At 36.5% G+C, this 72,089-nt stretch overlaps 4 protein-coding genes and 1 pseudogene across 6 annotated transcripts in view; 3 read left to right on the top strand and 2 right to left on the bottom strand.

Moving 5' to 3' along the window:
* Window positions 1–38,660: 38,660 nt before the first annotated feature.
* Window positions 38,661–40,276, bottom strand: LOC142538798 (glutathione S-transferase T3-like). Its single transcript, XM_075644093.1, has 2 exons — window positions 39,815–40,276; window positions 38,661–39,737 (listed from the first exon to the last, which is right to left on the bottom strand). The coding sequence occupies exons 1-2, from the start codon at window positions 40,106–40,108 to the stop codon at window positions 39,108–39,110; spliced, it is 924 nt and encodes a 307-aa protein (XP_075500208.1). The 5' UTR covers window positions 40,109–40,276; the 3' UTR covers window positions 38,661–39,107.
* A 199-nt stretch (window positions 40,277–40,475) lies between these two features.
* Window positions 40,476–41,972, top strand: LOC142538266 (uncharacterized; annotated as a pseudogene).
* Window positions 41,973–48,271: 6,299 nt separating this feature from the next.
* Window positions 48,272–52,227, top strand: LOC142539204 (U4/U6 small nuclear ribonucleoprotein PRP4-like protein). 2 transcript variants are annotated; one of them, XM_075644486.1, is made up of 6 exons: window positions 48,272–48,452; window positions 49,204–50,110; window positions 50,599–51,052; window positions 51,156–51,353; window positions 51,465–51,546; window positions 51,801–52,227. In XM_075644486.1, exons 2-6 carry the CDS (start codon window positions 49,209–49,211, stop codon window positions 51,893–51,895), a joined length of 1,731 nt encoding a protein of 576 aa, XP_075500601.1. In that variant the 5' UTR covers window positions 48,272–48,452; window positions 49,204–49,208; the 3' UTR covers window positions 51,896–52,227. The 2 variants fall into 2 exon arrangements, with proteins under 2 accessions (XP_075500601.1, XP_075500602.1); XM_075644487.1 differs by lacking the exon at window positions 48,272–48,452 and adding an exon at window positions 48,644–48,799.
* A 293-nt stretch (window positions 52,228–52,520) lies between these two features.
* LOC142539205 (uncharacterized) lies at window positions 52,521–55,740 on the bottom strand. Of its 2 annotated transcripts, XM_075644489.1 has the most exons (5): window positions 55,369–55,740; window positions 53,947–54,924; window positions 53,455–53,502; window positions 53,224–53,291; window positions 52,903–53,132 (listed from the first exon to the last, which is right to left on the bottom strand). In XM_075644489.1, exons 1-5 carry the CDS (start codon window positions 55,588–55,590, stop codon window positions 53,126–53,128), a joined length of 1,323 nt encoding a protein of 440 aa, XP_075500604.1. In that variant the 5' UTR covers window positions 55,591–55,740; the 3' UTR covers window positions 52,903–53,125. The 2 variants fall into 2 exon arrangements, with proteins under 2 accessions (XP_075500603.1, XP_075500604.1); XM_075644488.1 differs by having other exon boundaries at window positions 52,521–53,291.
* Window positions 55,741–67,839: 12,099 nt separating this feature from the next.
* Window positions 67,840–72,089, top strand: part of LOC142538265 (uncharacterized) — a 4,408-nt gene continuing 158 nt past the window's right edge. The window contains exons 1-7 of the mRNA XM_075643623.1: window positions 67,840–68,707; window positions 68,950–69,287; window positions 69,451–69,642; window positions 70,472–70,723; window positions 70,817–70,993; window positions 71,177–71,293; window positions 71,534–72,089. The exon at window positions 71,534–72,089 is cut by the window's right edge and continues 158 nt beyond it. Coding sequence (XP_075499738.1) covers window positions 67,840–68,707; window positions 68,950–69,287; window positions 69,451–69,642; window positions 70,472–70,723; window positions 70,817–70,993; window positions 71,177–71,293; window positions 71,534–72,089 — 2,500 coding nt within the window. The remainder of the gene's footprint in view (window positions 68,708–68,949; window positions 69,288–69,450; window positions 69,643–70,471; window positions 70,724–70,816; window positions 70,994–71,176; window positions 71,294–71,533) is intronic.

The following is a 72,089-nucleotide window of genomic DNA, read 5'->3' as shown; positions in this document are numbered from 1 at the left end:
AATGATGTAATCTCGCTGAAATGGATGAGTCGGGTAAGGAGCTCCAACGAATCAAATCAATAATTTTTAGTGTTTTGGGAAGTTGAGTGAAGATAATGGCTGCGACAACACCTGCAACTATGAAAGGAACTCGTGAATGGGCGCCGGAGGGATGTCCGGCGTAGCGACTCCGATGCTAAAGTCAGCAAATTTTCAGATGAACACAAGCAATATTTGAGAGGAAATATGTAAGTGCTTGAAAGTTCAAAGATTTCAAAATCTATAAATGACATTAATACCTGCTATTTATAGTAGAAAAATGGTGTAGGTACCTCGATTCTCGTGCCACCTACTAAGTATGGCAAGTCGGCTGCCCATACTTGTAGCTTTTAATGACTTCTAGGACACTCCAAACCCAAGTGGTTCTGACAGATTAGACGGCCTGTACCAATCACACTCGAGTGTGGTGCAATTCTCGAGGTGGCTCGGGAAGTAGGATACTCGGGTATTTGCGTGAGAGCCCGGGTATTGGTGTGAGAGTCCGGGCTGCGATGATGATTGCCCGGGAAGAGGCGTAGTGCCCGGGTGTTTGAGGAGAGTACCCGGAACAATAACTTTGACTCGGGCTATCCAAGTAACAAAATGGGTAAAATGATGATCCGGATCCTTATGGGGTATCATGAATAAACTTAAAATTATCGAGCTCTAACATCGAGTATCATTCCAATCTGCTAAACCTTCTGCTAATATTCAAGCAACCTAAATTGAATTCAAAGAACATCATTTTTTGAATAATTAACATATGGTTAGCCAAAAATAGTTGCTTTGATTATGTAAGCAACGAGGTTTTAATTTTTGTTTTTTTCCTAAACTTCACCTATAAATACCCATCCATTCTTCATTTCAAAAACACACCAAAACACAAAATTCTCTCATCTACAATCATAAGTATAGAAGTGAGACAAATGGTTTAGTGTGAGATTTCTTAAGGAGTGTTTATTCTTAGAAGGAATATGATTAGTGGAGAGAAAGTAAGTGTTAAAATCAGAGTGTTCTGAGTGAAATACTTTGTCTTCTCAATTCTCTTGTCTTCTTTGTTATTAATAAAGAAGTGATCTCCTTGAGGCGTTTAGAATGGACGTAGCCCAATCTTGGAGTGAACCACTAGAAATATTGGTGTTATCTTATTCATTGTTGATATCACTTATGATGTTCCGCTGCGATGTTACCTCGTTTATTTCCCTGATATCCCAACACCTTCTAGATCATTGAGTATTTTCAAGGCTGCCTCTGTGATATCCTTACCAATTATCGACCATAGCTTGTGCTAGAAGAGAGCCATGAACTCATCCAACCTTGGAGCTTTAGAGAGATGCATATCAAATATTGCTATACGGATTTCCTCATCCGTAAACTTGGCACCGTTGACCTAATTATTTTACACAATGATATTATTGTTTCACATAAGGGCCACCCACATTGGTGTATTAATGGGTGATTATTAACACCCATTAATATTCATGCACCAATGTGGGTGCATGAATTATTAATCTTGGCTGCCATGTCAGCCAAGAAATTCATCAGAATGAACGACATTATTTCGCAAATAGCGACGGTCTTTCGTAAACCGTCGCAAATTGAAAAACGTCGCTACTTGCGACGGTTTCTCAAAACCCGTCGCTACTTGTGACGGTTTCTTAAAACCCGTCGCTATGTGCAACATTTTTTTTACATAATGTCATAATGTCAAACTAGAATATAATGTCAAACTAGCCGTTTAAATAAAAGAGTCCAACATTTTTTTCATTTTTTAATAATATTTTAATGAATATTGAAATTAAGTTATTTTTAAAATAATAATATTATTTATTTTTAATAATATTTGTTATAAAATTTTAACAAAATTAGAAAGATATTGAATTAATTAAAATTAAAAAAAATGAGTAAGTGGACAGTGGGACCCATAAATAATGAAAATTGATATTAAATGAATGTGAGTGTGTGTTAATAATGAGAAAGTGTTAATGTAATGAATATGTGGCTCGTGGACCCCATAATTTTTGAGGAGATGGAAAGTTAATTAATGTGGACGGATGCGGATGCCCTAAGGCAAGGAGTTATTCAAATTATTGTTTTGCAAAGGATGGGGATAAGGGTGTCAATTCGGGTGAGTTGGATGAGTTGGGTCGGGTTGAACAATAATACTATTCAAAAATTGTTCAACCCGAACCTGAGCCAATCCGAAAACTCTCAATCCGAATCAACTTGATCAACCCGATTAACCCGATTTTGAATTTTTTAAGTTTTTTCAAAGAAAATTAAATAAAATTCAAAAAAGATATTTTAATTTAAACAAATACTAACAAAATCTCCCTCGTATGGTTTAAATTTGAAAGTCTAATTGTAGAAAAATAAATAAATTTACTAAATCAAATAAATAATTGTTTAAAAAATAAAAAAATGTTCAAAATAAAAATTAAAATTTGAAAATTTATGATATAAATATACAATAAATATTTTTTCAGACATACCATAAATAAAAATGTAGGCAATATTTATTAATCATATTATTTTTAAAAAAATTAAAATTTTCGGATCAACCAACCCAATCCAACCCGATCATTTTTTTTCGGTCATCTATCGGGTCCAACTCGATCTGACTCAAACCCGAAAACCTCAAACCCAAACCTGACTTTTTTCGGATTGAACCGTGTCGGGTTGATGGATTGTCTCTGACATATCTCCAGATGAGGATGATTATTGAGACATTCTTGATTTTAATATAAAAAAAATTTAATAAACATCAGCACCCTTGATTTTTTTTTTTTAAAAAAAAAACGAAAAACAACATTAAAAATTATTACATATTAAACCCAGTGTTCTTAAAATGGGACACAAAACCCAAATGGGATATATTTGATTGACTGTTATTTTTTTGCTTGTTTCATGGGTTGTCTTCTTCCTGTTGGTTCATCTTTTAAAACTGCAACACCCCGAAAGAAAAACAAAAATCATATACGACGATGATGTATCAGGTGGGCCTGGAGCTACACAAAAACCCATTTATTACTTCAAATACAGATCCAAATCATTGTAAAAACTGAAATGTTTGAAGTGAGTACGATTTGGGTTCATAGATTGACTGGATTTGATAACTAAATAAGAATGTTAAACTGAAAATTTTCAAATTGTTTCTAGGCTTTGGCCTGAGGTGATCACAGTGCAGTTTTCATGTTTTTTTGTAAAATGATCGAGTAAAGTGCAAAATAATAGAATATATATTCAAATTGATTCGAAAGCAATAATAATAATAATAAAATGTCTTTCAATAGTAAAAATAAATAAAACAATTAAAACTATAATCAAGATTAAAATATTCCTACTAAAATAAATACTCTAAACAATACAAGACTAATTTGAAGAATATTTAAGAAAAAAATGATTTTTTTTTGCAGGAGGAAGAATTTTTGTCGAGAGTTGAATGACAAATTTTTTAATTGAGTATGGAGTTTATATATTATTACAAATTGATGAGTTTTTTTGACAAAAAAATAACATCATCATTATACGGTACGGTTTATGATTATTAATTTTTAATCGTAATTTTTTTATAAAAAATAAGAAAAAACAACGTTGTACAATTCAATTCGGACGGTTAATATAAAAATTGATCACCCATGTTTCTTTTAAAAGAAAATAATGGACCATATGTTTTTCATTACTTCATAATGTTAAAGCTGAGTTTGACATATAATGGTATATCGTATCGTGCCAAAAATCCTATATCGTACCGAAAATTACGATATAAGAAAATTCATATCATTACCGTACCGAAAGTTTCATCGGTATACCGAAAATTTCGATACATATAACTAGCATACCGATTATACCGAAATTATACGGTATACCGAGATTTCGATACAGTATCTGTATATACCATTTTATAATGAAAAAACCTTACATTTTAAATTTTTTATAAATTTATTGTTTTAAAATATTATATATTTTAAAATTTTTGTATATTTCTTCGGTATTTCAGTATTCCGGTAAATTTTCAAATTGAATATCATTATTGTACCGAAAAATTCAGTATTGTTACCGTATCGTACCGAAATCTTCGGTATACCGAAAATTCGGTAAATTCGGCATTTTTTTCGGTACGGTAATCTCGATATACCGAAAATTCGATATTTTTTCCCACCTCTAGTTTGAATAATTACTTTATTTAGGTTTCAAACATGTTATTGTTTGTGTTGACGGAGTTTTGTGAGTTGTGTTTGGAAAAAATCATTTTGTAAAATCAAGAACAAATAGATATAAAAAGAAGGCAAATATAAATCATAAAAAAAGACAGAGATGAAAAAAACTTAATCGATAGAGAGTCACGTCACATGACGATGTCCTAAAGCCGCATACAAAAGATATACTATAACTAATCATTAGTTACATCGCTAATACACAAAGAATATAGGACATAAATTTGTGTTATTGAAAATAGTAAAATTGAGAAAATTTCAAATTTTAAGTACAACCGTTTGACATTGAGAAATTTATTGATTTTATCGTTTAAGTTAAAGATATAAATTTATTTTCTAAATTTTCTCTAGAAAAGTGTTTCTTTTTGTGGAGTTAACAATTTGAATGAAAAAACTTTCTTAAATTGAGTTTGAAATGAGACTAAAAGGAATATTTTATTCTTTTATTATTTTTTGCTAAATTGATATTATCAATTTAAGATTTTGTCTTTCTAGATTATGAGATCTTGTTTGATTTTTTTTAGATGATAAGATCTTGATTGATTTATATCTAGATATTATAGGATTTGATTTTAATATGATTTTTATCTTCAAGTTATTTTATCCTTGTTAAAAAGAGTTTTATATCTAATGAAAATCTTATTTTCATATTTTCTAGGACTTTTTATGGAATTGTTTTTAGGTCAAGCATTGGATATAAATATGGTGGGACTCACGGCCGCGGAGCGTGTGCTGTAGAGAGTGTGGTAGAGAGAGAGTTGGATGAGAGAGCTTTTCACATAGAAGAAATTACAAGAGTCCAACATATATTTGCTCTACAGTTTTTATGTGATCGGATGATCACTTTATTGTGTATCGGGTGATCACTTTTGTAAGGGCACAGCTGCTGGGGTTTTTGGGAGTGTACGAAAAGCGCAGTAGAGCTATTGAATTTTTTTTCTGAACATACATACATTCAGTGTTGAAGATTTTCGTGTGGAAAATTTGGGTGAATGATTCACAGATTTACTGTGTTGCTGATTGGTATTGACGACACCCAAGAATAACACTGCGTGAAGTGTTGGGTGAAGATTGATTTTGTTTGGTTTTAAGCAGCACACCTTTTTGTTTCATGCATCTATTATTTACTTTGAGTGTGTTTGATGCATGTTAATTTCTTGGAGTGTCAAGGAATTTAGTTTTGTTATACTCACTAGTATTGTTTTGGTGTAAACAATTTACATAATTTTTCTAGTGAATTTTTGACAATGAGGCATTGCACAAGTATTCGTACTTGTGCATATTTAAATCTAGTGTTTATTTATTAAAGTTTACGTGTGTGTTAAATAATCAATTTTCGCTGCATGTTGTGTACTGGTATTGACAACACCGGAGCACAACATTAACATCTGATATACACACAACATATTGTTTCCTGTACATTTATGAGCAACAGCTCTCTTTCAAGTGATATCAGAGCCAACGCTTGATACACTAATTGATTGATTTTGGTCTTAATTTGTTTTTGCAGGAAATATTCAATAGATCAATGGATGCATTGATTTCAAGTGCTACTTTTAGACCACCGGTCTTGGATGGATCGAATTATTCCTTCTGGAAAGTTAAGATGAGGATGTACATTAAATCTATCGAATAAAGTGCATGAAAACGAGTTCTAGATGGTTAGTCACCACCTAGAATTGTGGATGTTGATGGTGAGTCAAGCCTGAGAATTCATAGACTAATGATGAGGTTCAGGCCTCGAATTTCAACTCTAAGGAACTTAATGCAATCTTTACCTCTGTTGATGTCAACATGTTCAGCCTTATCACAAATAGCATAACCGCAAAAGAAGCATGAGACATTTTACAAAAACACTGTGAAGGATCAGAAAGTGTTCGTAGAACCAAGCTAAGGATGCTGAACTCCAAATTTGAAAGCTTGAGAATGGAGGAAAACGAGACTATTGTTGAATATGATCGAAGATTGCGTGACATTGCAAATGAACCTTTTAGTCTCGGTGATCCTATGTCGAATAAAAGACTAGTTAGCAAGGTCCCGAGATCCCTCCCAGAACGCTTCAACATCAAAATCCGTGCTATTGACGAGTCTAAGGACACTTCTACACTTAACCTGGAAGATTTGATTAGCTCACTCAGGACATTCGAGATGAATCTAGACTTACAGAAAAGAGACAAAGGGAAGGTTGTTGCACTCCTAAATTTCTGATGATTCCTTTGATGATCTAATTCAGGAAGTCAATAAGTCTGACCTATGTGAAGATTCAATCTCGCTGATAACAAATAAGTTCGGTGATTATCTGAAAAAGATAAAAGACAAAAAGAAAATCGTTCAAATACGGAAACCTCAATTTGTTGTTTCTGAAAAGAATAAGAGACCTACACTTTCTCAAGGACAGTTTAGGCCGAGGAACGAATTGGTGGCTCGACCTGATCTTAAGAGATTAGATTCGGTCCAATGCAGAGAATGCTCTGGATTCGGCCAATATGGAAATGAATGTGCCACCAGACTTCGTAAGAACAAAGGCATGACAGTTTCCTTGAGTGATGATGACTCAGAAGAACAACTGGAATCTTGTAAAGGAGAAGATCACTCTTCCAAGTCTGTTGTTTTGAAGGAAAAATGTTGGCTGCAAGTCAACCCGCACGGTGTTGCCTCAGGTGTTGCAACAGGCCGCAACACCACTTCAAAATCCTTGTGTCTAATGCTAAATCTCACAGTGACTCAAGTAATCATGAAATCCATGATATTGATTCTGATGAACTCACATTTGAAAGTTTGCAGGCTATGTATGAAGAGCTATTCAAAGATTGGATCAAAAGAAATAAAATAAATTTGATCCTCTCAAAGGAGAATACTGATATGAAATAATGTGTGTGTCAACTTGAAGTTGTGCTCAGCGAGAAGGATCTTGAGCTTTGTAGAGTCAAGGATGATATTGAGAAGGCCTCAAAAACTCTTGGAAAATTCAACTCAAGTTCAACAAAACTTGACTCGATGCTAATGATGGGAGATGATAGTAGAGCTGGTCTTGGATACGTGAAAAGCACATATGAACATGGAGAAACTTCCAACTCTGGATCACAATCAACTGCTTTCATAAGGGAAAGGAAAGTCGATCTGATCCCTTCGAAGATTGATCATGTGGTGAAGACTCTCCCAATCAAGATGCAAAAGCCGAAACAATAAAGCACCACTTTATTTTCCACTACTGTCATAAGCCAGGTCACATTAAACCTTTCTAGTTTTAAGCTAAGAAATGACTATATGAACTGTCATGCAAATCGGGTGTTGCCCACCGTGTTGTTCAACACCAGCGCAACAAAACAGTCAAGAAACCTCTTGTGAATAAAGTTTGAGTACCAAAAGCTGTTATTCATTGCAATGTCATTTATATGTCTTTTAAAACTAACGTTGCAGGTATATGGTATTTTGACAGTGGGTGTTCACGCCACATGACTGGATCCAATGAACACCTTACTGACTATGTTGAAGTGAGAAATGGACGTGTGTGACCTATGGAGGTGGTGCAAAAGGGAAAATTTTCGAGAAGGGAATCTTAAATGTGGATGAAATTCCTAAACTTCACAATGTGCTTCATGTTGAGAGACTCAACTCAAACTTAATAAGCATTAGTCAACCGTGTGATGATGACTTACATGTTAAGTTTAACAAAAAAAATTGTGAAGTCTTTGATAATGCTAATGTCTGTGTTATGACAGGATCTAGATCTGCCGACAACTTCTACCAACTGGGTGAAGAACATGCTTGTCGAAATAGCAAAGTATGCGAGTTCGATCTATGACATCAAAAATTGGGACATGCAAACTTCAAGACATTGAAGAATCTTAATAAGTATGATGTTGTACGAGGTATGCCCAATTTAAGGTCACTGAACTGCATACATTGTGGACCATCTCAAAAAGGTAAGCAAACCTGTGTTCCACACCAAGTGTTGCAACACCTTGGGACAACACGGTGTCTTGAACTCTTGCATATGGATCTTATGGGTCCAGTGGAGGTGGAAAGCCTAGGAGGTAAGAAGTACTCATTTGTTTGTGTTGACGATTTCTCACGTTTCACTTGGGTAAGTTTTCTTAGAGAGAAATCAGGCACATTTGATGCCTTCAAAAAGCTACATGCTAGGGTCACTAATATGCATAACATGACTGTTGGTAAAATCAGAACCGACCATGGTAAGGAGTTTGAAAATTCTCAATTTACGAATTTTTGTGACAAAAAAGGAATAATTCATGAATTTTCAGCCCCTAAAACTTCTCAACAAAACGGTATAGCTGAAAGAAAAAATCGGACCTTGCAAGAAATGGCTCGAGTCATGCTAAGTTCTAAAAATATCTCAAAACGTTTTTGGGCCGAGGCATTGAACACTGCGTGTCATATTTCGAACCGTGTATATTTAAGGAGTGGTTCTACAATGACCTCATATGAGATTATCATGGGAAGAAGACCAAACCTTAAATATTTTCATATTTTTGAATGTGTAGGTTATGTGTTGAATGATAGAGATCATCTAGCTAAATTTGATTCCAAAAGTGATAAATATCTGTTTCTTGGATACTCTACTAATAGCTGTGCTTATCATGTATTTAATCTAAGAATCAGGACTACAATGAAATCAATTAACGTTGTGTTTGGTGATCTTGAAGATCTGGCAGTTAAAACACCAGAGGATGATGTAGAAGAATTGCTGGATATAAGTGAGCCACTAACCAGAAATGTTGTTGAGTCTGGTGTTGAGACCATTGAGACAATACCAAGCACAACACCGCCTTTGAACCAAACAGAAACTGTGGATAATGATAACGATGATGATGATGATGTGGTGATCAATTGTGAAAAAGAAATTCCCAGCAAGATTCAGAAGAATCACATATCATCACAAATCATTGGTGAAGTACATGATGATGTGAAAACAAGAAAGAAAGAAAAGGTAGACTACCGCAAAATGATTGGTTTAATCTGCATGAGCTCCGAGTACTCCCAGGTAAGTCACTCTTGTTTTGTGTCTCATATTGAACCTAAGAACATTAACGATGCACTAAAAATCGAATTTTGGGTCAATGCAATGCATGAAGAACTTGAACAATTTGTGCGCAATGATGTATGAGATTTGGTTCCTAGACCATTCAAATACCAATGTTATTAGAACAAAATGAATTTTCAAAAATAAAACGGATGAATCTGGTAAAATTGTTCGAAACAAGGCTCGGTTGGTAGCTCAAGGGTATACACAAGTTGATGGGGTGGATTTTGATGAAACCTTCGTTCCTGTAGCCCGAATTGAGTCAGTCCGTGTGGGGACCCGGACGCTAATCATGTTCTTAATCATCATTGGGACAATTGAATCGATTATAATAAACAGGGTATAATTTTTTTTTAAATACAGTATTAAATGCGGAACGTAATGGAATACATTCTAATATACATGTCAGTATTAAAGTACAAGTCTTGTACTATATACAATCATTCAAACTAAGGTTTAACGACTACAAATCAAGTGTTCAAACCCTATCTCAATCAAGTCCGTAATCTCCACTCTAATCACGATCTCTCTTCATCTCCTCAACCCTGAACCTGTCCCACCTGTTGCCATGCACACATACAAACACGACAACAGTCAGATAACTCCGGTGAGATATATATCCCAGTATAAATCAACGAAACATGCAATCATATAATCAATATAAAAGCATAAACAGATATCAGGAATATGTATCAAAATCTGAAAACATAATCAATATAAGACTGTCAATCAGACTCGTGACTCCACGTCTCAGACTAGACTCAATCCTAGTCTAGGGATCCCGGTTTCTAGACGTTGGCATTCCTATATCGAACATCAGTAATAGAAGAAATTCCAATTCTATCCACTTCGATATAACCAAACATCCGATGTCTTGACCTATCCGTCACATACTTTGGCACTATCGCCAATTCACTATCTTGTGACAAGTTGCAATGTGCCAGTGACGATTCCATCACTATCGGCACTTATGTCACAAGATCACTCGTCTAATATTCGTCTAATACATGCTCCTATAAATCAATAGAACAAGCATATCAATTCAAATCAATGTAAATAATAATAATAAGCATGTGATTTAGGGAAACTCAAGTATATCCTACTCGAGTCGATCTCCCAATACCACACTGACTTATATCTTTCTTTCGTTGGGGTTCGGCTCTGATCTGTCTTCGGATCCTTCGATATATCAATCTGGAAGGACATTCCCAATAGGCATAATATCAATATACAATCTCAAATCAATACTGGATATAATCAGAACTTAATCAAATTCTGTTTCAACGGCATAACGGCATAAACTCAATATACCCATCAATATAATATCAATCAGATATCAATCCCCAACATCTCATAATCAATAACAGTACAAATCCGATATCGAATCTCAATCAATTCAACTCTGAAATTCATAATAATTCCATACGGTATCCGTTCTTTGATCCGGTTTTGATTATACGATGTCTAACATATCAGAAACACCATATATGCATCACATCTGATTCCCTCAATATCATAATTTCAAAACATAATTGATTACTTGTTTTTAAATTGGAATTCTGTGATTCTTGAGCATGTTTTATGTGATTTGTTGTTGTTTTTGTTATTATAGTTTTGAAGCTAAGAATGAGAGTGTAGCGTATTAAAGTGTTGAATTGGAAAAAATGCAAAAGATAAAAAAATACAGCAGAAACAGTGCACCCGCACTCAAAAATACAGTGCACCTGCACTCTCACAGTGCACCCGCACTCAAAAATGCACCTCACCCGCACTCTCACACCAGAAGAAGGAGCGCACCCACGGTCTGTTCTTCACTGCACCCGTGGTTTTCGAAAAAAGAGAATCCGGAAAATCTGTAACTTTGTGTACTGCGCGTGGAAGTCTGAGAATTTGATGTGCTACGACTTCTAGCTTGTCTGGACTATAAAAAGACATCATTTTCTTACCATCTAGGGTATTGGGGGAGCCAAGGAAAGAGTGAAAGAGGCTACTACTAGATTGAAGATCAAATTCATCAAGTTTGGAAGAAATCTTTGTACAACTCCGGGAACGGAATCAGCTCTTCAAACTCTTGTTCTAAGTTCTTCTTTCCTTTGTTTTTCATTTGTTATGTCTTATTTTAAAACCATATTTTGTTGTTTTGATTGTGTTATTATGAACTAAGTTTTAATTCTAGAGGAATGATGGAACAAAACTAGAAACCATGTGTTAGAAGTTATAAATTAAGTTATTTAAGTTCTTCATATTGTTCATTTGTATTGTTCTAATCTTAATGCTTTCAATTTATTGGCCATATTTTGAATGATTTATATGTTTACAATTTATCACTCGGAAGAGGAAATTATAAACAAGAAAAAGATCAAATACATCAATGGTATTTATAGAGTTCGGAAGGCCTATAATGCTATCGAAGCCTATAGAGAATCTAGTGCTTGTTGTGTTGTTTAATTGTAAATTGTTGATGGGAATGTCACAATTCATTTTTATATAACAAATATCTACTTATTACTTGGAAGAGGGAGTAGATAATAATATGATTTTTGCTAATGAATAAAAAGGACTTTTATAACAAAGCTAATAAGAATTACACATGGTGGATAGTTGCGTGAAATCAGACCTCTAGATCTTTTATCTCATTGTTATTTGCTAAAATAATTTGCTAAAATTTGGTGTTATATATATCTATATTTATTTATTTTTAAATCCATTTTCAATTTAGTCATTCATAAAATCAAATCCTTAAATTGATTTTTCTAAATAAAGTCAAGATTATTTTAATCACAAGCATTAATATACATTTATATACACACTACTCGTGGGATCGACACTTGTACTCAATAATATATTTTACTATAATTTGACGTCGTGCGCTTGCGAGCAATCAAGAAAACACGCAACAAGTTTTTGGCGCCGCTGCCGGGGAGTGTTTATTTTAAATTTATATTAGTATTGTTACCAATTAGTCTTGATTTTAATTTAGAGTTGTTTTTATTGTATTACATTAAACATTGGATTTGTTTTTTATCCTTGTTTGACAGTGCATGCGAAGATCGCAAAATCTTGACTTGCTTATCTTTGATCCTGAGATCGAAAGAACCGCAAGAAGATTAAGAAAGGCAAGAAGAGAAGAGATCAAGCAATGGCCTGACAACAGAGATAATGAAAATCCACCCCCTGCAATACCCATCAGAGATCATTTTAGGCCGGTATTAAATACTCATTATTCAGGAATAGCACGAGGGACTATTAATGCAAACAACTTTGAACTCAAACCTGAATTAATAAACATGGTTCAACAGAATCAGTTTGGGGGAGCAGCTACCGCATATCCTCATCTACATCTCAGAACATTCCTTGAAATCACTGACACGGTAAAAATAAATGGTGTTTCTGATGATATAATTCGATTGCGCTTGTTTTCTTTTTCTCTTAGGGACCAAGCAAGAGGATGGCTCCAATCGCTTACTTTGGGGAGTATCACTACCTGGCAGGAGTTAGCAACCAAGTTCCTTGCTAAATATTTTCCACCTGCGAAGTCTGCACAGTTGAAAATTGAGATAAGTACTTTTAGGCAGACTGACTTTGAGCAATTATATGAGGCATGAGAACGGTATAAGGAATTGTTGAGGAGGTGTCCAAACCATGGTTTTGAAGATTGGGTACAGATTGAATTGTTTTACAATGGTTTGAATGGACAAACAAGAGGCACTGTTGATGCAGCAGCTGGTGGCATGATATTTGCCAAATCACCTGATCAAGCATATGATTTGCTTGAACAGATGAACATTAACAGTTATCAGTGGCCGTCTGAGAGGTCAGGAGTAAAGAAACCAGCTGGAATTTATGCCGTAGATCCTATTACATCACTCACCGCTCAAGTTTCAGCTTTAACAACTCAAATTGCAGCTATGAATAAGGCTAGTATAGCAGAAGTTGAAAATGCATCGGTTGTTATTGAAGAACCACATATTCCTGATGAGGCTCATTATATCAACAATAGGAATTTTGGTGGCTACGGAGGATATCGAGGTAACCCTCCCCCTAACACTTATCATCTTGGTTTGAGAAATGATGAGAATTTTTCATATGCTAATAATAAGAATGTGTTGAATCCTCCACCGGGGTTCAATACATCAAATGGGGAAGGGAAACCATCATTTGAGGATTTGATTGGAACATTTGTTGCTGAATCTAGCAAGAGAATGGCTAGGACTGAGTCTAGACTTGACAACCTTGAGACACACATGACGAATATTGGTGCTTCTTTGAAAATCCTGGAGTCGCAAGTTGGGCAAATAACGAAGCAACTCACGTCTCAATCATCAGGTGCATTACCAAGAACTGCAGATCCAAATATGAAAGAAGTGAATGCGGTTTTCATACAACATGAGGGGGTTGAAATAATAGAAGTAGAAGAGAAAAAAGTGGATCATAAACCCAGGTGGGAAGATATGCCGACTCCAAGAAAAGGAAATCGAGGTAAGAAAAGTAAGAGTTATGATTTTGATCAATGCATTGATATTTCTTTACTTCCATATCCCCAAAGATTTTTACAATTGAAAGCTGAGTTTTCAAAAGAAAAAAGGTCTTGAAGATCTCAAGAACCTACACTCTAACATTCAGTCTGTAGAACAGAAAGAGGTGTCTTTTACTGGAGGAGATGATAAGGGGAGGCAAGGAGATCTTCTTCGGAAGCTGCAAGACCCCAGGGAATTCGTTGTACCATGTGAAATAGGGGGTCAGTTCGTGGAAAAAGCTATATGTGACTCAGGAGCGGGCGTAAATATAATGCCAAGTTCTCTCTACGAGAAACTTGGATTGAGCATGATGAAGCCCACAGAACTAAGTTTACAAATGACAGATAAATCAATCAGGACACCATTGGGCATTGTGGAAGATGTTGAACTTAAGATTGATAAATTGAGACTTCCAGCAGATTTCGTGGTGCTTGACATGGAGAACAGTCAGAATGTTCGTATTATTCTAGGACGACCTTTCTTGGCTACTGCTGGCGCCGTCATTGACTTGAAGCAAGAAAATTAACCATGGAGGTTGAAGGTCAGAGGGTGGGAATCAAGGCATTAAAGGGATCACATGACCCACCATGAACAAGATTGGTATAGTCGGGCTGACGACGTTAAATCAAGCGCTTTTTGTGGGGCAACCCAAATTTTTGGTTTCTTTATTGCATTTCGTTTTCGGTTTTGTTGTTACTCTTGTATTCTTATTTTAGGTTTTGTATTTTTGGTATAATGTGTTCTTGTATTTCCCCCAAATCTTATGAATCCCAATTGTGTTTTTCAGGATAAAAATTGGAGGAGAAAACAATTTCTAAGACTGCACCCGCACTTCAAATGTATCGCTCCTGCAGTAGTTTAAAGACAGAAAATTAAAAATTTCAGTAGCCATACCGCACCCGCGGTAGTTTATGGAGCGCACCTGCAATATTTTTCCAGAACCTTTATCGCACCCGCGGTAGAATATTTACCGCACTCGTGGTAACTGAAGGTTCGAACATTCAAAAATTTCCAGTAGCTACACCGTACCCGCGGTATGTTCTAGACCGCACCTGCGGTTGATGATTTGAAAAACAGAAAGGGGCAGAAATTAAGCATCAACGAAGAACAGTTCTCAAAAATTCTCCTTCAATTCGAAATACTATCCGTCGGAGTACCACCCACCACAAGAAGGCGCAAATGATGAGGATGGCAATGACCACTGACGGTCGTTGCCCGAGGTATGTGTATTCCTCTAATTTTCATGATCATTTACATCGAGGACGATACACAAATTTAAGTTTGGGGGAGATGTATTTGTTATTATTTTATTTTGTGTGTTATTTTATTTTGTGTGTTGTTCATTTTATTTAGTTTTATTTGAGTATTTTATTTATTCTTGTGAGTTATTTGCTTGTGTGTTTGTAGTGTCTTAGTCATGAAAATTTTTGAATTGGCCAATGATGAACAAAATTTGTGTATTGAGAAGAAAGGTCATGCATTTCATTAATGTTCATCAATCAATTTGAAAAATTTAGAGAACAATCATCAGATTTGGTAAATTTGAAACTTATAATTTCTATACAACTTTGTGATTTTCATTTGACATTGAAATAAATTTTTGTAAACACCTATATGATTGAGGCAATCTTTGATTTTATTTGAGCCTATTTATATTGTTCATAAAGATTCATTTGATGCCCTCTTGAGCCTATATGAGAAAAAGAATTGTGTTCTTGAAATTTCTTTGAAGCCAAGCACTTTTCTTTTTGAATATATATGTATTTGGTTGGTGCATTGAGATATTATTTTTTTCACGAAGATTAGATTCTACTTGGTGTTGGTGAATTGAGATTTTGTTTAGAACTATCCAAACAATACTCGAGGCGAAATACGGACAAACTATGATTTAGGAATGATTTAGGTGATTTTTTGGATCGATTGAGCCTTTCAAGCTACCAAATAAAATTTTTATCATTTGTCACCTCTTTGTAGCTTATATGAATTCGAATGGCACACGTTAATATGTGTAAAAGACCCCCATTCGATATCCTTTCAAGTAGCCCACATTTACCAACCCTTTGAATATCTTATACAATTATTTCTTACCTTCTCAAGGGAGTAAAAATTCAAAAGATTAAAGAAAGTGATATTATCCTACAAAAGAAAAGAAAAGAAAAATGATGAATGATAGTTTGATTGAAGAAGTTGGAGAAAAAGGGAAGAAAAAGAGATGAAATGAATAAAAACTGGAGATAAAAGAAAAAGTGGAGTATGCAAAAGAGATAAAAAAAAAATTCAATTTACTCCCTTATTTGAATTCCTAATCTTCATTTGTAGCTATAAACCAAGGCCTAACATTACAACCATTGAAAATCCTATTAACCTAGTCATAGTTGTCCAATATACTAGTGGAGAGGGATTGGGAGGAATTTAGCCTATGGACAATCGATAAACACTTCCATTGAGTACGAATCTTGATCAGTTTTACACACACCTCATTGCATCAAATATTTATTGGGTATTCCTTTCTTGAATGAATATTGCTTTGAACCCAATATTTACCGGAAAAGACATCTTGATTTGTGTTTGTAAAAATTGAAATCGATTGAGAATGTTTTGAAACATGAGTTGAAGAGATTAGAAGTTAAGAAAATTAACCGATTTCATGATTATATCCCGATAAAAAAAAATTTGGTTGGATTGAATTAATTTGTGAATGCATGAAAATATAGTTAAATTATCTTGAGGCCAAGTTCTTATAAAAATATTTCATGACTTATTTGTTTGTGTGTTTTTATTTTTGCTCAGGACTAGCAAAATCCTAAGTTTGGGGGAGTTTGATAAGTGCAATTTATTGCACTTTTATTACTTGTTTTTAAATTGGAATTCTGTGATTCTTGAGCATGTTTTATGTGATTTGTTGTTGTTTTTGTTGTTATAGTTTTGAAGCTAAGAATGAGAGTGTAGAGTATTAAAGTGTTGAATTGGAAAAAGTGTAAAAGATAAAAAAATACAGCAGAAACAGTGCACCCGCACTCAAAAATACAGTGCACCTGCACTCTCACAGTGCACCCGCACTCAAAAATGCACCGCACCCGCACTCTCACACCAGAAGAAGGAGCGCACCCGCGGTTTGTTCTTCACCGCACCCGCGGTCTTCGAAAAAACTAGAATCCGGAAAATCTGTAACTTTGTGTGCTGCGCGTGGAAGTCTGAGAATTTGGTGTGCTACGACTTCTAGCTTGTCTGGACTATAAGAAGACATCATTTTCTTACCATCTAGGGTATTGGGAGGAGCCAAGGAAAGAGTGAAGGAGGCTACTACTAGATTGAAGATCAAATTCATCAAGTTTGGAAGAAATCTTTTGTACAACTCCGGGAACGGAATCAGCTCTTCAAACTCTTGTTCTAAGTTCTTCCTTCCTTTGTTTTTCATTTGTTATGTCTTATTTTAAAACCATATTTTGTTGTTTTGATTGTGTTATTATGAACTAAGTTTTAATTCTAGAGGAATGATGGAACAAAACTAGAAACCATGTGTTAGAAGTTATAAATTAAGTTATTTAAGTTCTTTATATTGTTCATTTGTATTGTTCTAATCTTAATGCTTTCAATTTATTGGCCATATTTTGAATGATTTATATGTTTACAATTTATCACTCGGAAGAGGAAATTATAAACAAGAAAAAGATCAAATACATCAATGGTATTTATAGAGTTCGGAAGGCCTATAATGCTATCGAAGCCTATAGAGAATCTAGTGCTTGTTGTGTTGTTTAATTGTAAATTGTTGATGGAATGTCACAATTCATTTTTATATAACAAATATCTACTTATTACTTGGAAGAGGGAGTAGATAATAATAGGATTTTTGCTAATGAATAAAAAGGACTTTTATAACAAAGCTAATAAGAATTACACATGGTGGATAGTTGCGTGAAATCGGACCTCTAGATCTTTTATCTCATTGTTATTTGCTAAAGTAATTTGCTAAAATTTGGTGTTATATATATCTATATTTATTTATTTATTTTAAATCCATTTTCAATTTAGTCATTCATAAAATCAAATCCTTAAATTGATTTTTTAAATAGAGTCAAGATTATTTTAATCACAAGCATTAATATACATTTATATACACACTACTCGTGGGATCGACACTTGTACTCAATAATATATTTTACTATAACTTGACGTCGTGCGCTTGCGAGCAATCAAGAAAACACGCAACAATAATAGAAATCAATAAAACTTATGTCCAGTTGAAGCTCTCGTCGCTAGGAACACGGTATTGAAGTCGGATTGAAAATCAGACGGACGGATCGAAATATAATGGCGTAAGGATTTTCAACAACTTTTCTGAAGCATTTCTCGATTCTTGTTTGTTCATCTGAAGAAAGAATGAACTTGTTATATATATATCATGCATGTCAAGGGCAAATGGCTCATCCTAAGTGCAACACGTCTCGCGCATATGCACGACCTCAACCGGCGCATATACGCGAGACCTACTGGTCTCGGCAATGATCTTCTCGGCAGCTCGCGCATATGCGCGAGGTACTTCACAACTCTCTGGCACCCTCGCGCACATGCGCGGATCCAGGTCGCGCATATGCGCGAGGTTCTCTGCCTGCCTCGCGCATATGCGCCCTGTCCGGTCGCGCATATGCGCGAGGTGTTCTGTCCTCGCACATATTTCGATCTTCTTTTCGGCTATCCCGGTCTGATCCGTTCCGTCTATAATCACATCAATTTGTCAACAAATCATATCGGATTACAGTAATCAAAATCTCGGGCATTAAAGTCCGGCTGTTGCTTGCAATAGCATATCGTATGCGCATCAGTTGTATCAAATGGACGTAAAGAGTGTTTTTTAAATGGAATTTTGAATGAGGAAGCATATGTAATTCAACCTAAAGGATTTGAAAATCCTCGTCACATGGAGCATGTCTACAAGCTGAAGAAGGCTCCACGATCATGGTATGGTAGGTAGGCTGATTACTTGATCAACTTGGGCTTTAAACGAGGTGAGGTTGATAAAACCCTTTTTATTAAAAATTGAAGTATGATATTTTGATTTGCCAAGTTTATGTAGATGACATTATCTTCGGTGTTTCAGCACAAAAGCTTGTTGATAACTTTGTTGAATGCATGTCATCGCAATTTGAAATGAGCATGGTAGGAGAATTGAATTTCTTCCTTGGATTGCAAGTTAAACAATTGCATGATGGTATATTTCTACGTCAATCCAAGTATGCTAAGAATCTGGTTAAAAAAATTCTCAAATGATAATTCTAAGCATATGAAAACTCCCATGGGGTCAAGTGAAAAATTGGCTAAAGATGATGTTTGAAACGTCTGCTACTCGTTTTCTTAAAACGTGCTAGAAATTTTTTTTTTAAACCTCACTTAGCATCGGCCGAATTGCATACACAAGCATAAAATATTTGTGATATCATTTTAAAATAAATCAACCAACTGACATTTGAAAAGTATAGCCCATGTTATAACCTCTCAAAAACCACTCATAATATAAATAAAAATAAATATCTTTAACAACACTTAAAATCATGAATTCTAAACTAGTGCGGAAAACTAGCGTCGGTCCTCGGGTTATGTTCACCTTCAGTCCAGTCAGATCAACCATCAAGACCCCCATTAAACATTATTATCAAAATCACCTGCATCAATCACACCTAGTGAGTCTAAAGACTCAACAAATCATATTTTTTTATAACAAGTAATACATAATACAGTTAACATATAACAGTAAAAAATACTTGTACTTAAAATTCATTTTCATAATAATGCATAAACTTCAAACATAACCATTTTTGTAAACATTTTCATGATTCATAAACTTTAAAAAACATTTTCATGATCCTTTTTCATAAACATTTTCATAAACATATTCATATTCATATTCATATTCATATTCATGTTCGTGTTTGTTGAATTCAGATCGTGATTATGACTCGTATTCTTGATCGTATTGGGCGATGGATCCATCTAAATAAAACCACAGTACTGGGCGGCGGGGACACCAGCGACACTCTCACCCGTCAAATGGGCCTTGGCCAACGTATTAACATATTCGTATTCGTATTCGTATCACCGTAAACACGATCGTCGGACTCCCACTGGGACCATAACCCTCACGATATTTCCAACATGTAGTAGTCACAATCTTTTCACGTCCTTCAACATTTCGTATTTCCATCACTTAATAAAAACATGCATATAATATCATTTTATTTTGAAATCAAGCATGCAACATATCTTTTAAATGTACAATTTAAAACTTAATAATTTATGAACATTTAAAAATTATGATTTAACATATTAAAATCATAAATATCCATAAACATTTTTAATCCGTAAACATTTAAAATAAATGTTTAACGTATAAACAGCCATAAACATTTCAAAATAAACATTTTAACATCATAAACATTTAAAATAAATATATAAATCATAAACATTTAAAATAAACATTTTAACATATTAAATCATAAAACATTTAAACATATTAACCTCTTAAAAATCCATAAACATTTTAAATTGACATATTAACATATAAAAATTTCATAAACATCCATAACCATTGAAAATAATCATATTAGCACATAAAACAGCATTCAGGACACTGCCATGACGTTTACTAATTTTCTAGGTGTAAAAAGACCGTTTTACCCCTGGACGTAAAATTTCATGTTTTTGACATTTTCTTAATTTCATTGATCCCTAACATGTCCCAAATAATTATTTAAGCTTACATGAATTTTCTCATATTTTTATTTAGCTTAATCGAGGACTTTTAAATTAATCTTTAAATGTGACGCATTAATGGGTTTTAATTCCGAATTAAAACTTAGACTTTTAATAATTATTTAAGCTTAAATATAATTTTTCATAATTTTATGAAGCTTAACCTAGGCGTTTCAATTAATTCGTTAATTAGCGTTTCGTGCGGCGATAAAATCCCGAATAAATCCAAAACTCAATATTTTGATCCCAATTTTTTAACATAACCTTTTTATGATTTATTCTACCCTTCCAAGTCATGAGCCACACCCGTGGACCCATGGATCTATTTTTGTTCTAAAATTCGAAATATTGACACCTAATCGAAACCACCGAGCCATCAGCAATCTCCCAATCTACTCGAGCCACGCCCGGGCCACCTCAAGCCAAACCCTAGCCAACCCATCTAGGCACCCTCCTGGACCATTAGAACCCATTGGACCTGATCCTAAGCTCCATAACCGAAGCAACACCTAAGCTGCAGAAACAGCCCAAAAACCCACCTAGGCATCCTTGAGCAAACGAGACATACATGCTTCTAACCACTTCATGCTTAAACCGACTCGAACCGGACCTGAACCAGGCCCTAGACGTTACCCTTAGACACAAATTAAGACCATGGTTAAGCCCCTTTTTACTCAGAACGAGCGCCTAAGTCCCAAAAATCAGAAACGTGACAGCCCCTCATGTGAGGCCAATTTCTGTGCAGCTTTTGAGTTTCTGGTTCCAACGCTCTACCCAACCATCCAGCCCATGAACCACCACCACAAGACTCAACCTAGGACCCTAAGGCACTACTATAACCATTGCCCCAGGCCCTGGAACGACCCAAGCCCCTAAAACACCAGAAGCTTTGCACCAGCCTTCACGGGAGCCCCATTCTTGTGCAGCTGTTGTTTTCTGTTTCCACCGCTTTCCCTAGACAACCAGACCATGAACCACCCCAACAAGCACCATCTTAGGACCCTAATGACTCGTCCTAGCCCAGCCCAAAGCCCCCAGGCCGAGCCATCTCTTCCTGCCCAGTTGCTGAATCCTGCGCAACATCCTTGCAGCTCACGGGTTGGAGTTCCTAGCCTGCTAGGACTCCTTCCCAGCCTCTTGTCTTGAGTCCTAGCGTGGTTAGGACTTTTCCTTTGACCCATACCATACCCTACCCAAGCCCTGGTCACAGCCGAACCAAAGCCCAGCAACTATGCCCAACAACCGAGCCCCTAAGGTACACCATGACAGAATATGTTCCAGCTTGTATTATTCATGTTTGTGCAACGTTGTAGTGATTTTTACGACTCTAAAACATGTGTAAATCATCCCCTAATAATTCCTAATCATGGCAGCCCCTTTAACCACATAACAAACATGATTTTTCCTCAAATTCAAGCCTTAAAAATTTGCATATGACACAAAACCGAAAATATTTCATGTTGCAACTTGTTTTCCATGCGAACCGATTTTAAATAATTACTATGGTGTGAATGATGAGTAAAAAGGAGAGTATGGCATGCCTTTGCGTAATTTACGCACGAATAATCATTGACGATTGCGAAGAACGGCGACGACAACCTTGGCTTGAATCCCCTTTGAAATTTTCGAAAGTTCCTTCAAAGCATAGGGTGTGTGTGTCGTGTATTTTGATTGAGGGAATTTGTGAGATTGAAAATTCTGAAAAATTGGGCGTGGGAATTGTGGGGAGGGTTTGGGGGTAATCTAGAGTTTAAATAATAATTAAACACTAACAAAGGTTTAGGCCCATTAGGAAAATTAATTAGGCCCAATAGTGTTTAATTAAAATATTAAAAATTATTTTGTTTAGAAAAGTTTGTGAATTTATTAGCCGGGTTGCCAAAACGTTCGTATTTTTGTTGAAAATCCAACACCAATAAAAATTACATCTCAGCGTATAAAATCACCTCAAAACCCCTTATTTTCAAAAATATGAAAAGAATCACGCATATTTGAATACTTAAAAACAATTAACCAATAAAAACATTTTCTATTTTTCAGCCCTCGGTCTCCGTTCCTCGATCGCAACTTGAATAACTTTTAAAAATACATTTTAATGAAACCATGTATAAAATATAATTTAAAAATACAAATATGCACAACATAATTAATTTATGCAATTAAAGCAAGTAATTAAAATACACAAAGAATTTAATAATTGCATGCATGTGGTTTGAGTGGACTTTTAAATTTTCGAGACGTTACAATCTGCCCTCCCCCCCCAAACTGAATTTCGTCCTCGAAATTGCTTATCTTTAATAACCCAAATTTTAGACGTAGTTCTAGTATCCCAAAAATACACGCTTCCACTGCGCTACTCTGATATAGCTTAAGTTCTAGAATGTCCTTACGTCTTCTTGATCCCAATTAAATTTTCCTTCTAAATCCTTATTTGCGATTTGCAATTTAAAAAGACTCATAATGACTTAGTGCTATTACCATTATTAACTCGAATTTCAACTTTTCTTACAATTCCCAATATTAAAGATGGATGACCATACTTATCGAATATTTTTTTCCTTATTTCATACCCAAAATGTTGATCAATCTATCCAATTTCAATCTTAAAATCCCAAACACACCTTCAACTTCTTAGATTTTCAAGCTTAATATTGATTCATCCTATAATTCCCTTGGTTAACATCCCTTATAACATTATAACTTATGTTGAGGATCGGGTTGAGTTTAGAAGGGGAGATTGAATAAACTCAATGACCAACTTATTAAATTCTTCCGAATGATGTGCTAAAATCCTGTTAGAGATTTTAACGATTCTTGTTCAAGTATAAAGACCAGCAGATCACAAGATAATGTGCGGAAAACGATCTGTTGGTTATTGGGTGAAAAATGATAAAGCCGAAAAGCAGTAGATAGCACAAGGTTTGTTTCTGGAAGTTCGAAGATGAATCTTCTACGTCTCCCCTTCTTCTGTTTCCAGAAGGTATCACTAAAAGACTTTGGTGAATACAGCACAACAATTGTACACACCCACTTTAATAGGACTTACCCTTCGCCTATTGAAACTCTTAGCTTTACAACTCAACTTCCTGAATGATCTTAAATTCTGGAAAAGACTCTTTTCCAGTTACAAATTCTTCTATCAATGAAATAATGAAGTGAATAGCTTGAGAAGATATAACGAAAATAGCTAGCACAATATGATCTCAATGATCAAGAGTATGCATTGAAGCGTGTGATGCTTTTTCAGTGTTGAGCTTTTGGGATGACTGAAAGTTCTAGCGATGCTCAAATGATATTCTTTGATTTAGATTCGTTTGACTTCTCTTTTTTTTTTTGAAAAGTGCTTCGTCTCCATATATATATACTTTATCCAACGTTAAAGTCTGAACGGCTCTTTTGACTTTTCAGTGGTTCAGTTTTATTGCCGAAAATGGACCCTGCAGAATACATTAAAAGTAATCAGTCGCAGTTCATACCAAAAATGGTATACCGTCTTAAATGTTCTTGTATAGCATTTAATGGCATTTAATGAAATAATAAATGCTGGTATTACGTTAATAGATCAACGGTAATATTTAGAGACTTTGAGATACGCAAGATTCTGTTAGTGTATATTTCGAATTTTGTATCCTTCTAGTTATGGTTTTAGCTAAGAAACAGTACTTGACAAGTGCTGCTACTGGTCTTTAGCTCGATACAAGTGCTTCTGTTTTTCTGCTATTTTACATCTAATGGTTTTGTACTAAGCCAGCATCTACTGGTTTTTACTAGCATCTCCACTTTTACTAGCATCTCCACAACAAATTTAAGTCTAACAATTTCCCCCTTTGTGGTGATGCCAAAACCTAGATGTTCCTTAGACATTAAGATGAATAGATAAAACAGATTACGAAGCAGATAAAAACAGTTATTATCCAGAAAAATCACGTAAAGCACAAATTAGTTAAGACAAGAAAATAAAACTAATTTGTTCCAATATCTCTGAAAGTAGCTTCATCTGGATTTTTGATCCCTTCCAGAAGAATGAGGTCTGCTGCTACTCGCTCCAGTTCTATCTCCAGTTCTATCTTCTTCCCCCTTTTTGGCATCATCGGCAATGACCCTAGCAATTAAGTCATCCATTCGCCCAGATAAGTTGTGAATGCCATTAGTCAACATCTCCATATATGGAGCCTGATTAGAAACTCGATCATTTAGAGCGGTGAGAGATTGAGATTGAGAATCGATCTTGACATCCATTAGGTCCATGGTGGTGGAGATTGAGCGAAAAAGGCCATCATGCTCGGTGAGCCGGGTAAGTATGTCAGATTGAGCAATCATGAGCTGACTGGAACTTCTGGATATAGTTTGTCGAAAAACAATGGTTTCAGCATTCATTTTATGCACAGATTCCGCCGTTTTATGTATTTCCTTGGACATACGGTCTCGGAAAAACTGAGCACCACTGATTTCTACGACATTCTCACGAGATAGCCGCTTGACTATATCAGAAAGATTCTATAGCTCCTTTTGTAGATTATCAATCTGAAACTCTAAATCAAATGGTTCCACAACTGGTGAAGGGGTTCTTGCAAGCAATCGTTGCTTAATGTCTTCCATTATGGCGATGCGCTCAGGAGACTGCAGAGAAGGAATAATAAGAGCAGTAGATTGTGCAACTTCCGCTTGAGTGATAACAGCTGGTTCTGGTTCAGCAGAAGGTCCTTCTGAAGCAGTAGATTGATTTGTTGGCCTTTCTTCTGGTTTCTGCAAATCAGCAGCAGGTTAAGGTATGGCTTGTGGCTCAACAGTAGATGGTGAAGTATGCAACAAAGTTGCCATATCAGCTTGGTGAGCTTCTGAAAAATGCTCAAGTGCTGGAAGAGACGATGAAGCAGTAGTCATAACAGTAGCACTGACAGCAGCAGTTGCAGTAGCAGTAGCAGATTCTGGAATGGATTGGACTGGAGGATGATCAGCAGAGGTAGAAGTAATGGGCATTGTGTCATCCTGTGCTGCTTGAGTCTGCACAATCGATTCGATCACCTCATCAACCGATGCTAGATCATGAACAGAAATCAGAGAGGATGATTGAGTAGGAACTTCTTGAGGTGCAGGAGTACTAGAGACCTTGACTTCAGAAGAAGCTTTGGCCGGTTCCTCAACTGACTGAGTCTTCAAAATGATGGGGACAGTGGTGACACTAAATTTTGGAGGCTGAGAAAAAGCCTTTTCCTTAGTAACAATTTGCTCAGATAGAATTGTCAGCTGCTCCGACAAAATTTGAATGACATTCTAGTCATGAAAAGTAGTAGGACTTGCAGAGTCAAAATTTGACTTTAAGGTTTTCAGAACAGTGTCCATCTTCTGCATTTTGAATTTTTTTCCAGAATGTAATTGCGACGATTTATAGCTTCTATCACATTTCGTGTCCCGGCAAGCATCAAAATCCTTTTTCTCATTTTCTACTGTTGAGCATAAACACCAGTAGTTTTCAAAAATGTGATTGGGTGGTAGACTCGTACCTTAAGCCAACCGTCAAAAAATTTCATATCTTCTCTGGTTGAGATCTCAACTTCTTCCAGATGTAGATTTATTGCTGTTTGGATTGAGGAGGGAGCCACCGGTGATTCAGACAACTCAGTAATCTTACCTTTCCCTTTTCCAGAAGAGGCAGAGACTACTGGTTTAAAAGTAGAAGAACCAGTAGCAGATTCTCTAATGACCACACCAGAAGTTGGTCTGAAACTTGGAGCAGTTGAAGGCCCTGATTCAACGGATTTAGCTTTGGTGGATGGGACAACTGGTGGAAAAACTTTTCGAAGAGGAACATTCTCTAATTCAGCAAGAGCTGCTGTTTTCTTGATGCGGATGGTGGTACGAGGCTTCTTCTTGGATAGGGGTGGGAGGCAGTGAAGCTTGTTGAGTGGGTGCTGCTGATTCTCCAGATTCCGTTTTGTCAGAATCAGACAAAACCACAGCTCTTTTTCTTTAGATTTTCTTCTGCCCCTCAGTATGAGATTCCCCAATCTCCTTCTTTATGGCCACAAATTCACCAACTGTTGGCTTTGGCCTTAAGGCAAGCACATTATCAGCATAAGTCATGGTGACCGAAGAGCCATCCTCTTCTGTTGTGCCAGGAAAGCCAGCATCTTTCAACATCTTACTGATTTGCACAGCAAATCCAGTACTTTTCCTGAGAATCATATCCTTCATAATGCGAAACAGAAAACGTCCCCAATCCACTTTCTTTTCTGATGTGATGGCTACCATCACTTGAACCTTTTCTTTTGTTAGTTTTTCAAAGGTTCCAGCCTTAACTAACAAGGCTTTTGCTACTATATCAGCGAGTACCTGGTACTCAATTTTCAGTAGCTTCTTGAAGCAGGAAGGTGAGAGTTCTTCTCCAGTGGCTGAAAAATTTGTCAAGGCGATGGACATGTCTTCCTTTGAAATGTCCGAGAGCTTGGAAAGGCCAGAAATTGGTAGGAAGAAAGTGGAACCCAGAAGTGCAGCATCAATAGAGATCGATGCATCTCCCTGTGTATAGGTAATCTTGCATTCCACAACTTCTGCTTTGGCATAGAAATCCAGAAGAACAGACTTGTAGATAACAGCAGGCGATTCCAAGAATATTCGAAGCCCAGACTTTTCCAATGATTTGAACATCTTGACAAGATTCTCATCCTTAATAGTGAGAACAGAAGCAAAATTCACCTGATAAGCATTCAACGTATATGCTGCGGCCATTTCTAAATTTGAAAGAGAATAGAAGTATGTTAGCAGTAGATGCGAAAAAGCAGTAGAGACAAGGAAATAATCTGAGTTCGTAAAGCGTAGTGAAAAAAAAATGAACGGTTAAAGCAAAATATACAGCCGTCAGTGAATATAGGGACACGTGTCGATGTGTTAGAAGAGAGAGAGGCAAAAGTGTCAGTTACTCTACTCATTTTAAAATATTTTAAAAATTGGCGGGCTGTCCGAGGCGGTTGCTAAATAAACAGAAGCTGATTTGTCATTTTATGATAATATCTACTGGAAGTGGATAAGATGCTGAAACAAATGCAGCACTTCAACAACTTCTGGTAGGTATACTGTTTTATCGAAAGGACAAATCAGTTTCTAATATAAATGCCATAAAGATGTTCCCCCTCAATTAATGCAGTAGTAATGGATATTAAATACTAAACGACTCTTGGCAATCTTTCAATTTAAAACGTTGAATTTGAACAGTCGCAAGGATCCTTATCTCCTTTGAATATCACTATAAATACCTGCAAGGGTTAAACAAGGTTAAGTAAACATAAAAATCAAATGAAGGAAGAGGTAACAACTGATCCGGAAGCAGAAGCAAGAATGTTCAGAAGACAGCTTGCTGCGATTTCTAAGAAGATGTTGGAAAAAGTCGTTCTGCACATAATGATCCTTGGATCATACTCCTGGAGTTGTAATATTAACAATCAAAAAGATTGTTTGCTTTCATTGAGATTGATATGTAGCATCGATCCCTTCCAGAAGCATGCTAATGAAATAAGAGAGTGCTGGTGGATCGATAATGCTAATATCATCTATAATGCCCTGTAAAGTATCTGATTATACATTAGTGCTGACAAGACCCAAGCTTGCTAGATTCTTTGCAAGACCTAAGCTTGCTGGATTCTTTTCGAAAAAGACTCTCCTTCTTCTGCTGAAGTACTTTGCAAAAATACTACAAGCTGCTGATATTACTGAAGACATAAGCTTGATTAGTCTAGAATTTCAGAAGACGTTTCGATTGTCTTGAGATTTCTGTAACTTTCGCTTTGTTTAATGTACTGGAAAATTTCTAATAAAATTTCAGTTGAAGTACTTGATGTTCCTTTATTCCTTTCTGCAAACAACTCAATGTTAGAAGAATAAAATGAATAAATGATTAAGTTCAGAAGGAAATAAGTCGTCTTATGATAGCTTCTACTGGAAACTGAAGAAAGCCTTGTTTTGTTAATGAGACAAAATACCTTCTGCATCTGACACAAAATCACAGAAGATCAGAATAAAGTTTTACCTAAATTAGTGCAATTATTAAATGAAAATACTTGGTAACTGAACCGATGATAGCTTGATATGGGATGTTTCATATATATATCTACTGTAGTCAAGACTTTCTCGAGCTTTGGTGCCTGATTTTCATCTATAAATATGAACATGGGGTAAACCAGATAATCATTCTTTAAGAGAAATGGCAAGAGATAATAGTCCTGATTTGGCTGATGAGTTTATGAGGGTGGTGACCGCTGCAAGAAAGAAAGCAATAGAAGACAAAGTGCTGAAGAAGACACTTGCTAACTGGACTAAAATCCAGGAGCTTAAGTCCTCCTTCGAGAGGTGGGCAGCATCTTCCACCAAGGAGTTGTTAATGATGAAGAAATATTATCGACGTCTCCATAGTGCTGACAGCGAAGACGTTTTCTTTGATGATGGCGTCTACCTCCTCATGCTCTTAAAGGAGCAGAGGACTCTGAAAAAGATTGCTTTTTCAGAGGAGTTTCTACGTACCTCCACCGGAGAGCTGACCACTTGGTTGGCATTCTGGAGGGAGTACGTTAAAAAAGAAGTGAGAAATGTACGCCCCCGCTTCTATTATTTTTAATGAAATTTTATGTCTACTGATTATCTCTATCGTTCGGCTTTTACCTTCTGCAAAATTAAAAACTGAATAATCACAGAGGAAAAGTTAAGCCATAATATCAGATGATGATAAATAATCAAGTTAAATCTATTAATCCAAGTGTATTTCGAAAGTAAGAAAACTTATTCCCAGGCAGAGGTTTTGTAAAAATGTCTGCTGCTTGCTGATCAGTAGGAATGTATTCCAGACGAATGTTCTTCTTTTGCACATGATCTCTGATAAAATGATGTCTGATATCAATGTGCTTAGTTCTGGAATGGAGTACTGGATTATGTGATATAGCAATTGCACTGGTATTGTCACAAAATATTGACGATTCAGAGGCTTGAACTTCATAGTCTTTGAGTTGTTGCTGTATCCAAAGTATTTGAGAACAACAGCTTCCAGCAGCAAGATATTCAGCTTCTACAGTAGACGTGGCTATGGAAGTCTGCTTTTTGCTAAACCAGGAGATCAACCTATCACCAAGAAATTGACAAAAACCACTTGTGCTTTTTCTATCCAGTTTACATCCTGCATAATCAGCATCTGAGTATCCAATAAGATTAAACGACGAGTCCTTGGGATACCAGAGGCCTACATTTTGAGTACCCTTAAGAAATTTTAAAATTCTTTTACCAGCAATGTAATGTGATTGTTTAGGGTTTGATTGAAATCTAGCACAAATGCAAACAGCAAACATGATATCTGGTCTACTGACAGTAAGGTATAACAATGAACCAATCAAACCACGATACTGAGTTACCTCTACTGAAATTCCCCCTTCATCTTTATCAAGTTTAGTAGATGAGCTCATAGGAGTGGAAGCAGCAGAACATGTTTCCATCCCAAACTTTTTCAGTAGTTCCTTTGTATACTTAGTTTGGTTTATGAAGATTCCAGTATCAAGTTGCTTGATTTGAAGTCCTAAAAAAAATGTTAATTCTCCCATCATGCTCATCTCGAACTGGTCCTGTATTAACTTAGCAAACTTTGCACATAATTTGGGGTTAGTTGACCCAAATATGATATCATCAACATAAATCTGAGCTAACAATATGTGTTTGTTTTTGGCTAAGGTAAACAAAGTCTTATCTACAGTACCAACGGTGAAACCATGATTAATGAGAAATTGTGCAAGTGTGTCATACCAAGCCCTAGGTGCTTGTTTCAGACCATACAATGCTTTATATAATTTAAAAACATGATTTGGTAACAAATGATTAGAAAAACCTGGAGGCTGTTCAACATAGACTTCCTTTTGTAGTAGACCATTAAGAAACGCACTCTTTACATCCATTTGATATACTTTGAAGTTTTTGAAAGCAGGAAAGGCTAAGAATATTCTGATAGCTTCGAGCCTAGCTACTGGTGCAAAGGTTTCATCATAGTCTACTCCTTCTTCTTGTCTGAATCCTTGTGCAACCAGTCTTGCTTTATTATTTACAACTGTTCCTTCCTCATTTAGTTTGTTTCTGAATACCCACCGAGTTCCAATGACAGCTTGGTGAGAAGGTCTAGGTACTAGAAACCAAACTTTATTCCTCTCAAATTGATTCAGCTATTCTTGCATAGCTTCTATCCAACTGAGATCCAGAAGAGCTTCTTCAATCTTCTTTGGTTCATCTTGAGAAATAAAAGCAGCATGCATGTATTCATTTATCATCTGTCTTCTAGTCCTTAGTGGAGCTGCTGGATTTCCAATTACCAAAGATGGAGGATGAGATTTTCTCCAAATAAAAGGATTTAGATTGTCTTCATATAAGGCAGTAGATTGTTTTGGAGTATCGACTGCTGGTTCTGGAATGTCAGCTGCTGGTTCTGGAGTATCAGCTGCTGGTTCTGGAATGTGAATGTCTGGTCCTGGATTTTGAATATCCTTGACACTTGCTTCTGCATCATCTTCACTGTCTAATTCCAGATAAACACTGTCTAATCTTTTACTTAAATTAGATATGTTAGTAATCTCGGGAACATTACTGTCATCATCAAAGACAACATGAATAGATTCTTCAACATTAAGAGTTTTATTATTGAAAATTCTAAAAGCCTTACTAACTGCTGAATATCCAAGAAATAAACCAGTGTCAGATTTTGAATCAAAAGCAGCTAAATGATTTTTGCCATTATTGTGCACAAAGCATCTACAGCCGAAAACATGAAAGTAAGATACGTTCGGTTTACTTCCTTTCCATATTTCATACGGAGTCTGATTGTTTCTCTTGTTGATCATCGTTCTGTTTTGTGTGTAGCAAGCTGTATTAATAGCTTCTGCCCAGAAGTGCTGAGAGATGTCTGCATCTGCTAGCATTGTTCTAGCAGCTTCTTTAAGTGTTCTATTTCTCCTCTCAGCTACTCCATTTTGTTGAGGCGTCCTGGCAGCTGAATATTCATGATGAATGCCCTGTTCATCTAGATATATCTCAAGAATCTTGTTAGTAAATTCAGTACCTCGATCACTTCTGATTCTAATGACAGAAACTGATTTTTCATTTTGAATCTTTTTCAGAAGTTTGATCAGGAGGTTACTGGTTTGATCTTTTCCAGCAAGAAAGATTACCCAAGTAAATCTAGAGAAATCATCAACAACAACAAGGGTGTATCTCATTCCCCCTAAGCTTATGATAGGGATTGGACCAAATAAGTCCATATGTAATAATTCTAAACATCTTGAGGATGATTTGCTGCCTTTATTTTTGAAGCTAGATCTTACTTGCTTACCAAGTTGACATGCAGAACATACATGATTCTTAATAAATTTTATGTCTGGCAATCCGTCGACTAAGTTCTGCTTTTTGAGATTGTTGATAGACTTAAAATTTAGATGATTCAATCTTTTGTGCCACAACCAGTGTTTATTACTTAGAGATGCAACTAAACATGTAGGAGCAATGATATGATCTATGTTCCATGAAATTTTATAGGTGTTGCCTTTTCTAACTCCGGTTAGAACAGTAAAGTCATCAGCATTTTTGACTGTGCAAGTGTGCTTCTGGAATGCTACTGAAAAACCACTATCACATAATTGACTAATACTGATCAAGTTATAACAAAGATTTTCAACTAAGAGCACATCCTTAATAGTGATGTTACCATGGATAATCTTACCCTTACCCACGGTTCTACCTTTTGAGTTGTCCCCAAAGGTTATTTCTGGATCAGCACAACTCACTATTTCTGATAGTAGACTTTTCTGTCCAGTCATATGTCTGGAACATCCACTGTCCAAATACCATGTTGAGCTACTGATCTTGGTTTTCTTTACCTGTACCTGCAAAAAAAAATTTTATTATCTGGTACCCAATCTATTTGGGTCCAAGCCTTATTAGTCCCTTTGGAACCCACATTTGTACAATTCTTGTACTTCGGGTATACATGGAGGTGTGTGCAAAGAGGGTCTGTTGTTTCTAACATTGTGCATCTTAGTATGTTGTTCTTCCCTTCTGTTTCTGTTGTCTAGCCTGTATCTCTTCTGAACAGGTCTAGAATTGTAGTACTGGTAGTTTTTAACCTTCATAGGAGGTTGTCTTCCTGAGTTGAATCCTCTACTGGATCCAGAACTCTGGTCAACTCTTTCCTTAGGTTTAACATAACCCAGACCATAATGCATCCTGTTGTTCATCTGATTTACATTCCTTTCTACTGAAGCAGTGGGTACTTCTGGTTTCTGTACCACACTGGATTTCACAAAGTGAATGTACTTCTCTTTGCACATATCCAGTTTTGGCTTAGTATTCGTTTCAGAAGTGCCTTCATTATTATAAAATCCGAGACCACTCCTGTCTCCAGATTGGTTTTGTAACTCTTGCATCTTTTCCAGTGAAATAGAGGACTTGTTCCAAGCATTCACCACTAGCGATAGCTTCTGATTTTCCGAAAGCATCGTCTGGTAATCTGCTATTACTATTTCATTCTCAGTTTTTAATTTACTCATCTCAACTTGTAGATCATTACAGCTGTTTACTTGCAAGCAAGTTAACTTACTGTTCTGATATTTTAAGTCCTGATTTTCGATCTTAACTTCCTCGAATGATTGAGAAAGTCTAGAATACTCTTCTACCATGTCGTGTAATGCTTTGACTAACTCAGTGCGTGTAAATTCATCAGAATCAAAGTCAAATACCTCTCCAAATGTCGAGGTTGAATCAGTATTTGCCATCAGACATTTGATCTCATCTTCATCACTTTCACTCGAATGGCTTTCAGAACCAGAAGATTCAGAACTTGAGTCTGCCCATTTGGACTTACTTTCTTCTGCAATCATTGCCTTTATGTCTCTTCTGGTCTTTTTATCATTGCGTTTGACACCCTTCTTCTTCTGGTCATCCTTCTTTGGTTTTGGACAATCAGCAATAAAATGTCCAACTTTTCCACAGTTAAAGCATGCCATATCACTAGGTGATGATTCCTTTTTGAAATTGCGGTTGGGACTTTGAAATGTTCTATGATTCTTTCTCATGAATCTGAAAACTTCTTAACAAATAATGACATTGCGTCATTGCTTATTTGTTCAGCACTTCTCTCAGAAATGTTCTCTAAAGCAGTAGCAGAAGATGAGCTTGGAGCAACTGTAGTAGTAGAGTTAACAGTAGCTGCGAGAGCTTTGGTTGGTGGATTTGCTAAGGGCTCTTCTCCACTTCGAACTTCAAGTTCAAACTCATATGCCTTTAAATCCGAGAACAAGTCGTGTAGATCTAACTTGTTGAGATCCTTGGAAGCTCTCATTGCCATTGTTTTGACGTCCCATTCTCTGGGTAGGCCTCTCATTACCTTTAATGCAATTTCTCTATTGCCAAAGTCTTTCCCAAGAGCTGAGAGTTCATTGACGAGGCTGCTGAATCGTTCATCAAATTCATTCATAGTTTCTCCAGCCCTCATCTTAATATTCTCAAACTTCTGCATGGCTACAGACAGTTTGTTTTCCTTTGTTTCTTCGTTTCCTTCACAGATCTGAATTAATTTTTCCCAGATTTCCTTGGCAGTATGGCACATCTTGATTTTGCTGAAGGTATTTTTGTCGAGTGTCTTGTATAAAATGTCCTTCGCAACGTTGTCAAGATTGACTTCCTTCTTGTCCTCACTTGTCCATTCATATCTTGGTTTTTCAAGCATCTGAGGTGCACCTTCGGTGATAGCAATAGCTGGATTTGGCTTTAAGATCTTTAATGGACCATCAGTGATGACATACCACATGTCATCATCTTGAGCCGCAAGATGAGCGTGCATTCTGATTTTCCAATCATCGAAATCTTCTTTTGAGAACATTGGAACTTTGCTGAAATGAGCCATGTCTATTAAATATTTTTCAGAACAAGAATAACTATGCTCTGATACAACTTGTTGAGGATCGGGTTGAGTTTAGAAGGGGGGTTGAATAAACTCAATGGCCAACTTATTAAATTCTTTCGAATGATGTGCTAAAATCCTGTTAGAGATTTTAACGATTCTTGTTCAAGTATAAAGACCAGCAGATCACAAGATAATGTGCGGAAAACGATCTGTTGGTTAGTGGGTGAAAAATGATAAAGCCGAAAAGCAGTAGATAGCACAAGGTTTGTTTCTGGAAGTTCGAAGATGAATCTTCTACGTCTCCCCTTCTTCTATTTCCAGAAGGTATCACTAAAAGACTTTGGTGAATACAGCACAACAATTGTACACACCCACTTCAATAGGACTTACTCTTCGCTTATTGAAACTCTTAGCTTTACAACTCAACTTCTTGAATGATCTTAAATTCTGGAAAAGACTCTTTTCCAGTTACAAATTCTTCTATCAATGAAATAATGAAGTGAATAGCTTGAGAAGATATAACGAAAATAGCTAGCACAATATGATCTCAATGATCAAGAGTATGCAATGAAGCGTGTGCTGCTTTTTCAGTGTTGAGCTTTTGGGATGACTGAAAGTTCTAGCGATGCTCAAATGATATTCTTTGATTTAGATTCGTTTGACTTCTCTCTTTTTTTTTTGAAAAGTGCTTCGTCTCCATATATATAGACTTTATCCAACGTTAAAATCTGAACGGCTCTTTTGACTTTTCAGTGGTTCAGCTTTATTGCCGAAAATGGACCCTGCAGAATACATTAAAAGTAATCAGTCGCAGTTCATACCAAAAATGGTATACCGTCTTAAATGTTCTTGTATAGCATTTAATGGCATTTAATGAAGCAATAAATGCTGGTATCACGTTAATAGATCAACGGTAATATTTAGAGACTTTGAGATACGCAAGATTCTGTTAGTGTATATTTCGAATTTTGTATCCTTCTAGTTCTGGTTTTAGCTAAGAAACAGTACTTGACAAGTGCTGCTACTGGTCTTTAGCTCGATACAAGTGCTTCTGTTTTTCTGCTATGCTTCTGTTTTTCTGCTATTTACATCTAATGGTTTTGTACTAAGCCAGCATCTACTGGTTTTTACTAGCATCTCTACTTTTACTAGCATCTCCACAACAAATTTAAGTCTAACAACTTAAGATATACCAACGTTTCAAATATTCTTACGAGTCTAATTCATTGAAAATTCTTACCATTCAAACCATTTAATTCGCACTTATTGCTAAACTAGTCCCCAAATTCCTTAACAATTGCAAAATCAATTCTTAATTTTCCTCAAAAAATTTCCTAATTGGTCCTTTATTTCAAAATTCATACAGTTAACCCATAAGTTCTCGGCATTCTTATTCTCTTCTACGGGTTTCTCATAACATAATTATCAAAAATTTTAAACTTATTTACCCAAAATCAATTCTTATTACCAATCTTACCTTTTATCAAACTTAAAATCCCAATTCATACATTTTCTTATTCCCAAAGTCGATGCAAATCCTCGAGTCATTATTACTTATGAGTAATTCCCAAAAATTAATTCAACTAGTAACCACGAATCATAAATATTTTATTAGAAAATCTACGTGTCCCAAAAGCATTCATAATATTTGCGATTAACTTATGATCCAAAAGTATAATGTCAATACTAAAACCCAAAAATCAACATAGTCCAATTTCCACCACAAACCAACATGCGTTGAAATAAAATAATTTCTTATTTCATATCGTATCACGTATAAAAATTCTAAAGCATATAAATCATATATCATCATAAAGCTATTAATCATGTGACGTAAACATATAATTCATTTAATAATGCAGGTAACAATATATAAATCATATAAAGCATGTAAACTTACAATTACAGAACCATTGCTCTGATAACAACTGAAATGTCTGCTACTCATTTTCTTAAAACGTGCTAGAATTTTTTTTTTAAACCTCACTTAGCATCGGCCGAATTGCATACACAAGCATAAAATATTTTTGACATCATTTTAAAATAAATCAACCAACTAACATTTGAAAAGTATAGCCCATATTATAACCTCTCAAAAACCACTCATAACATAAATAAAAATCGTAAAAATATCTATAACAACACTTAAAATCATGAATTGTAAACTAGTGCGGAAAACTAGCGTCGGTCCTCGGGTTATGTGCACCTTCAGTCCAGTCAGATCAACCATCAAGACCCCCATTAAACATTATTATCAAAATCACCTGCATCAATCACACCTAGTGAGTCTAAAGACTCAACACATCATATTTTTGATAACAAGTAATACATAATACAGTTAACATATAACAGTGAAAAATACTTGTACTTAAAATATCATTTTCATAATAATGCATAAACTTCAAACATACCCATTTTCGTAAACATTTTCATGATGCATACTTTAAAAAACATTTTCATGATCCTTTTTCATAAACATTTTCATAAACAAATTCATATTCATATTCATATTCATGTTCGTGTTTGTTGAATTCAGATCGTGATTATGACTCGTATTCTTGATCGTATTGGGCAATGGATCCATCTAAATAAAACCACACTCTCACCCGTCAACTGGGCCTTGGCCAACGTATTAACATATTCGTATTCGTATTCGTATCACCGGAAACACGATCTTCGGGCTCCCACTGGGACCATAACCCTCACGATGTTTCCAACATGTAATAGTCACAATGCTTTCACGTCCTTCAACATTTCGTATTTCCTTCACTTAATAAAAACATGCATATAATATCATTTTATTTTGAAACCAAGCATGCAACATATCTTTTAAATGTCCAATTTAAAACTTAATAATTTATGAACATTTAAAAATTATGATTTAACATATTAAAATCATAAATATCCATAAACATTTTAAAATAAACATTTTTAACAGATTAAAAATCCGTAAACATTTAAAATAAACGTTTTAACGTATAAACAGCCATAAATATTTTAAAATAAACATTTTAACATCATAAACATTTAAAATAAATATATAAATCATAAACATTTAAAATAAACTGTTTTAACATATTAAATCATAAAACATTTAAACATATTAACCTCTTAAAAATCCATAAACATTTTAAATTGACATATTAACATATAAAAATTTCATAAACATCCATAACCATTGAAAATAATCATATTAGCACATAAAACAGCATTCAGGACACTGCCATGATGTTTACTAATTTTCTAGGTGTAAAAAGATCATTTTTACCCCTGGACGTAAAATTTCACGTTTTTGACATTTTCTTAATTTCATTGATCCTAAAATGTCCCAAATAATTATTTAAGCTTACATGAATTTTCTCATATTTTTATTTAGCTTAAATCGAGAACTTTTAAATTAATCTTTAAATGTGACGCATTAATGGGTTTTAATCTCGAATTAAACCAAACCTTAATATAAAATTCCCAAATTAAAAACTTAGACTTTTAATGATTATTTAAACTTAAATATAATTTTCCATAATTTTATGAAGCTTAAAACTAGGCGTTCCAATTAACTCGTTAATTAGCGTTTCGTGCGGCGATAAAATCCCGAATAAATCCAAAACTCAATATTTTGAACCCAATTTTTTAACATAACTTTTTTATGATTTATTCTACCCTTCTAAGTCATGAGCCACACCCGTGTACCCATGGATCTAATTTTTGTTCTAAAATTCGAAATATTGACACCTAATCGAAACCACCGAGCCATCTCACAATCTACTCGAGCCACGCCCGAGCCACCTCAAGCCAAACCCTAGCCAACTCAACTAGGCACTCTCCTGGATCATTAGAACCCATTGGACCTGATCCTAAGCTCCATAACTGAAGCAACACCTAAGCTGCAGAAACAGCCCAAATACCCACCTAGGCACCCTTGAGCAAACGAGACATACATGCTTCTAACCACTTCATGCTTAAACCGACTCGAATCGGACCCGAACCAGGCCCTAGACGTTACCCTTAGACACAAATTAAGACCATGGTTAAGCCCCTTTTTACTCAGAACCAGCGCCTAAGTCCCAAAAATAAAAAACGTGACAGCCCCTCATGTGAGGCCAATTTCTGTGCAGCTTTCGAGTTTCTGGTTCCAACGCTCTACCCGACCATCCAGCCCATGAACCACCACCACAAGATTCAACCTAGGACCCTAAGACCATCTCCAATTATGGCACCACATTGGTGCCACACCATTGTGGTGCCATGATATTTCACTCCAATCCAGCACCAAAACTGGCGCTGGATTGGAGCAGCTCTACAAGCTGCTCCACATGTGGCGCAACAATTTTGCTGCGCCACAAATTTTTTTTTAATTTTTTTAATTTTTTTTAGTTTTTAATTTAATTAATTTAATATAAGTGTTTAATATTTAATTAATTAATATTTTTTTGAAATTTTAATTATAAAATTTTTAATATTCTGATTAGAAATTAATTAAGTGTAAAAAAAAAATAAAAAAAAACACAGATTAAATTAATAATGCGTTAAAATAGTACAAATTACGAACAAAAAACAACAAAAATTACGAAACAATAAACAAACTACGACAACTAACAAACCATAAAATTACGAAACATAAAAAAAATTACGTCAAAAAAAGATTTTTAGTAATGCGGTAAACCAGACCCCGATCCTCCAATATCTCCAAAATAAGATCCGAAGTTGTCATTTTCTCGACGTTCATCTTCAAGTCTTTTTTGCAATATTTTTTGTTGCTGAGCTTTAGTGTACTCACGCAGAGTTGGATCAGTAATTTTGCTCAAATCTTTGTATAAAATTCTTTCATCCATTTTTCTTTCTTCTTGTTCAAGTCTAATCTTTTGAAGATCGTAGTTTTGTTGTCTTTCGGCAGTTCCTTGTTTCAAAACATTCAATAACTCGCGATGTTGTTCTTCCATTGTACGTTGAATTTGAGATATGTCTTTATCTCTTTTCTTTTTTGATTTGGATTTTTTCACTCCAATTGGTCTTTCAGAACTGTCACCGATATTGTCATCACTCAAATTTATAGGAAATGTAGAGAACATAGGTGAACCTGATTGAGGCGATTCTTCTAGTGGAGTATCAGATTGTGATGTGTCTAGATAAGTAGCACGCGTCTTAGATTTCTTGGTTGGATGGATTTTGTCTCCTGCAATTTTTTCACAATCCTTAACAATATTCCACACATGATCGAATGGAAATGCTTTGTTATCTTTACTCTCTTGTGCATACAGTATTTTTGCACGATTCATCTACATCAACGTATACAAAATTAATTACAAAATGTTGATTATTAATAACTTGTAATTTTTAAAAATAAATAACTCACAATATCTTGTTCTGATGCACCACTCGAATTGAGATTTTCAATTTGACGAACACATCCTCTCAAATGTGCAACAGAAGTGAGTATGCTTCCAATGCGTTTCTCAATTGATCTTTGAGGACGAGGATGTAAATCACTTCTTCTTTCTTTGTTGTACTTCTCTGCAACCCGAGACCAAAGCTGACCTCTCGATTGATTTATACCTATTATAGGATCCTGCGAAATATCAAAATAAATATGACATAAGAACTTATCTTCATCAATAGTGTAGTTCTTTCTTGAACTTTCGTCCATCATTCTCAAAATAATATGATTGTATTTGTGTTGGATATGTTTCTAAATAGATATAGACTTATTTATAATATTTCGGAGTTATCCTTAGAAATATAAAAAAGAAATGGTATCCTTTGGATGAGATTTCAATAAATCTCATCCATTGAGATCTCATCCAAGAAAATCTTATCATTTTTTATATATTATTCTTATATATATATATATATATATATAAATATTTAGATGATACTATGGCATTGATAAATTAAAATAAAATGATACTAAAAATATTATCCTTACAAAAGTATGCATCCATACAAAAATATTATACTATGCATGTACGTATAATAAATTTAAATGATACTATGCCATTGATAAAATAAAATAAATCATACTAAAAATAAATTAAAATAAAAGCTTATACTTACAAATGTAGATTCTTGTAGATAAGAATCTCATCTATATTATCCTTACAAACTTTATATAAAGTAGTAACAATTACATCTTCATCATAACACAATTCACAACACCACCAAAAAAATGAATTCTTCTTCAGGTTCGTCTTCATTGTCTGATAATGAAGATGACATAACTAATTATTTGGTTAACGATGCTAAAACCATTGATGAAGAAATTCAAGGAGCAATTGTTACTCATATTCATACACGCAATATGATGATGCACTCCTATATCAATCAACAACTTAACGAAGGCACGAGAAGAGGATCAATTCCAGGTCATGTTGTAATCCGACGCGATAGAGAAATAGCGGATCGTAATTTGTTCAACGACTATTTTTCTGAAAATCCAAGATTTCATGAAGGTTTGTTTCGACGACGATTTCGAATGTCCCGTAATCTATTCCTTCATATCATCGATGCTGTCAAGAATCATGATAGCTACTTTATACAACAGAGTGATGGGTTGGGACGACTTGGGCTATCAACTAATCAAAAAACAACAGCTGCAATTCGTTTATTAGCATACGCCTTACCTGCAGATGCGGCCGATGAATACATCAAAATAGGAGAGTCAACTGCGATTAAATGCTTACAACACTTTTGCCGAGCAGTTGTTGAAGTTTTTGCATACCAGTACTTACGATCTCCAAATACCAATGATGTTGCTCGACTATTACCTATTGGTAAACAACGGGGCTTCCCGGGAATGTTGGGAAGTCTCGATTGTATGCATTGGAAATGGAAAAATTGTCCTACTGCTTGGGCTGGACAATATACAGGCCGTAGCGGGTCTCCAACAATTATTTTAGAAGTAGTGGCCGATTATGATCTTTGGATATGGCACACATATTTTGGTATGCCTGGTTCTAATAATGACATCAATGTTTTGGAGGCATCCACCTTGTTTACCAATTTGGCTCAAGGCATTGCTCCTCCTGCACATTACACTATTTGTGGAAAAGAATATCATTACTGGCTATCACTTAGCCGATGGTATCTACCCAAAATGGGCAACCATTGTGCAAACTATCCGCGACCCACTTGGGCCGAAAAAGAAATATTTTGCTATGAAACAAGAGTCATGTAGAAAAGATGTGGAGCGTGCATTTGGTGTTCTTCAATCTCGATTTGCGATTGTGGCAGCTCCAGCACGGTCTTGGCGTAAAAATGATTTACATTACATTATGAAAGCTTTCATTATCATGCACAACATGATTATTGAAGATGAACGTGACCTTAGTGCACCAATTCAAGATGCAATGGAAGCATCTTTTCCAGACGTTGAAATGATGGTCAATGACGAAAATACAAGATTTCAAGAATTTCTCGCTCGTTATAAAAAAATGAAAAATAGAGATGCTCACTATGAATTACGAAATACATTAGTTGAGCATTTATGGGAACAATATAGTAATTCGAATATTTAATATTGTATTTTTGTTCTATTATTAATTTAATATCAAATGAACATGTTTTTTTCAATGATATTTTGATTTTATTAAAATATAGTTTGTATTAAATAATTGTACGTAAATCAAATAATTATTTTGTTAATATGAAATAATTAATTCAAATTTTAATATATAAATTAAAATATTTAAATATATATTTTAATATATAAATTATAATATTTAATTATCATTATATTATCAAATTATAAATAATTAACATAAAACAGAAATATTAATATTGAAAAAAAAAGAATATTCTTGGAATATTCTATTGTAGTGTAAAATGTAGTGCAATGTGGTTGGAGATGATTTTAGTGTAACACCAATGTAGTGCAGAATGTAGTACAGTGGATTGGAGATGGCCTAAGGCACTACCATAACCACTGCCCCAGGCCCTCGGAACGACCCAAGCCCCTAAAACACCAGAAGCTTTGCACCAGCCTTCACGTGAGCCCCATTCTTGTGCAGCTGTTGTTTTCTGTTTCCACCGCTTTCCCTAGACAACCAGACCATGAACCACCCCAACAAGCACCATCTTAGGACCCTAATGACTCGTCCTAGCCTAGCCCAAAGCCCCCAGGCCGAGCCATCTCTTCCTGCCCAGTTGCTGAAACCTGCGCAACATCCTTGCAGCTCACGGGTTGGAGTCCTAGCCTGCTAGGACTCCTTCCCAGCCTCTTGTCTCGAGTCCTAGCGTGGCTAGGACTTTTCCCTTGACCCATACCAGACCCTACCCAAGCCTTGGTCACAGCCGAACCAAAGCCCAGCAACTATGCCCAACAACCGAGCCCCTAAGGGACACCATGACAGAATATGTTCCAGCTTGTATTATTCATGTTTGTGCAACGTTGTAGTGATTTTTATGACTCTAAAACATGTGTAAATCATCCCCTAATAATTCCTAATCATGGCAGCCCCTTTAACCACATAACAAACATGATTTTTCCTCAAATTCAAGCCTTAAAAATTTGCATATGACACAAAACCGAAAATATTTCATGTTGCAACTTGTTTTCCATGCGAACCGATTTTAAATAATTACTATGGTGTGAATGATGAGTAAAAAGGAGAGTATGGCATGCCTTCGCGTAATTTACGTACGAATAATCGTTGACGATTGCGAAGAACGACGACGACAACATTGGCTTGAATCCCCTTTGAAATTTTCGAAAGTTCCTTCAAAGCACAGGGTGTGTGTGTCGTGTATTTTGATTGAAGGAATTTGTGAGATTGAAAATTCTGAAAAGTTGGGCGTGGGAATTGTGGGGAGGGTTTGGGGGTAATCTAGAGTTTAAATAATAATTAAACACTAACAAAGGTTTAGGCCCATTAGGAAAATTAATTAGGCCCAATAGTGTTTAATTAAAATATTAAAAATTATTTTGTTTAGAAAGTTTGTGAATTTATTAGCCGGGTTGCCAAAACGTTCGTATTTTTGTTGAAAATCCAACACCAATAAAAATTACATCCCAGCGTATAAAATCACCTCAAAACCCCTTATTTTCAAAAATATGAAAATCATCACCCATATTTGAATACTTAAAAACAATTAACCAATAAAAACATTTTCTATTTTTCAGCCCTCGGTCTCCGTTCCTCGATCGCAACTTGAATAACTTTTAAAAATACATTTTAATGAAACCATGTATAAAATATAATTTAAACATACAAATATGCACAACATAATTAATTTATGCAATTAAAGCAAGTAATTAAAATACACAAAGAATTTAATAATTGCATGCATGTGGTTTGAGTGGACTTTTAAATTTTCGGGACGTTACAATGTTGTCGACGGTGTTGACAACATCATGTATCGCAACATCGGTAGTCTTTTGTACTTAACTGTTACTCGCCTCGATATCATGTTTGGTGTCTGTTTGTATGCTAGGTACCAAGCTAATTCAAGAATATCGCACCTAAAAGCTGTGAAACGAATTCTTAGATACATTGCAGGTACACTAGAATGAGGATTGTGATACACACAAGAGACAAACACAAATTTGGTAGGTTTTTCTGATGCTGACTGGGCTAGAGACCTAGATGATAGGAAGGGCACATCAGATGGATATTTTTACCAAGGGAATAATCTTGTGTCATGGTACAATAAAAAGCAAAATTGTGTGTCCCTATCCACAGCTGATTCTGAGTATATAGCATCTGCTAGTTGTTGATCACAACTTGTTTCGATGAATCAAATGATCGAGGATTATGGTTTTCACAGTGACATCATGATAGTATATTGTGACAACTCCAGTGCTATAAACATTTCTAAAAATCTTGTTCAACACTCTTGAACAAAACACATAGACATAAGACTTCACTTTATTAGCGATTTGGTTGAAAAAGGCATAATTCGACTGGAATTTGTAAGGACTGAAAACCATCTTGATGATATATTCTCGAAATCTTTGACTTTGAGAGATTTTCCAATCTTCGGAAGTCTCTCAACATGTGCGTACAATGATTACACACACATGTTTTCATTGGTGTTGCCAACACCAGTAACAACACCTTTCATGCATGTCTATTTTACAGGATGCTAGACATATTGCATATTTACATTCATCCTTTTTTGTGTAAAGTCTGAACAGTGAAGGCAATTTCTGAAAGGTATCTCTGAGTGTTCATACCTCCAATCAAAATATTGAAGAGTGAATTATGCTCAATCCAACGCATCGAGTAGTTGAGGATATTCATGAAAATCATGATCTTATCTAAAATGAAAAAGTGACTTGAAAATGTGAGCATGAGGAGAAAAACATAAAAGAGGTAAATAAAAAAAATATTTTTTTAGAAGAAAATGGAAAAAGCTACCTAGAGTAGTCCATTGAAGACCTTTTTTCTAGTGTGGAAGCTACCACTTCTAAGTAATTAAAATAGTAATGGAAAAAGCTACCTAGGGGAGTTCATTGAAGACCGTTCTTCTAGTGTGAGAGCTACCATTTCTAAATCAAAATTTTTTTTATGGAAGTTTGACTAAAACTCAGTGGTGTTGCCAACATCAAGTTCAGACACAACACAATTTATACACTGCTTGACTTTTCGATAATTCATCATATTGGAGGCATATTTAGGACATGCATATTGATTTTTGTTTCGTGAATTCATCATGTGTAGTGACATATCGGTATCTAATCTATGACAGTTGATAAAAACCTTGATTGCTTAGATTTTGAATTTATGTGGCTACTTGTGTCAGTGAGTTATAATCGACGTGATTTTCACTGGATATTCTTTTGAAATCGTCGTAACACGAGTTTTTGAATCAATTTTACTGTTTGATTTTGGGATAGAACCGTAATTAGTGTTTTGGGTAAATTTCGAAAATATTGCCTTTGCCTTGCGGTTTTTTGGAGCTGAAGGATTGAATCGGTGTTTTTTTTGTTAGTGTAAGAGTAAATATGTTTTGTTGTCGTTAAATACCTGATAATTACTCTCGCTTGTTCTCATTTATCCACGCAATCTTTCCTTGCTCTTGTGATTTCTTTGTGCGTTTTTATGCATAACTCCTGATATACCTCTATAATTTTCTCTCATGTTCTACAGATGGTTGAAGATACTATGATGTTGAGTCCGATGTTGTCAACACTGCTGACGACATTGATTCTTTTGATAATGATAGAATTTATTGAAGAGAATAACATTGACATGAAGGCGTATGACCAACAAAATTTGATGGCATTCTTCAAAGATCGATGACTATGACCTATGATTGTCAAGTTCTCCTCGACTATCATCAATGAATTCTACAATACCCCCAGAGATGAAGAAAGTGAAATCACTGAAGACATTAATGCTATCACTGATGAACTCATTTTTTTCTCCCTGATATTTGGGATACTGGAGTTATAGGGGTTTCTCAAAGAAGATGGAGAGACTCTTTTTGATGTGACTGAAACCCTCAAGACCGCTTCGCCTTATTTCAAGGGTAAGAGGAAACTGGACCTACCTTGGTAAGTTACTGGTGTTGCCAATGGTGTTGGCAATACGACGTCCTCGTCCACTTCCACTCCCAATGGATTTTTCATGCTCTATCTTCTCACTTACAGGCCCAAATTGAGTTTGATCTACAACAAATTCAAAAGGCCAAATAACTCCTTGCTCACTAAGAAAAACAAGTGGCTGAGTAGATGATGCTTTTGGAAGTTGGCTTACTGGCCAAAAAAAAGGAGCAGAAGAACCAAAAATGACAAAGAGAATGACTAGTGATGATGATGCTAAAGCATCTGCAGGAGCTGAGACTGTTTTTACTTTTATATCGGTTTGCTCTTTTATATGTTTGCTGTTGAATGTACTTCTTTTTCCTTCGTATATCTTCGCATGCTTTCAATGTTTTAACGATGGTGTTGACAACACTGTCAACAACACCAATGCTCTAACATGCTTAATTCAGGGGGAGATACACTATAACGCAGGGGGAGCTTAACTTAATACTGAAATAATCAAAATTATCATTTTTGGATGTTTTGTCCAGAAAAGTAAAAATGGGAGATTGAAAAGAATATTTTATTTTATTTTTATTATTTTTTGCTACATTGATATTATCAATTTAAGATTTTCCTTTCTAGATTATGAGATCTTGCTTGATTTATTTTTAGATGATAAGATCTTGATTGATTTATATCTAGATATTATAGGATTTGTTTTTAATATGGTTTTTATCTCCAAGTTATTTTATCCTTGTTAAAAAGAGTTTCATATATAATGAAAATCGTATTTCCATATTTTCTAAGGCTCTTTTATGGAATTATTTTTAGGTCAATCATTGGATATAAATATGGAGGGACTCACGGCCTCGGAGCGTGTGCTGTAGAGAGTGTGGTAGAGAGTGAGTTGGACGAGAGAGCTTTTCACAGAGAAGAAATTACAAGAGTCCAACATATATTTGCTCTACAGTTTTTATGTGATCGTGTAATGCACATGGGCTATCCCGATTGGGCTTAAGTCCCCTCACGGTTATCTCATTACCCATTACTCATAGAACTTCTCCAGCCCAGGCACTGGAGCTTTTGCCTTTCCCAGGATTAGAACCCAAGACCTCCTGGACTTATATATATCTTGGCAGCAATCCTCCTAAGCCCAATCGGGATAGCCCATGTGCATCATAGATCGGGTGATCACTTTTGCAAGGACACATCTGCTGGGATTTTTGGGAGTGTACGAAAAGCGCAGGAGAGCTGCTAGATTTTTTTTTGAACATACATACGTTCAGTATTGAAGTTTTTCGTGTGAAGAATTTGGGTGATTGATTCACAGATTTACCGTATTGCTGATTGATGTTGACGACACCCAAGAAAACACTGCGTGAAAGTGTTGGGTGAAGATTGATTTGGTTTGGTTTTAAGCAACACACCTATTTGTTTCATGCATCTAGTGTTTACTTTGAGTGTGTTTGATGCAAGATAATTCCTTGGAGTGTCAAGGAATTTAGTTTTGTTATACTCACTAGTATTGTTTTGGTGTAAACGATTTACATAATTTTTCTAGTGATTTTTTGACCATGAGGCATTGCACAAATATTCATACTTATGCATAAATTTATTAAAGTTTATGCGTGTGTTAAGTAAACAATTTCCGCTGCATGTTGTGTACTGATGTTGACAACATCGGAGCACAACACTAACATCTGATATACACATAACATATTTCCTGTACGTTTATGAGCAACAGCCCCCTTGCAAAGACTATAAAGTTTGGGATTGTGTTGAATAAATTAGCAAGTACCGACAAATTTAAAACTAAGTTTCTGTCGTTTTTGGAATGAAACAAATAATCTGAAATACATAGTTTGATATTTATAACTTCACTATTTAAATCATATAGCCAAGAAATGATATTTACCTTATTCGATAAAATTCGAGTACATAAAATTCAAATGTGCAAGTTCAGGTGCGCGAGCGACGCTCTTAAAAATGTTCATAGTTCATTTAACCGTCCAAACCGAACTGAAATCGAAAATTAGGTTTAAATATAAAACCGAACTATTAATTTGGTTTGGTTTTAATTTTTTTAGATTTTTGGTTTTAGGTTCGATTTCGATTTTTTTAGCTCAGTTAAGTAAACCAAACCGTAAACCGTTTTTATTTTTTTAAAATCATTTTTTGTTAGTTTTTTTTTAACTTATTTTTATTGATACATAAATATAAATAAATTAGAAATTAAAAGAAATAGAAAATCGGTTAAACCCCAAACCGAATCGTGAATTCGGTTCGGCTAACCAAATTTTTGGTTCGATTCGGTTCGATCCGAATGATCGATACTCTTGGCGAATCCAAGAGTTTAACAGAAGTTGGAGCTATTTATAAGGTTTTCAGGTCCGTGGGCTTAAAGCCTTGTATGAGCGTAGAGCCGACAGTAGAGTTCAAGAAATAATGAATCTTGGCATAAATGATGCTGTCTCTATTTTCCTTTTTTAATCTGTAATTGTTTCCCGTGGAAATACGGCAGGTGCTGGTAAGGGTTTTCTTTTCCCCTTCTTCTTTTTCTTCCCTCTTGTCCTTCTATTTTTTTCTTATTGTTTCTTTGTTTTGGTTTGATTTCTCTTAATTTGTTGCAATCACGGGTATCCGGCTTGGGGCTAGGGTAGTCGCTGGGTCTGGGTGGGTGCTGGACCAGGAGGGATGGGGCTTTATAGATTTTTGGGATTTCTGGTTGCCGAAGTTTTAAATTTGAACTTACAATGTGCATGCTTCTTCGACTCCGACATTATTTCGCAAAGGCTCCTAATTATGGATTTCGATGCTTAGTGCTGTTTGTATTTAAACCATAAGTTTTGTATTTCAAAACTTTTGAATTTAGATGTAAGTTTCGATGGTTCTATTGTTCTCGCATTAGTTCATTATCGTAGTGGCTTGGCTTGGCTTGGCTACTTCCTGTGTGGTCAAACTCTTGATTTTCCTATTCTTATATGGACTTTAATTTGTTGTTTATCCTGACTTTCTGTTAGGATACTTATTAAATTTGATCAAGAATTGAGCTCATATTATGTCTATGTAATTATTTTTTGTTGAAAAGCCTGCGTGTGTTAGTTTATTAAAAAAAGACATTTATAAGGGAAGGATATCAATTTTTTTTTTATAAGACACCATAGAACTGTACATTGTTTGGTGTAATACTTCCTATCTTACTGCTGTTATCGATGTACCGGTTTGGTGGTTGTTTTAGTTGGAAGAGGTTATTAAATTTGTGCTTCCTCATTGAGCAGGAACAATGGACTCTGATGACAAAAGTACAGTCTCTACTTCGTTTACTGAGGCTTCAGCTCCAGCTTCTGACGATGAAATGGTTGTTTCTGCAATGGATACAACTTCTCTTCGACCAGCACAACCGGTAATTGCACCCACCATCTTAACCCCGGGCTTTCCTCCTATCGCCCCAATACCTGTTGTGCCTCTCCCAATTCCTCGGCCATTAGCGCCACTGCCCACCCACTCTACTGTCATTAGACCGCCTTTAGGCCAGAATGGAGATTCAAAAGCTAGTGATTCAGATTCTGATGAAGATGAGTCTGGATATATTCGTCCTCCCACGGGATCAAATCATGAGTATGAAATCTCTGAAGAAAGCAGGCATGTTAGAGAGAGGCAAGAGAAAGTGATGCAGGAACTTTTGATGAAGCGTCACGCGGCTGCTATGACAGTTCCAACCAATGATGGAGCTGTTCGAACCCGTCTCCGACGACTTGGTGAACCTATAACTCTCTTTGGGGAAAGGGAGATGGAGAGACGTGACCGTTTGAGGGCACTTATGGCAAAACTTGATTCTGAAGGCCAGCTGGAAATGCTGATGAAAGCACATGAGGATGAAGAAGCTGCAGCCATGATGGCACCAGCCAAACCAGATGAAGATATTCAGTATCCCTTTTACACGGAAGGTTCACAAGCACTTTTAGAGGCCCGTAAAGAAATTGCAAAGTATTCGATAGTTAAAGCTGCTTTGCGCCTTCATCGTTCAAGGAAGAAAAGGGATGATCCTGACGAGGATTTGGATGCTGAGATAGATTGGTCTTTGAAACAGTCAGAAAAGTTGGTCTTGGATTCCAGTGAGATAGGTGATGATCGGCCTCTTTCTGGATGCTCAATTTCACACGACGGGAAGATGCTTGCCACCTGGTAATCTACACTGTCTATTATTCTTACCATGTGAATGTATATGTGTTTGAGTTAACTGGACACTTTCTTGTGCACATCTTAGTTTTTCACATGCGATCCCTTGTAGCAGTGTCTATGCAGGTGAGGTGCATTTAGTTTGTTAACCACTGTCAAATTGTACCACATCTGATGTGCTATTCTCTTACAATTGATGTAAATCCTTTCTTCATGATGTTTGGTATTCTACTTTATTTTTTTGAACTTCTTTTCATTCGTGTTAGTGCCTGCTTGTGCATATCATATTTTGTATGTGATTCCGGTTATTTCAAGAGTTTCTACTGTAATGATAAGTATAATTTCATCATAGCACTCAAATTTGTCTGAGAGGTTTAATTATGTGATTCCCTTCACATTTTCTGGTGATATATGATAGTTTGTTTCAATCCCTGCAAGATCTCGTGTTTAAAGAATCCATACTTCTATTTATTTCCTTTTCCATCTTTCCATAGTTCTTTAAGTGGGGTTGCAAAGTTATGGACCATGCCTGAAGTAAATAAGGTTTCTGCACTAAAGGGCCACTCAGAAAGAGCTACAGATGTTGCATTCTCTCCAATAAACTATCAATTGGCTACCGCCTCTGCTGATAGGACCGCAAGATTATGGAATCCAGAGGGTGCAGTTCTGAGAATATTTGAAGGTCATTTGGATCGTCTTGCTCGTATCGAATTCCATCCATCTGGAAAGTACTTGGGCACAGCTAGTTTTGACAAAACATGGAGATTATGGGATGTGGAGACTGGTGAGGAGTTGCTTCTTCAAGAAGGCCATAGCAGGAGTGTGTATGGATTGTCTTTTCACCATGATGGCTCGTTAGTTGCATCTTGTGGACTGGATTCTCTTGCTCGAGTGTGGGACCTAAGGTCTGGGAGGAGTATTCTTGCTCTGGAAGGCCATGTCAAGCCAGTAAGGCTCGCTGGATTTTTTAGATTAGTTGTTCTTTGCCTCTCTTTTACTCCTGCTTTGGCTTAGTTTTTTATGATAACCATTTTGTCATATGTGGTTTCAGGTTCTTGGCCTCAGTTTTTCTCCCAACGGTTATCATTTAGCTACCGGTGGGGAAGATAACACGTGCCGAATATGGGATCTGAGGAAAAGAAAATCTTTGTACATTATACCTGCTCATTCTAACCTTATTTCTCAAGTCAAATTTGAACCTCAGGATGGATACTTTTTAGTTACTGCTTCATATGACATGACTGCTAAGGTGCATACATATTCTAAACTATGACTTCTGAAAAGGTTTTTTAACATGCCGGCTAGGTTCTCTCTCTCTTTTGGTTTTATTCGTGAAACTTATCATAGCATTTCATTTCAGGTCTGGTCCTCGAGAGATTTCAAGCCCGTGAAGACTTTGTCTGGTCATGAATCAAAAGTCACCTCGCTTGATATTATGGGAGGTCAGTCCCTCTGAACATCAGAGGCTTAGTATTATTTTATGTTTACAGTTGCCTATGGTTATGATCTTTTTGGGTGTTTCTTTGTCGCCAATTGTTTTAAATAAAATGCAATGGAATTTTTGCATCATGTCATTTTCCTTTGGCTTATCGTTGATTTGTGTAAGGCGGATGCTTATTATTAATTTAATTTATTTTAATAAATACTTCAGAAACTATATAATAAATCATCCAAGGTTGTTTGTCATTTTATGCAGATGGACAGTGTATTGCGACTGTTTCACATGATCGAACTATCAAATTATGGGCAAGTAAAGAAAGTGAGAAAGAAAAGGCAATGGAAGTCGACTGAAAGACCTGAATGAGATTTGGTTAGCTGTTCTGTTCTGTTCTGCCGGGCTCTTGCATGATACAATCATATCGCATGTCATGACTTTGAAAGCCTGATAGGCGGCAGATACTGAGTGTTGTTCATTTGTTAATTTGTCCCAACACACTTGCGGTACCTTTTGCACAGGTTATCGTTATCTCCCATTTTGGGCATGTTCCTTCTATTTGAGGTTTACCTGAGAGAACCATGATAGGTTGGTTTGACGTTCCTAGTTAGTGGGATACTGGGATAAGCATCTTTTATAATTGAAGGTTGTTTTTTAAAATATATATATACATCCGTGTTTCGAGTTATATTTAGATTTCCCTCTGAAAACACAAAATAGGTGCTTAAAAGTAATGGGATTTCTAATTTATCAGATCTTTTGTAGATGGCATTTTCTTCTTCCTTCATCGTTACTAGTTTTTTGAAGGATTATTTTCCTGCCCTGTACATAGGATTTTGATAGAAATCTGCGGTGTTAAGCTGCAGCAAAATACAAGTTAGAACTGTTGTGTACATATAAACGTTATATGTGATACACATGTTTGCAGCCATTATGATCTATCTGGACGTTTGAAAAATCTTCACAATGACTATCAATGTCTACGAGGGGACAAAGGTATAAATGTATTACTTGATTGGAAATGGGCCCAACAATTACAACTAAGATGACTTGTAGGGGGCATTCGTAAGCGTTGCCCTGTAAATGAATAAACATTGTCATGACGCAATACAAGCACTCAAATTTAGCCTTTCACCATTCTCCTGCTCAAGCAGGATAATAGCCACAAGGAAAAAAAACGGAAGAACCAACCTCAACATAAGCAGAGTATGCAAAAATGGCACCTTACTTGAGATTCAAGATGGATCAAAGACAAAACCAAATCGCAATTTATGACTGTAAGGGTGTGCTTTAAACTTGGAATCGGTCTTTCTCAATAGGAGTTACATCGATAACAATGTTTCCGATTCTGACCTCCATCGCATCCCTTTAAACTTGGAATCAGTCTTTCTCAGAAGAAGTTACATCGATAGCAATGTTTCCGACTCTGACCTCCATTGCTTCCCTTTCATCATTCTCACATTTCTTGTCGGAACCACCATTGTCGATCACCTTTAAAGACAGAGGCGTAAGCTGTCGAGGCCGTCCTATAATCCATGGATGATTAAGGCATTGTGCCGCAGTTGGTCTTTTCTCAGGCACAAATTCTAACATCTGGACAAGAAAATCTGCCATCTCATTCGCGTTCTGTTCAGAGAACTCGTATTTTTCCACGAGCAACTTATCAAGAGGCCAAAATTTTAACCTTTTAATATGTCTCAGATCTCCAAATCTGTTAAAGAATTCACGTGAGTAACGCCCGCCTAAGGCAACCTGCAGATTATGTTCATCAAGCAAAACAGTGGAGTTCAGAAAGTATATACCAAGGGCAGCACAAGCTGCACAGTGCTTGCCTTGCCACATTCAATTTCAAAGAAGATTTTATTTCGAGGGTACTGGGGAATTTGCTAAAAAATAAGCAAACAGAATGGCTCACCTTGCGTGGCATCGTTCCAAGAAGCTCCATCATCAAGGCCAAATGATCCTTCGTAGTCAATAAACGTATTAGGTATATGACATTTACAGTAGATGAGTATTAACGATTTCAAATTTTGTTATATTATATGCATGCCAAAAAAGGATTTCTCGATGGTTATTTATATAAATGGACACTTACAAACTACACCCACACACAAAAAAGAAACAATGTCTTTTCCTATTGAATCTAGAGTTGAGAAATTTCATTTGAAAATAAAGTAGCAACCAATTCTGGTAAATCCCTACATTTTTGGAAGTCCAAGCAACGACTTTTGTAAAAAAATAGAGGCGTCCTGCTACGTTGATCAGATGAGTAAATAATTATGTAATAGAAACATGGAAGAACACAGATTAAGCTAAGACAGGCCCGACTAAGCTAGTTGAACAGCTATGCCGTGTATGATACAATTAAAATGTATATTAGCTAGAACAAAGAAGGGGGTCCACATACCTCATCACGATCATAATTATCACCGGTATGTGGATCAAATAAAACATCACCAGTTGCCAGTTCAAAGCAAATACAAGCAAGTGACCACATATCAGCTGATGTTGAGTATTTAGATCCTAAAATAACCTCTGGACATCTATATTGCCTCGTCTGAATGTCACTTGTGAATTGTTTGTATGTCCAACATCCATTTCCAAAATCAACTAACTTGCACTTTAGGTCAATTTCAGCCAAGAGCTTCTGCCTCTCAGATCGACTCCCTCTCTTACGAACCTTAGTTCCTTTACATTCAACATTTGCTCCATTATTAGTTTCTGCTTCTGCAACTGAAGTAATCCTTCCTTCTTTAACAGACTCTCCATTGGACTTACCATACAGCTGAGAAGCTTCAGGACTACTTGCTTCATCATCAAGCTCGGCTCTCTTGGAACCTTCTGGCCCAACGCATTTCTGAGCTGTTCGCTTGGCTTTTCTTCGAGTTTTCTTTTTCTGGTTCTTAGTCAGGCCGCTATACGAACTATTCTGATCATTAGAAGGCTCAAGCTTGGGCACAATCTTGCTTTTACTGGATGGGAGAACAAGAGGGGCACCTGACTTTCTCGGATCTTTAGCTGGATCTATCATAGACAGGAGTAGTATGTTCTCCGGCTTCAAATCTGTATGTATGATTGATAGCTGACGATGAAGATAATCCAATCCCACCAAAACGTGGAAGCAGATTTCTTTAGCCATGTGAAGAGGAACACCTTTGTAGTCTGCATATTTAATTACTGTCAACAGGTTGTCTCCTAAGTACTCAAAAACCATACACACATGCTGTCCGTTTGGCCCTGAATGCTTGAAGTGGTCCAAAAGCTTCACAACACATTTATCATCTTCTGGATCACCTTCAGCAATCTGTTTCAATATTGTCACCTCATCCATTGCAGCTTCTGTGTAATGTTCAGCGCTCTTTTGAACTTTCAGAGCTACATAAATCTAGTGCCAAATACGTAAAGGAAAATAAACACACAAAAATCAGTTCCCTATTTCAATTACACCAATCATGAGGAAAACTAGATAAATGTTCCACCCTTGCGCACAAAGTAGAGCGAGTTTTTTGGCCAATCAATTTTTTAACGCAATCATTACTTTTCCTCCAATAGAACCAAACAATTAAAATAACCAAGCTGAAAAAAACAATCTCACCCGCTACCCACCTTAACACAACTATGATTAACAAAGTCTTGTTTTCTGTAAAAGCTTTTACATTGGTAAAGAAACAATAACAGTCATTTGGAGGTCTTTGCTTATTCCTAGAATAATCAAATGGGTTGAACACTCCAATAACGGAAAATTAACATCAATCGCAAGATTCATTCACCAACACAAGGAGCAAAAAATAAAGTGAGATGAAAAAAGAACAATAACGAGAAAATGTACAGATTTGCTAGTGTCCCAGGCCAGCCACACAGTGGAGAAGTGTCCCCATCCAAGCTTGCTCTGAACAACGTATCTACCGTTCTTGAAGGAATCTCCGATCCTCACAGCGTGATAGCCGCCGCGCTTGTAATCCTCGGTCCCCTCATCCTCCGAGCTGTACTCACTGGTCTCGCTATGGTATTCGCCATTGATCCTCGCGGCCTCCGTATCCTCCTCCGCCATGGATCAAGCAATCAATAGCACTAGAACTCCGGTAATTCGAAAGGTTGCAGAAGAGTTTGACAGTGACGTCGGATAGATTAGGGTTTAGTTTCTTAATTGGAACAACGGAGAAGAAGATGCGCGAGGAGGCGTCTTTTTGCTCTACTGGCATCGTCTAAAATAATTGATACAATATAATTATATCTATTTTTTAATTTATGAAAACAATAATTATTAAAAAACATATATATTAAAAAGATATAAAATAAAACTATAAATGATTCATTATTTTAAATAACTTTAAAATTAATTATTAATTATTAAAAATAATGGGACACAGTATAAAAGATTTCAGCATCAATACGAAATTAATTAGCACCGGGGAGATAAAAAGTGATTTATTGTGCCGATTTCTATCAACATGATGCACGAGATGTAAAAAATTCAGTATGATGTTTGATCTTGTCTCGTTTAAAATTGCTTGAGTTTGATTCGATTTTTTATCATCAGGCTCGAGCTCGACTTGTATTGAAATTATTAAGCTCGCGAAAAGTTCGAGTTCGGCTCGTTAAAAGCTCGTTTATCATGTTACTCAAGTCGTGCTCGAGTTTGGTTAATTAATATGTCGTTTATCATGTTTAACAAGCATGACTTGCTCATAGAGCTCGTAAAAACATACAAGTGAGCTTGAGTTTGATTCGAACTTGTTAAAAATTAAATATATCTACAAATTAATTTTAAATCAGACATAAAAGTTTAACTTAATTCATAAATAACCAAAATGATAAACATAACAACTGAAAAAATATAAACTCGGTATATTATTGAATATCCAAAATACTATATCTAACATCCAAATAACAATTATAAATAACATCATCATAAAGTCCATTACCAAATATCTCATAACACAACAACAATAAAAATATAAAATTCATTATTAAATATTTTTCATACACTGAAACCAACATATAAATAACATTGAAAAATTTCACTACTTCAACGCTTCAACTAAATCTGGTGAGAAAGTAGAGAGGATGTTAGAGAAGTCATTAAAACCAAGAATTACAAAACTATCTCCAATAACAACTAGTCAACTACCTTCAAAGTCCATAATACCCATTTTTTAAAAAAATGAGTTAACAATTTATTCAAGAAGAAAATAATATTTTAAATTTTAAAAACAAATAAACTTCACCAATTTAATGACAAAAATTTTATAAAAGCTCTTGATAGTTGACGCCAAGTACTTTAATTTGAATGAATATATTTAAGCCCCAAATTTCTTTTTACATACAAGTACAAAAATTCAAGATGTTAAACAAAAATAATCAAATTTAATGGAACACGATAAACTAGACATAATACATACTTAATAAATATACAGTTAAATTAGATATCAATTTACTTACTTCTTCTTTTATCTTGATTTGGTAATGAGTGCGTAACCAATCTTCTGAGCAAAGCAACATTTGAATTGTTCTACTCCCAAGTTGGCACGATATGGATTAATAACTCTACCATCCACACTGAAAGTTAATTCAGAAGCCACAATAGTTATTGGAATTAATGATACATGTTAGAATCAAGAGCTTACCACTAGGCCAAAAACTATAGCTGTTAGTCAAGGCGTATCTTTATTTTTTTGTACTTGTGGCATCGCAGAGTGCACCTACTTGGGTGCTAATGGATCGGGCTGTTAGGCTCATGAGTCCGAGGAGGTGTGTGTTTATCTATTGGTGCTATCTCATATCCCTTAGAGATTAGTCTCACCCTTTCCCTACCGTCGGCCCTATCCTCAGCAGAGACAATATTACTCGTTAAGATCCAGTGTCACTCTTTTACGGCTCACTTAGCCAACCAGATCAAGCAGCGCAACGTCAGCAGCTTGATGCATGAGAACTTCACATGAGGTCACATATCTCAGTACTACTCTCATTCATGCACGGTTAACCCAATATTCCCTCCCCCAAGAAGTATAGAAATATGTTTCTTGGGATATTTGAACTCATGACCTCGCTCTGATGCCAATTATTAGGATCAAATGCTTACCACTAGGTCAAAAGCTATAGCTGTTGGTCCCAACAATCTCTATCCTAATAATTACACTCCTTGCAATCAATGAGAATCGAAACCATGACATTGGGTCTGATACCAATTGTTAGGACCGCTCAATCCTACAGTACATCGCACACCATCATTGACAAAATCCTAAACTTTAACATCATCTTAGAATTCAGATTTTAATTTTTTAATCAATATAAGTTCATTAGATTCAATTTAAATTAACATTTTAATATAATAATTTGTAAAGTTGCTCAACATACATATGACTTCATGATGTAAATTTTATGGGAAAAAGATTAAGTTGATATATTTATGTTATTTTATTTTGTTTATTGTGTTTTAAAGAACGTTTTAGTAAAATGACATGCAAATATGATTAAAAATGTAATTATGGTTAAATGGTCGGTGTGAATTTATATTTATTTTAATAAGCTATTGTGTTCAATTCATTCCAATGACATCAATACTAATATTTTTATTTTCCAACTCACAAATAAGCCAAACTCGAGCTTCATTTAGCGACAGTTTCAATAACACTGTCGCAATTTTAAATTTGCATCCTTAGTCATTTTCTTCCCACACCAGATTCTTGTCTCTACCATGATTTTCATTTCACTTATCAAATTCTTCTCTCTTAAACGATTTTCATTTTACTTCAATTTTAAGTGTTAAATATTATAAATATTGTTAATTTAGTAAGATTGTAAGGTTTTTTTGTTAGGTTTATTAAATTATAACAGTAATTTTTTTTATTTTATAAAAAACTATAGCGACTGGAAATCATATGAAATTAGCGACGGAAAATGGTTAACCGTCGTTAGTTTGCGAAGGAAATTATATGCAAAACCGTCGCTCATGGCGACGGTTTATAAAAAACCGTCGCTATTAGCGACGATATTTTTTAGAAAAACCGTCGCAAAATCTAGTTTTACAACGATTTTTCAATGCTACGATAACGGTTTTTCACTGTCCTCTTTAGACGTCTACGACAACGGTTTTTCACCATTGTCTTTGAGCGCACCCTTTAACCACATGACCTTGAACAACGGTTTTATAAGACCTACGACAACGATTTTTCACCGTCGTCTTTGACGTCTACGACAACGGTTTTTCATAGTCGTCTTTGAGGGGACCCTTTAACCACATGAGCTTTAACAACGATTTTATCTGACCTAAGACAACGGTTTTTAACTGTAACGTACCCTAATTTTTACTACTTCAAAATTTGCGGAAAAATTTAAAATTTTCTTAAACATAAAATCTATAAGGTCGTCACTCATCATTCATCATATTAATATTTGAAATCAACAAATTAATAAAATTCTAATCTCATAATAAATTTACTAAAATCCCCTAATTGATAAACTTTAAAAGTTTAAAAATCCTAAAATGACTTAATATTTAAATTAGGCTTTAAAAATATTAAACTTCATAAATTATTTAAAATGCCTCAAACCTAACTTAAAATAAAATACCACAATTAAAGTCACTAAAAATCATCCCGGTCTCTTTTCCTCGATCCCGCCTCGAATAATCGTCTGAAACATAAAACTCAAGAAAACATTTTAACGTAGATCAATTAAACATAAATATTAAAATAATGAAATTTCATAAATTAAATAAATGCATAGATTTTACGTATACTGATTTTTGGGCTTTACAGTTTCTCCCCCACTTATAAAAATTTCGTCCTCGAAATTAAGTCTTACCGAACAACTCCGGGTAGTGAAGTCTCATGTCTGCTTCAGCTTCCCAAGTGGCCTCCTCCACTGATTGATTCAGCCACTAGACTTTGACTAGCTTAGTCGTCTTGTTCCGAAGCCTACGCTCTTGCCTGTCTAAGATTTGAATCGGTTTTTCCTCATAAGACATATCTGGAGTAAACTGCAATGGCTCATGGCTCAGAATATGCGAAGGATTAGCTAGATACTTCCTCAACATAGAAACGTGGAACACATTGTGCACTCCGGACAAATTCGGCGGTAAGGCTACACGATAAGCTAGAGTTCCAACTCTGTCAAGAATTTCGAACGGCCCAATAAATCTCGGACTAAGCTTGCCTCTCTTCCCAAATCTCATAACACCCTTCATAGGTGCTATTTTGACGAATACATGATCACCTACGGCAAACTCAAGATCCCTTCTTCTCTTGTCAGCATAACTCTTTTGACGGCTCTGGGCGGTCTTCATTCTGTCACGAATCTTGACTACCACATCTGCAGTCTGCTGAACTATCTCTGGACCAAGTTCTGATCTCTCACCGACTTCATCCCAATGAATCGGTGATCTGCACTTTCTTCCATATAGTGCTTCATAAGGAGCCATACCTATAGAGGATTGAAAACTGTTGTTGTAGGAGAAACTCCCAAGTCCCCTGAAAATCAATCATACAGGCTCTTAGCAAATCCTCCAAAATCTGTATCACACGCTCAGACTGACCATCTGTCTGCGGGTGAAATGCTGTACTGAAAAGCAACTTCGTCCCCATGGCTGCATGTAAGCTCTTCCAGAAAGACGATGTGAACCTCGGGTCCCTGTCGGACACGATCGAAACTGGAATCCCGTGCAAACGGACTATCTCCCGGATATAAAGCTCTGCATACTGAGTCATGGAGAAAGCCGTTTTCACCGGTAAGAAATGTGCTGACTTAGTGAGTCGGTCCACAATAACCCAAATGGCATTAAAACCCCTAACTGATCTTGGCAACCCAACGACAAAATCATAGTGATATTCTCCCATTTTCACTCTGGAATAGGGAGTGGCTTAAGCATTCCTGCTGGCCTCTGATGCTCTGCCTTCACCTGTTGACAAGTGAGGCATTCTGACACAAATCTGCGGATGTCTCTCTTCATCCCTGGCCACCAATACAAAATCTGTAGGTCTTTGTACATCTTGGTACCTCCTGGATGAATAGAATACGGAGATGCATGTGCCTCTGACAAAATATCCTGTCTAATTGAATCAACACTAGGCACCCACATTCTATCTCTGTATCTCACAATACCATCGGACACTGAATAGAGTACACTGCCTTTGGCTTCATCTTTCAGCCTCCATTTCAATAACTGCTCATCTGAAGGCTGACCTGCTCGGATACGGTCTAACAAGGAAGATTGGACCGTCAGATTAGACAGTTTAGGAGCTCTGCACTCGCGATAAACTTCCAAGTCAAACCTTTGAATCTCAGACTGAAAAGATCTCTGCACTGACAGCTGTGCTAAGATTGCTACCTTTCTACTCAAAGCATCTGCCACAACATTAGCTTTCCCTGGATGATAGCTAATTTCACAATCATAGTCTTTTACTAACTCCAACCACCGTCTTTGTCTTATGTTAAGTTCTTTTTGCGTGAAGAAATACTTTAGACTCTTGTGATCAGTGAATATCTAACATCTCTCGCTGTACAAATAATGTCTCCAAATCTTCAAAGCAAAGACCAAGGCAGCTAACTCGAGATCATGAGTCGGATAATTCTTTTCATGCACTTTTAACTGTCTGGAAGCATAAGCTATAACCCGACCATTCTGCATCAATACTGCGCCCAAACCGAGCTTAGAAGCATCAGTGTACAACACAAAATTATCTTGTCCTGCTGGCATGGCTAACACTGGCGCTGTGATAAGAGCTTGTTTCAAGGTATCAAAGCTCTTCTGACACTCTTCACTCCATATGAATTTGACATTCTTCTTGGTCAATGAGGTGAGTGGCACTGCTATCGAAGAAAATCCCTGAATAAACTTTCTGTAGTAGCCTGCTAAGCCTAGGAAACTGCGGATCTCTGATGCATTCTTCGGGTCAATCCATTCTTTAACTGTCACCACCTTAGCTGGATCCACCTCAATACCACTGCTAGATATTATATGTCCTAAAAATGCTATTTTCTCCAACCAAAATTCACACTTACTGAATTTTGCATACAACTTGTGTCTCTGCAAAACCTGTAACACTATTCTCAATTGCTGACTATGCTCCTCATGGCTCTTCGAATATATAAGAATATCGTCAATGAATACTATGACGAACTGATCGAGGAACGGCTGAAATACTCGGTTCATGAGATCCATGAAAATAGCTGGAGCATTTGTCACTCCAAATGGCATCACTAAGAACTCGTAATGCCCATATCTGGTCCTGAAAGCTGTCTTGTGGACATCTGCATCCTTCACTTTCAGCTGATGATACCCTGATCGAAGATCTATCTTAGAGAACATGGTAGCTCCCTGTAACTGATCAAACAAATCTTCGATTCTAGGCAACGGGCACTTATTCTTGATTGTTACCTTGTTTAGCTCACGGTAATCGATGCATAGTCTCATGCTCCCATCCTTCTTTTTCACAAAGAGCACTGGCGCGCCCCAGGGTGAGAAACTCGGGCGGATAAATTCCTTGTCTAAAAGTTCCTGAATCTGTTGCTTAAGTTCTAGCATTTCTGCTGGAGCTAATCTATACGGTGCCTTAGAGATTGGCACTGTGCCTGGCATGAGATCAATGGCAAACTCCACCTCTCTATCTGGTGGAAGGCCTGTGAAGTCATCTGGAAAGACGTCTGGGAAGTCCCTGACTACTAGCACGTCTGCTAAAGATGGAGTGAGCACTTCAGGTGCAGATGCCATGCTGGCTAAGAAAGCCTGACAACCCTTGGAAATCAGTCTCCTCGCCTGAATGCAGGAGATCATGCGAGGAAAACTCCTCCATCTGGATGGCTCAAATAAAAACCGCTCCATTCCCAACGATCTAATCAGTACTGATCTTTTCTGGAAATCAATCAGAACTCTGTTCTTAGTCAGCCAGTCCATTCCCAAAATAATATCGAACTCTGTCATTGGTAGCAGGATCAAATCTGCGTACACTAAATGGCCATGCAATTCTAGATCGATATCTCTGACCACTCTAGTAGCTAACAGTTCTTCCCCTGATGGGACTGTCACTGAATAATTCACATCGAGGCCGATGGTCTTGATATCCAAGTGACTAGCAAACGTCTCTGAGATGAATAAATGGGTGGCTCCTGAGTCTATCAAGGCCTGAGTAGCTATTCTCTTAATGAAAATACTTCCTGAGAGACGTTAGCACAACACGAAACTTATATCACAGAATTACTAACAGTAACCCAAAGCATAATAGGACTCAATATCCCAAGTCACACAAGATAATACTAGCACACTAATAATCCCAAATAAAAATTTCCACATGCAAGTCAAAATAATACTGAGTTTAGGTAGAAAAGTTTACCAGTCAGTAGTGTAGTGTTTGGGTTCGCCTCCTGAGCATGCATGGCGAATACCCTACCCTGAGTTGGCTGCTTCCACTGTGGGCATTCTTTCAACATGTGGTCAGTAGCTCCACATTTAAAACATTTACCTGACCCATACAAGCATTGCCCTGGATGCTGACGGTTGCACTTAGGGCACACTGGAAAATTAACGGGCTTCTGAGGCGCTCCCTGCTGCTGAATGGGACCCTTGCCCCTCGGCGGTCCCTGATAAGGCTTCTTCCCTGGTGGCCCCTGATACGATTTCTTAAATTGAGGCCTCTGATACTGCTGCTGCTGCTGCGGTGGAGCCTGATAGGACCTCTTGCCCTGCCTATCTGCCTCAATGTCTCGCTGGTCTTGCTCTTCCGCCAACGCTCTAGATACGGCGACTGCATAAGTAGTAGGGCCAGCTACCCCCACGTCACGGCGCAAGATCGGCCGCAGTCCATCCATGAAATGCCTCCGCTTTGCTTGGGCATCATTCTCAATGAGGGGTATGAAGTAACATCCCCTCTCAAACTTTCTGACAAAATCTGCCACACTACTGTCTCCCTGTCTCAGCGTCATAAATTCCCTGATCAGACGAGAGCGTACCTCTTCAGTGAAGTACTTGGCGAAGAACACTTCCTTGAATCCCATCCAAGTCAAAGTCTGCAAATTCACTGCCACTGACGCACTCTCCCACCATAGCCTGGCGTCCCCTGACAGAAGGAATGTAGCACACCTGACCCTATCAGCATCGGTCAGCTCCATAAAATCGAAGATTACCTCTATGGACTTGATCCATCCCTCGGCTATCATCGGGTCAGTAGTATCCGAAAACTCCTTCGGACTCATCCTCCTGAACCTTTCATATACTGCCTCTGGTCTAGGCCTCTCCTCAGGGCCTACAGTAGTCTGGTTCCTCGCAAACTGTGCGAAAAATTGCGTCATACCCGCAAGCATCTGTGCCTGCATATCTGGTGGTGGAGGAGGAGTGGCCCTCCCTCCATCATAAGTCTCTCTGTTCTCATCCCTTGCTCCACGGGCAATCAAACGTCTAGGAGGCATACTGTTTTAAAATTTACCCAACATGCATGAACATAATATAAATTACATAAGATGTACATAACTTAAATTTTTAAATATGTCCATGCTGAAATCATGATTAAATACTTAGTATAAAAACTTTAAAACTTACTGACTGGAGATGGGACTTCGTGAGCTTCTTGTGACTGGCAGTAGGCATAACCCTTTACAAGAACACGGCTCTGATACCAACTGTAACGTACCCTAATTTTTACTACTTCAAAATTTGCGGAAAAATTTAAAATTTTCTTAAACATAAAATCTATAAGGTCGTCACTCATCATTCATCATATTAATATTTGAAATTCAACAAATTAATAAAATTCTAATCTCATAATAAATTTACTAAAATCCCCTAATTGATAAACTTTAAAAGTTTAAAAATCCTAAAATGACTTAATATTTAAATTAGGCTTTAAAAATATTAAACTTCATAAATTATTTAAAATGCCTCAAACCTAACTTAAAATAAAATACCACAATTAAAGTCACTAAAAATCATCCCGGTCTCTTTTCCTCGATCCCGCCTCGAATAATCGTCTGAAACATAAAACTCAAGAAAACATTTTAACATAGATCAATTAAACATAAATATTAAAATAATGAAATTTCATAAATTAAATAAATGCATAGATTTTACGTATACTGATTTTTGGGCTTTACATTAACCGTTGTCTTTTGCCTTTTTTTGTAGTGGTCATTTTCACTAGTAAGGACATTGAGATATCCATTCCTACATATGAGTGATCATTTTATGATGTACTGAACAACTATTTCTCGTATTTTATTAGTGATTATCATTTATCAAGTGGAATAGTCCGTTGTTATGGTTGTATATAATTAGTAATTTGACCCGGGACAACGTGGATGCTCTTCGTACTAGCATGTACTTTGATGTGTTTACCGACTCTATTGACGATCATCAGGTGGCGAGGTTGGATGTAATTTTGAAATACATAGGATCCAATGTATTATAGTCGTGGATTAACCGCTTGTCTACAGGTGAAGATATCCTTTGTGATATTACGAGTTAATAGTGTAAGAAGTCTCTGGCCAGAGCAAGACATAAACTTTAGGGAAAGATGTTTTCCTTGTTGCACATACAATATTACTATTATTACTCAAAGTTATATCATATCGTTATCAAATTCATTTACAACTCTCGATATACCAACAGTTGCAGATTCAATTGAGATATATGAGTTGAAGAGACCGTACTATACGATAACTGATAAGCACGAATTATATAGCGTTTTAGAAACATTATTTTGTCGTATTCGTGCTTATCTGGAGTTTTTATTCTGAGTTTCGCGCTTAATTCGTTCTACTTTGGCTATTTGCATGTTTGACCGAAAGATGATAAAAGAAAAGAAAAGAAAGAAAAGTCAAGCATTGCAATGCCATGTCAGAAACACCCGTAAAAATAGGAAAATAACACAAGGAGAGCACCCGGACCCATACACGGACCCCGTCTAAGGGTACGTGCCTTATAAGCCGAAAGAAGACTTTCTAGCGAGCTCAGACGGACCCCTACACGGGGTCCGTGTCCAGCATCAACCTTGAGAAGAAAATTTGTGCACCTACACGGACCTTCAGCGGACCCCGTGCCAGTATTTCCGGAAAGAAATTTTAGACGAGCCTACACGGACCCTAATCTGGATGCATACACGGGGTCCGTGTACTTGATATCAGATTCAGATTTGCGAAGATTTTTTCTGGAGATTTGAGGGGATTTAAGAAGAAAATAAAAGATTGCAATCGGGACTTTTGGACGGGACTTTTTTAGACAAAAAAAGAAGAATTTGAGAGACTTTTGACGGCGGCGACGGCTTGGGAGAAGCGAGAGCAAACTGCGCACTTTACACGCAAGATCCGCGCACCATCGCAGAGATTTTCTCTTCTCTTGTTTTCTTATTTTCATTCATGAATTCGAATATTAGATTTTCTTCTAGTCTTGAATTTTTGGAATAGTTTTTCTTGTGATCGGGATCACGATAGGGACAAACTATTGATTATGTTCGTTCATTGGATTATTTGATTTATGAATGAATTTTATGTTATTGATTAATGTTTGCATAATTTTCGTGCTTTTAATTTGGCCAATTATTTTCATGTTTGTTGTTTGATCTTGACTCGAAAGAGAATAGATTGAATTTAGCTTCAAAAATATTAATCAACACACGGTTAAATCGATTAGAAATAGTATTCGGTTTCAATGTGCGATTTTAGGCGACAGCTGTGATTCCTTCGTTGAATAATGCATTTTTGTTTAATTAAATTCAATTAGAAATAATTGGGCTGTTAAATGAAAATAGGAGTATAAATTCTAGAAATATATTTATAGTTAATTCAGGGAATTTCATCGTGACATCGAATAATTTGTGATAAATTAATTCCAATGCATGACTATAATCAAAGTTTGGACGTTGTGTGTTCCGATCATTTTATTAAATTTGAAAATATCCCAAGTTTCAACCTGTTCTGCAAAGTCGAGCGTAGTTAATAATTTAGCATAATTTAATTTAATTTAACTAGTTTAAATTATCATCAAATCACTTATTATTGTTTTCCTAGAATAAATCGAGTAATTTAAATCTTAGTACTTAAACAATAGTCTATGTGAGATTGATACTTGGACTTGTCGTCCATTTACTATAACTTGACCTAGTCCGCTTGCTAAAATTTTTCCCAACCGAAATTTATGGTCAAATTTTTGGCGCCGTTGCCGGGGACTATCTGTTTAATATTATGATAAATTATTTATTTGAGACTAGGCATTTATTCTTAGTTCTTATTTTTATTTTTTAAGCATTTTTTATTTCAGATTTTTGCTTTCTTTGGAGCTTGAATCGTGCACATGACTTTTTGATTTCAGGAGTCCAGCTCGTGTTATATGAGCCGTGCTCAAGGCTTCGAAAATCTAGTGCCACTTGATCTAGAGATTGAAAGCACTCTCCGCAGCATCCGTAGAAATCGAAGGAACAACAACTTAGCTTTTGAATTCGAATCTGAAAAGGAATTTGAAATAGATCTTAAGCCAGAATTAGAGAGCATGGCCGGGGAAGAGGATAATTGTACTTTAATGGAGCTTCATCGGCCAGCATTTGGAGGTTATGGCTCCAGTATTGTCCGCCCTAAAATTCAGGCGAACACGTTCGAACTTAAGCCAGCCATCATCCAGATGATTCAACTCCAGGTCAAATTCGGAGGATCACCGTCTGAAGATCCCAATGCACATCTGGAGAAATTTCTATCGATTTGTGATACAATCAAGTGCAATGGGGTGAGGACTGATGCCATTCGACTCAGACTATTTCCATTCTCACTGCAAGGAGAAGCTATGGAGTGGCTTCGAGACCTTCCTGCTGGTTCTATCACTACATGAGATGGTTTAGTGGAAGTATTCATGCACAGGTATTTTCCCCCAACTAAGATTACACAATTGCGAAATGAAATCACATCGTTTAGACAGAGAGATGGAGAATCTTTGAATTCAGCGTGGGCAAGATTCAAGAAGATGCTGAGAATGTGCCCAAGACATGTTTTTTCGATAGGACAGCAGGTTGAGACGTTCTCCTATGGGATGACCCTCCTGTGAGATCTATGCTTGATGCAGCAGCAAACGGTAGCTTATACAGGAAAACGCCAACCGCAGTGCTTGAAATCATATCTAATATGGCAGAGAGCAATGTAGGCTGGCAAGACAATCAAAGGGAGAAGAAAGTCGGATTCCTTGAAATGAACGCTTTGACAGCGATCACAGCAAAGCTTGATTGATTGACACATCAGATGGCCCAGCTACAAGCAAATAAATCATTACCAGTCAAGCCGGTGAATCAAATTCAGGGAAACACTGAGATAGTTGGTGGATCATAATGAAATGCCATTCATGCCAGATATGTCTTGCGAGGGAATACAGTGCTTTGGAGGGGACTCAGTGAATTATGTGGGAAACCAGGGTCGGCAACAATACAATCCATATAGTTTCTCATATAACCCAGGCTGGAGGAATCATCCGAATTTTGGGTGGAGGCAGTCAGAAAATACTGTTGAGCAACCATACTTCAATCCTCCACAACATCCTGCACAACAAAAGCCTCCTCAGCAACCACCTAAACCTCCGCAAGGTACTGGACCTTATATGCCACCCGGTTTCAAGCCACATGATAGCAAGTCAAATCTTGAGGATATGCTAGCCAAGTACATAGCCGGGAATGAGATGAGATGGCAAAATCACAATGCCATGATGCAAAGGGTAGAGACTCAACTAGGGCAGTTGGCGACACAAATGGCTACACGAGCTCCGGATTCACTAGCAAGTGACACTGAAAAGAATCCAAAGGGTGTCAATGCAGTCACAGTGACATCTCCCCTGAAGCAAGAAATAGTTGATATTGAGGAAAATGTGAAAGAAAAGGGGTCATCCAAGCAAGAGCCCGAGGACGCAAGGAAAGTAGGTAAGTTTCTAAACTCGAACCCCATTGTTGATATTAATTCACTCCCGTTTCCCCAAAGAGCAAAGCAACTGCAACTGGATACTCAATTTTCAAAATTCCTTGAGATTTTCAAAAAGCTGCACATAAATATCTCGCTTGCAGAGGCTTTAGCTCAAATGGCCTCTTATGCAAAATTTCTTAAAGAAATTCTATCAAACAAGAGGAAACTAGTGGATTTTGAGACAGTGAAGCTTTCGGAGGAATGTTATGCAATTTTACAAAATAAGTTGCCTCCAAAAGCTAAGGACCCAGGTAGCTTCTCTATTCCTTGTACCATAGGGAATTCATTTTTTGGTAAAGCTTTATGTGACTTAGGTGCAAGCATTAATTTAATGCTTATTCATGTTTCGAGAAGCTAGGAATTGGTGAAGTTAAACCTACTACAATTTCTCTACAATTGGCTGATAGATCTATTAAATACCCTAGGGGAGTAGTAGAAGATGTTTTAGTGAAGTTTGACAAGTTTATTTTCCGAGTGGACTTTGTTGTTTTAGATATGGAAGAGGATCGTGAGATTCCTCTCATTTTAGGAAGACCATTTTTAGCCACTGGGAAAGCTCTGATAGATGTACACAAGGGTGAGTTGGTGTTGAGATTGAATGATGAGAGTGTAGTGTTTAATGTTTTTCAGTCCATCAAATATCCAAATGATACATCTGATTGTTTTAGAATTGATGCTACTGACGAGCTTGTTGAGTATGGTTTGCAGGAATTACTTGGTGAGGATCCTTTGGCGGTTTGTTTGACCCATTCATGCCCGCAAAAATTGGGAAGTCAAGAGCTGGACGAATGTATTCATTATCTGGAAGCAGGCAAACCGATTTCAAAAACGGTAAACTCGAGGATTGGGGAGCTCGTGCATATCCCACGACCTTTAAAATCATCCATTGAAGAAGCCCCAATCCTAGAGATGAAACCTCTTCCTTCGCACTTAAAATATTTATTTTTACTTGATAATGATAAATTGCCAGTGATAGTTTCCTCCACTTTAACAGGTACAGATAGAAGAAAAGCTGTTGCGAGTTCTGAGAGATAATATCAAAGCCATAGGTTGGAGTATTGCAGACATTAAAGGGATCAGTTCATCCATGTGCATGCACAAAATTCTGATGGAGGCCGACCACAAGACATCTACCCAACCTCAAAGGCGCCTGAACCCAGCTATGCAAGAGGTGGTAAAGAAAGAGGTGATAAAGCTACTGGACGCATGTATTATTTACTCGATTTCTGATAGTAGGTGGGTAAGTCTAGTACAAGTTGTTCCGAAAAAAGGTGGGATCACTGTAGTAAATAATGAACACAATGAGTTAATTCCTACCAGAACTGTTACAGGGTGGCGTGTTTGCATTGATTATAGAAAACTTAATGACGCCACCCGTAAAGACCATTCCCCCCCCCCCCCCCCCCCCTCCCTTTTATTGATAAAATGTTGGAAATGTTAGCTGGACATTCTTTCTACTCTTTCCTGGATGGTTATTCGGGTTATATGCATATTCCCATTGACCCTGAAGATCTGGAGAAAACCACGTTTACCTGTCCTTACGGGACATTTGCATATAAACGAATTCCATTCGGTCTATGTAATGCACCGACAACTTTCCAACGCTGCATGATGGCAATTTTTCACGACATGATTGAGATTTTATCGAAATATTCATGGATGATTTTTCTATCTTTGGCTCTTCATTTGATACTTGTTTGATTAACATGTCTAAAGGCTTGGAGAGATGTGAAGAGTCCAATCTGGTTTTAAATTGGGAAAAATGCCATTTCATAGTGAGAGAGGGAATAGTGTTGGGACACAAAATTTCTGAAACTAGGATTGAAGTTGATAAGGCTAAAATTGAAGTGATAGAAAAACTCCCAGCCCCAACAAACATCAGAGGAGTGCGTAGTTTCTTAGGCCATGCAGGGTTCTATAGACGCTTTATAAAAGATTTTTCTTGCATTGCTAAGCCACTGACCAATTTGCTGATAAAAGATGTGCACTTTGATTTTTCTGATGAGTGTGTGCAGGCATTTCAAGTTTTGAAGAGACCTGTGATAATAGCACCTGACTGGGGGTCTCCATTTGAGGTGATGTGTGACGCAAGCGACACAGCTCTAGGGGCAGTGTTGGGGCAAAAGAGAGAAAAATGCATCCATGTCATCTACTATGCTAGTATGACATTATCAGCTGCCCAACTGAACTATGACACTACAGAGAAGGAGCTTCTTGTTGTGGTTTTTGCTCTGGATAAGTTTAGATCATATTTGATAGGGAGCAAAGTTGTAGTGCATACTGATCATTCAGCCTTGAAATAATTGATGGCTAAAAAAGATGCAAAACCAAGGCTAATTCGCTGGATTCTTCTATTGCAGGAATTTGACTTGGAAATAATCGATAGAAAAGGGACAGAGAACCAAGTTGCAGACCATCTCTCGCGTCTGGAGAATCCCAGTACAGGTAATGAAATTATTCACGATGAATTCCCAGATGAACAACTTTTTGAGATCAACAGTTACCATGGTATGCCGATTTTGTTAATTATCTATCGAGTAAGTTCATTCCTCCCCATTTTACTTATCAGCAAAAGAAAAAATTCTTCTCAGATTTGAAATATTATTTGTGGGAGGATCCTTACTTGTTTAGAATATGTGCAGACGGTATAGTCCAGAGATGTATTCCCCAGGAAGAGGTAAGTGAGATTTTGTTTCATTGTCATGCTGGTTCGGCTGAAGGCCATTTTGGTGCAACTAGAAATGCGTCAAAGGTTCTCCAGTCTTGTTTTTATTGGCCTACTCTGTTTAAGGATGCACATGAATATGTTACAAAATGTTTCAATTGTCAGCGCACAGGTAATATATCTAGGAGACATGAATTACCTCTCAATAATATTTTGGTATGTGAGATATTTGATGTATGGGGTATAGATTTCGTGGGTCCGTTCCCAGTTTCTTTTGGGAACAAGTATATTTTGGTGGCTGTAGATTACGTGTCTAAGTGGGTGGAGGCACTTGCATGCAAAACTAATGATTCTAGGGCTGTCGTTCAATTTCTTATGAAAAATATTTTCTCACGTTTTGGCACACCTATAGCCATTATTAGCGATAGGGGGTACTCACTTTTGCAATCGTCAATTTGACAGTCTGTTGGCTAAGTATGGGGTCCGACATAAGGTGGCCACACCTTATCATCCTCAAACTAGTGGCCAAGTCGAGGTATCAAACAGAGAACTTAAACACATTCTTGAGAAGACTGTCGGTGCTTCAAGGAAAGAATGGTCTACAAAACTCGACGATGCACTTTTGGCTTACCGCACTGCTTTTAAAACCCCCATTGGCATGTCTCCATTTAGACTATTGTATGGGAAGTCGTGTCACCTACCCGTAGAACTTGAACATAAGGCTTACTGGGCTACTAAATTTTTAAATTTTGATGCTAAAGCCACAGGTGACGAGAGAGTGCTGCAACTAAATGAATTGGATGAATTTAGGCTGGATGCTTATGAGAACGCCAAGCTCTACAAGGAGAAAACTAAACATTGGCATGATCAGAACATCGTCCATCGAGAATTTGTGGTAGGGCAACGTGTGCTGTTATACAATTCTCGACTGAAGTTGATGCCAGGTAAGTTGCGTTCACGATGGTCAG

This window comes from Primulina tabacum, chromosome 3 (genome assembly GCF_025594145.1).
Source record: "Primulina tabacum isolate GXHZ01 chromosome 3, ASM2559414v2, whole genome shotgun sequence".
NCBI lineage: Eukaryota > Viridiplantae > Streptophyta > Magnoliopsida > Lamiales > Gesneriaceae > Primulina > Primulina tabacum.
This window is presented reverse-complemented; position numbering and strand designations above follow the sequence as displayed.

Excerpts from the sequence above, each read along its gene's own strand:
- LOC142538798 (XM_075644093.1), bottom strand. The coding sequence starts at position 40,108 with ATGATGGACGAAAGTTCAAGAAAGAACTACACTATTGATGAAGATAAG. Across the intron at positions 39,738-39,814 it reads GTGCATCAGAACAAGATATT|ATGAATCGTGCAAAAATACT; the intron begins GTGAGTTATTTA and ends ACGTTGATGTAG.
- LOC142539204 (XM_075644486.1), top strand. The coding sequence starts at position 49,209 with ATGGACTCTGATGACAAAAGTACAGTCTCTACTTCGTTTACTGAGGCT. Across the intron at positions 51,053-51,155 it reads TGGAAGGCCATGTCAAGCCA|GTTCTTGGCCTCAGTTTTTC; the intron begins GTAAGGCTCGCT and ends ATGTGGTTTCAG. Across the intron at positions 51,547-51,800 it reads CTCGCTTGATATTATGGGAG|ATGGACAGTGTATTGCGACT; the intron begins GTCAGTCCCTCT and ends CATTTTATGCAG.
- LOC142539205 (XM_075644488.1), bottom strand. The coding sequence starts at position 55,590 with ATGGCGGAGGAGGATACGGAGGCCGCGAGGATCAATGGCGAATACCAT. Across the intron at positions 54,925-55,368 it reads CCTGGGACACTAGCAAATCT|ATTTATGTAGCTCTGAAAGT; the intron begins GTACATTTTCTC and ends ATTTGGCACTAG. Across the intron at positions 53,503-53,946 it reads ATAATTATGATCGTGATGAG|GATCATTTGGCCTTGATGAT; the intron begins GTATGTGGACCC and ends TTGACTACGAAG.